Source organism: Rutilus rutilus, assembly GCF_951802725.1.
Source record: "Rutilus rutilus genome assembly, chromosome: 10".
In the NCBI taxonomy this organism is placed as follows: domain Eukaryota; kingdom Metazoa; phylum Chordata; class Actinopteri; order Cypriniformes; family Leuciscidae; genus Rutilus; species Rutilus rutilus.
The window spans coordinates 36,182,967-36,255,055 of record NC_140215.1 but is presented as its reverse complement, the minus strand read 5'-3'; the positions used below and the strand labels follow the sequence as shown (position 1 = coordinate 36,255,055).

Below are 72,089 nucleotides of genomic sequence, written 5' to 3'. Positions count from 1 at the left end.
TTAGTTGCATTGTTAACTGTCTCAGATGATGTGAAACTGGTAGTTGGATTGTTAGTTATCGCAGATGGTTTGAAACTGGTAGAAGGATTGTTAGTTGGATTGTTAGCTGTCTCAGATGATGTGAAACTGGTAGTTGGGTTGTTAGTTGTCTCAAATGATGTCAAACTGGTTATTGGATTGTTAGTTGTCTCGGATTGTGTGAAACTGGTAGATGGATTGTTAGGTGGATTGTTAGTTGTCTCAGATGGTTTGAAACTGGAAGTTGGTTTGTTAGTTGTCTCAGATTGTGTGAAACTGGTAGATGGATTGTTAGTTTGATTGTTAGCTGTCTCAGATGATGTTAAACTGTTAGTTGGATTGTTAGTTGTCTCAGATGGTTTGAAACGGGTAGATGGATTGTTAGTTGTCTCAGATGATGTGAAACTGGTAGTTGGGTTGTTAGTTGTCTGAGATTGTGTGAGACTGGTAGTTGGGTTGTTAGTTGTCTCAGATGGTTTGAAACTGGTAGTTGTGTTGTTAATTGTCTCAGATGATTTGAAACTTGTAGATGGATTGTTAATTGGATTGTAAATTGGCTCAGATGATGTTAAACTGGTTGTTGGATTGTTAGTTGTCTCAGATTGTGTGAAACTGGTGGTTGGATTGTTAGTGGTCTCAGACTGTGTGAAACTGGTAGTTGGATTGTAAATTGCCTCAGATTGTGTGGAACTGGTAGATGGATTGTTGGTTGGATTGTTAGCTGTCTCAGATGATGTGACACTAGTAGTTGGATTGTTAGTTGTCTGAGATTGTGTGAAACTGCTAGATGGATTGTTAGTTGCATTGTTAGCTGTCTCAGATGAGGTGAAACTGGTAGATGGATTCTTAGTTGGATTGTTAGTTGTCTCAGATGATGTGAAACTGGTTGTTGGATTGTTAGTTGTCTCAGATGATGTGAAACTGGTAGTTGGGTTGTTAGTTGTCTGAGATTGTGTGAGACTGGTAGTTGGGTTGTTAATTGTCTCAGATGATGTGAAACTTGTAGATGGATTGTTAATTGGATTGTAAATTTGCTCATATGATGTTAAACTGGTTGTTGGATTGTTAGTTGTCTCAGATTGTGTGAAACTGGTAGTTGGTTTGTTAGTTGTCTCAGATTGTGTGAAACTGGTAGATGGATTGTTAGTTGGATTGTTAGCTGTCTCAGATGATGTGACACTAGTAGTTGGATTGTTAGTTGTCTGAGATTGTGTGAGACTGGTAGTTGGGTTGTTAATTGTCTCAGATGATGTGAAACTTGTAGATGGATTGTTAATTGGATTGTAAATTTGCTCAGATGATGTTAAACTGGTTGTTGGATTGTTAGTTGTCTCAGATTGTGTGAAACTGGTAGTTGGATTGTAAATTGCCTCAGATTGTGTGGAACTGGTAGATTGATTGTTGGTTGGATTGTTAGCTGTCTCAGATGATGTGACACTAGTAGTTGGATTGTTAGTTGTCTGAGATTGTGTGAAACTGCTAGATGGATTCTTAGTTGGATTGTTAGTTGTCTCAGATGATGTGAAACTGGTTGTTGGATTGTTAGTTGTCTCAGATGATGTGAAACTGGTAGTTGGATTGTTGGTTGTCTCAGATGATGTGACACTAGTAGTTGGATTGTTAGTTGTCTCAGATGATGTGACACTAGTAGTTGGATTGTTAGTTGTCTCAGATGATGTGACACTAGTAGTTGGATTGTTAGTTGTCTGAGATTGTGTGAAACTGCTAGATGGATTGTTAGTTGCATTGTTAGCTGTCTCAGATGAGGTGAAACTGGTAGATGGATTCTTAGTTGGATTGTTAGTTGTCTCAGATTGTGTGAAACTGGTAGATGGATTGTTGGTTGGATTGTTAGCTGTCTCAGATGATGTGACACTAGTAGTTGGATTGTTAGTTGTCTGAGATTGTGTGAAACTGGTAGGTGGATTGTTAGTTGGATTGTTAGCTGTCTCAGATGAGGTGAAACTGGTAGATGGATTCTTAGTTGGATTGTTAGTTGTCTGAGATGATGTGACACTAGTAGTTGGATTGTTAGTTGTCTCAGATGATGTGACACTAGTAGTTGGATTGTTAGTTGTCTCAGATGATGTGACACTAGTAGTTGGATTGTTAGTTGTCTGAGATTGTGTGAAACTGGTAGATGGATTGTTGGTTGGATTTTTAGTTGTCTCAGATGATGTGAAACTGGTTGTTGGATTGTTAGTTGTCGCAGATGGTTTGAAACTGGTAGAAGGATTGTTAGTTGTCTCAGATGATGTGACACTAGTAGTTGGATTGTTAGTTGTCTGAGATTGTGTGAAACTGGTAGATGGATTGTTGGTTGGATTGTTAGCTGTCTCAGATGAAGTCAAACTGATTATTGGATTGTTAGTTTTCTCGGATTGTGTGAAACTGGTAGATGGATTGTTAGTTGGATTGTTAGTTGTCTCAGATGATGTGAAACTGGTTGTTGGATTGTTAGTTGTCGCAGATGGTTTGAAACTGGTAGAAGGATTGTTAGTTGTCTCAGATGATGTGAAACTGGTAGTTGGGTTGTTAGTTGTCTCAAATGATGTCAAACTGGTTATTGGATTGTTAGTTGTCTCGGATTGTGTGAAACTGGTAGATGGATTGTTAGTTGTCTCAGATGGTTTGAAACTGGTAGATGGACTGTTTGTTGTCTCAGATGATGTGAAACTGGTAGTTGGGTTGTTAGTTGTCTGAGATTGTGTGAAACTGGTAGTTGGGTTGTTAGTTGTCTCAGATGGTTTGAAACTGGTAGTTGTTTTGTTAATTGTCTCAGATGATGTTAAACTGGTTGTTGGATTGTTAGTTGTCTCAGATTGTGTGAAACTGGTGGTTGAATTGTTAGTGGTCTCAGACTGTGTGAAACTGGTAGTTGGATTGTTAGTTGCATTGTAAGTTGTCTCAGATGATGTTAAACTGGTGGTTGGATTGTTAGTTGTCTCAGATTGTGTGAAACTGGTGGTTGGATTGTTAGTGGTCTCAGATTGTTTGAAACTGGTAGTTGGATTGTTAGTGGTCTCAGATTGTGTGAAACTGGTAGTTGGATTGTTAGTGGTCTCAGATTGTGTGAAACTGGTAGTTGGATTGTTAGTTGTCTCAGATGATGTGAAACTGGTTGTTGGATTATTAGTTGTCTTAAATGGTGTGAAACTGGTTATTGGACTGTGAGCTGTCTCAGATGTTGTGAAACTGGTAGTTGGATTGTTAGTTGTCTCAGATGGTGTGAAACTGGTAGTTGGATTGTTAGTTGTCTCAGATGGTTTGAAACTGGTAGTTAGGTTGTTATCTGTCTCAGATGATGTGAAACTGGTTGTTGGATTGCTAGTTGGATTGTTAGTTGTCTCAGATTGTGTGAAACTGGTAGATGGATTTTTAGTTGTCTCAGATGGTGTGAAACTGGTTGTTGGATTGTTAGTTGTCTCCGATGATGTGAAACTGGTAGTTGGATTGTTAGTTGTCTCCGATGGAGTGAAACTGGTTGTTGGATTGCAAGTTCTCTCAGATAATGTTAAACTGGTTGTTGGATTGTTTTTTGTCTCAGATATTGTGAAACTGGTAGTTGGATTGTTAGTTGTCTCAGATGGTGTGAAACTGGTAGTTGGGTTGTTAGCTGTCTCAAATGATGTGAAACTGGTTGTTTGATTGTTAGTTGGATTGTTAGCTGTCTCAGATGATGTGAAACTGGTTGTTGGATTGTTAGTTGTCTGAGATTGTGTGAAACTGGTTGTTGGATTGTTAGTTGTCTGAGATTGTGTGAAACTGGTTGTCGGATTGTTAGTTGTATCAGATGATGTGAAACTGGTTGTTGGATTGTTTTTTGTCTCAGTTGTTGTGAAACTGGTAGATGGATTGTTAGATATCTCAAATGATTTGAAACTGGTTATTGGATTGTTAGCTGTCTCAGATGATGTGAAACTGGTAGATGGATTGTTAGTTGGATTGTTAGTTGTCTCAGATGATGTGAAACTGGTAGTTGGATTTTTAGTTGTCTCAGATTGTGTGAAACTGGTAGTTGGATTGTTAGTTGGATTGTTAGTTGTCTCAGATTGTGTGAAACTGGTACTTGGATTGTTAGGTGTCTCAGTTCGTGTGAAACTGGTAGATGGATTGTTAGTTGTCTCAGATGGTGTGAAACTGGTAGTTGGGTTGTTAGTTGTCTCAGATGGTTTGAAACTGGTAGTTGTGTTGTTAATTGTCTCAGATGGTGTGAAACTGGTTGTTGGATTGTTAGTAGTGGTGTGTGACAGTGGTGTCAACACAGATGACACAGATCCATTCTGTCCCTTTAAAATGCAGAATGCATTTGCTTTCTTCTTTTCCTTCAACACAAAGTATTAAATAAGAGATGAATTTTAATTATATATCTGTGCATTTGGATCTCACAAATTAAAATGATCCTAATATATTGTTGTTTATTCATAAACCTACACTATGATGCATGAATGCACCCTAGGTTAGCTAGGGTAGCCTTCAAGGTTAGCAAAAAAAATAAAAAATTAATAACGTAATGCCTGCCAACGTTATGGTCAAAGGGATGGAGACCAGAGGCCATTTTGTGAGGCTTATCATTTAATGAATCGACAGCCCATGGCTAATCTTCAACATGTTTGCTCTTAAACATCAATTTTGGATTGATCTATTTGTAGAGTTTACACACAAAAAAAAATGCTGTTTTATAAGCTAAGTCATAGACAATTGCGCAACAGATATGATTTAGTTTACGTCACTTCTCATTCTTTTCTATGGTATCCATAAACAGTGATTGACTGTCCTACAACTCTGAATGAAATTCAGTGACGATAAGGCTGTAATGTGATTGGTTATCAAGGCACACGTGATCCAAGTTGACCATCATGCTTTCTCCAATGGTAGAGCCAGGGACCCTGATATCTCCCAATAATAAGACAAGGTTAAACTTCTACTTGCTTCTTTTGTTTCATACTTATTGCCAGGAGAATATAACACAGGAAAACGACATAAATGAAATAATGCACATAAAAACATTATATAAATATTGCAGATATCAGCACAGACACATTCCCATAATGGTAAGTTACACCTGTCCTGTTAAATAACCACTGTTCTGCCATAATTGAAAATATAATACTGACATTAATAAACACTGTAAAAGTGGACAAAATCTTACCGGGTGTTGAGTTTCCATTAAGGGTGCAGGCGGGTTTGCAGACGGGGGTGGTCACAGTCTGTGCTAATAAACCAGCTGAAGGGGAGAGAGTTTTTACAAAACTCACTAAATATAACTAGTCTAAAATAGTCTTTACCATAATCTGCTCTTCCAAACTCAAACACATTACAGTGCTTAGAAGACTATTAACACAGACTCCATTCAAACAGTTTGTCTTAGGTGTGTTAGGATCTGTATTGGTTTTGCATTGATTGGTAACTTCATCATCACTGATATTAATGATCAATCATGGCAACACTACAATACATTTCCACTTGTGTTGTGTGTTAAAACATCATTAGATTTAGGATGACACATACCTGTATTTTGTACTTGTGATTGCAGACAATTAAATTGATTTGGCAAAAACCACAGCTCTAGGTCTGCACTTGTTTTATCCATTCTTACTTCATATTTCCCTCCATAATTTGTTATGTTGAAACTTTGTTTTTTGCAATCTTTTTCGCAGCGCCCTGGAAACCAGAGAGAACACTAAAACACATTTGCACTCATGAGTTGTGTGTTAAAACGTCATTAAATTTAGGATGACACTCACCTGTTTTTTGGACTTGTGATTGCAGACAATTCAATTCATTTGGCAAAAACCACAGCTCTATGTCTGCACTTATTTTATCCATTCTTACTTCATATTTCCCTCCATAATTTGTTATGTTGAAACTTTGTTTTTTGCCATCTGTTTCGCAGCGCAAGAGAACAGAGATAAGATTGTTTAATTGTTTAAACAAAATACTTTCTAAAGAGTTTAGATTTCAAGAACAGTTCAAATGAAATAAAATAGATAAAATAGATACATGTTTTTACCTAGACAAGATGTGTTTATTTTGACATTCATTGTGCAGACGTTCTTAATTTCTGTACCACAAGCTGGTTGAGATGGAAAAAATGAAGAACATTCAGATAATAAATGTACAATTAATCCTATGGTCACGATAGCAGTGTATATTTCACATCTACCTGTGTCACCCAAAACCCAGAAACATGCATCTGTTAAATTGTCACCAACTAGTATATTTTTGAGCAACTTGCACAAAGATAACATTAAGAACCAATTATGTAATGATTGTGACGTTCAGGTCAGGCAAGGAAGAGGAGTCGATGCAAGCGGATCTAGATGTAGTCGTATTCTTTAAAGGAGAACTCCGGTCAATTTTAACATTGAGCTAATTTTTTTGTAAATTTGGAGTGCTGTCTTCCGACAAGATGTTGATGAGAACTTGGGTTCTGAGACTGTGTATTTTGGATTCCATATGCTCAGTGAAATGGTGATTGAAGAGGAAATGAAGAAAAGTCTCTAAAGGGGTTATTCTTCAGAGGGTGGGCTCGTGTCCAGCGGTGTCTCCTGGGTAACACTGTCCATCTCTGCAGAACAACGACAAAAATCGGTGTTGCCTACACCGTGTTATCCTCGTTTTAAAATTTGCACCCTGTTGACTTAAATGGGGCAAGTTTTAAACCTGCTTTTAGCCTGTTAACATGTTTGATGTGTCATTACAAGTGCCCAGCCATGTGAGTGATTCCTTCAGAGTGAACACAGTGAATCTTGACTGCAGTAGATGTGAAAGATATGAATAAAAGTGATGTTAATTCAGCCAGCGCACATACCTGTATTTACTTCCTGTTTTCGGTCGAAGTCCACAGTAGTCGATTGTCGAGTTCAAAAAACTCCTCCGTGTGTTCAACATCTGATTCGGATGAACTATCCATTTGAGCTGATATTCTCAGAACACCACACAGCACCGTCATCGGCTGACTGCTGACAGTCTGAGTCTCCACTGTCTCTTAGTTACCTATCATCACGCGCGTGAACTCGACAATCGATTACTGTGGACTTCGACCGAAAACAGGAAGTAAATACAGGTATGTGCGCTGGCTGAATTAACATCACTTTTATTCATATCTTTCACATCTACTGCAGTCAAGATTCACTGTGTTCACTCTGAAGGAATCACTCACATGGCTGGGCACTTGTAATGACACATCAAGCATGTTAACAGGCTAAAAGCAGGTTTAAAACTTGCCCCATTTAAGTCAACAGGGTGCAAATTTTAAAAAGAGGATAACACGGTGTAGGCAACACCGATTTTTGTCGTTGTTCTCTGTACTGACAGCACTCCAAATTTACAAAAAAATTAGCTCAATGTTAAAATTGACCGGAGTTCTCCTTTAATAAACAAATCAAAACCAGGAAACAAGCAAGGATAAACACAGGATAAACGCGTCCTCTTCACATCAGCATAGTTTGCTTGAGTATAATGGATGCAAGATGAATATGGCTTTCTCCAGAATCTCTCCACTTCAGTGTGAAAGGGAAGGCTCATACGAGCTGGGTGGTGAGCGAATGGACAGAAGATCTTAACCTGTTCGTAGCGCGGGACATAACATTCAGCAGGTCGTCATATGCGGGGCAGGCGAGCTGAGAGTGCTCAGAAGCATCTTCAGCTCAACAACCTCCTCTGCTCATCTTGGCTCAAAACATCCTTGTCATCAAAATCTAGCAACTTGCCCTCGCCAGCCGCTGCCGAATTAGATTTACTCATAACTCTTTCAAATTCGAGCAAGCTCCACCTTTGAACCCCACAATATGTCTCCTACTTGCCTCAGCCACAGCAGGTCCTGAAACGTGAGGCACAGGTTGTTCCAACTCCCTCGAGAAGATGGACAAATAAGAGCAAAGTTTCTTCATTGAGAAGTGTTCAAAATGCACACAAACAGCCCCCTCAAGGACTGAGTGTGCATGCTCCTCGCCCAGGCAAATAACGCACGTCACGTGTGTCATCGGGTGTCAGATAACGCTGACATGGATGAACACACCTGCGAAAGCTTTTCGAGCTAGTGCTTGCCATATTCGCCTTATTAGACACACGTTCAAACAAACGGTCTCCTGAAGACAAGAAAGAGGATGACGTATTTCACAGGTGCCCTTTTATACTCACGGTCACACCTGTAGTGACATCACAGGTTGTCGCCGGCCAATGTTAAGTTCATTGCCGTGTTTAGACTCAATCGTGTTTAGTGTGGTGTCGTGTGTAGGCATTCCCCGAAAGTGTCCTTCTAGGGGACACAGTGCGAGTTCCAATTCAAAAGGGAACAGACTGGAAACTATATAACTAATGAAACTAATCCACTAATCCAAACCAAACTAAAACTGAATGTGACAATGTTATAAAACAACAATATAACAAAATCATAGAATGTGATTTTTATTTTATTTTTTTACTTACTTTTTCAACAACAACAAAATTTGCTCACCATACAACAAATTCACTGGCATTATAGACTTTCTTTTGAAGTTGCTAATTGCAATTTATTGTTTAAAGCAACATACTTATCTGGCTTGATCCACAACAGACGATCATCAGCCACAGCAAATTCTGCTTTTTCCGAGACATAATTCCCAAAAACAGCCTGATAGAGACAAAAAGTAGAATTTTCTTTTCTACAGATATTGGTGATAAATCTTAAAATTGCAAGCATTTTCTTATTTCATTCTTGAGATGTGAAGTCCACATTCTAAGAGGAGAGAGATTTTTATCTGTTCACATATGAAGTTCACCGTACGATTATGATCCGCAGCTCAGAGCCGCTGGAACAATGACATAAAGTTAATTTGCAGACATGCAAAGCATGTTATTTTGGGCTTTACCTGTGAATTTCAGTGTTCCTTTACATTCAGGTCCAGTTTATCAAGTCACATTTGGATAACGCTTTAGATTACAGCTCGGAAAGTACTGCGTAATTCAAATGAAAGTACAGTGTAACTTTCGGTAATTACAGTGTACCTATAAAGTACTTACGTGTAAGTATAGGGGAACAATATGTAAAGTCTTGGGAATAAAGGTGTAACAACCAGGAAAATACTGCGTAATTTAAACGAAATTACAGTGTAACTTTCGGTCATTACAGTGTACCTATAAAGTGCGTACGTGTAAGTATAGGGGAATAATATGTAAAGTTTTGGGAATAAAGGGGTAACAACCAGGAAAATAACAAATTATTTAGGCAAATTTAGACTGTAAGTATTCCATGTAGTTACAGGGTAAGTATGACATTGCGGGCTGTAAATTAAAGTGGTGCTTCTTATCCTCTTGTTTCATGTAGTTACAGGGTATGTACAATAAAAACACATGTACACACACAATCTGACATCACTTGGAAAACCTTTATTTGAAAAACAACTTATTTCAAAACAGATTTACAACATATTACACTTCTTATTCTTTATTATTTTTTTAAAAACAACTTTTCATTTCAAATACTAAAGTCCTGACAGAAAGTAGCATGTTTTGTCCTTTTTTGTTTCTCTTGCATGGCTTCCTCCTCCTCTTGGTCCTCCTCTTCTTTTTCTATCGTTCCACTGATTAGCCTAATCTTAAGGAGTCTTTTTCTATTCTGTATTCTGTATTAAAAGAAAATACAGTACACCCAGAAATGTTCTCATAATTTACTCATCTTTTCGCTACCGACCAACAGTCACCAGCGAGTGCATGATAGTCGGGTTCATAGGGTCGGCCATAGACATAATAAATACATATGGCGCTTTTCCACTGCATGGTACGGCACGGTTCGGCTCGGTACGGTTCGACTCGGCGCGGAACGGTTCGGCTCGCTTCGCTTTTCCACTGCGTGGTACGACTCGACTCGGTACGGCACGGTTCGGTTCGCTTTAGCTCGGTTGCTTTTCCATTGCAGTTAGTACTGCTTCAAAATGGGTGGGACTGATCGTTATAGTTGCCGCCTCTACTGCCATGACATCATCGTAAACGCGCCACATTTCAAACGCACAACACAGGGGATGGTGCTCTTGATTCTCGGCATGTGGATGTTTTTAAATTAAATTAAACGTTCTTATAATGGTTTACTATATGGAAGGAAAATTCTTAACGTGTAATTAAACGTTGCGTTCATATTCTGGGCTCATCTGATTTTTTGTACATAGCATAGCCAAACCATTGAGGCGCCCGAGCGGTCACTTGCATTGTACGTTAACTGGAGCGCATCTCATCCTCAAATACACAAAGCTTGAAATGTCTTTAAACGAAATAATTCAAAACAAAAAGAAATAGGCTACTCTCTTATGTAATCCATTATGTGCATTTCTCTCTATAGGCGCGTTTACTACGAATATGGCGATCGTCAACTTCATCTTTGCCATGCACAGACACTGACAGAAAACACTATTTTATAAATAAAAATCAGTGCACGCGTTTTAATAAAATTAAAACTTTAATTGTGATCATTAAAATAATTGAATATTAAATATTTTGTGGCCAAGTTTTGCTCATTTATTAATAGAAGGATATATATATATAGGCTATATATAGGCCTAATTTTATTAAATTGAACAAGCACAAAATTCAGCATTCAATCAAATATTCAAAAAGACTTAATAAAAATAAGCACGACTTCACCATCCAGCTTGATTCATCATCAATCACCCCATCAAGGTCGGTCAGAAATCTGGGAGTAACGTTTGATGACCAGCTGACCTTCACAGATCACATTTCAAAGACAGCTCGATCATGCAGGTTTGCATTGCACAACATCAGGAAGATCAGGCCTTTCCTAACTGAGCACGCAACACAACTCCTCGTCCAGGCCCTGGTCATTTCTAGGCTTGACTACTGCAATGCTCTTCTGGCCGGACTTCCAGCATGTGCTACCAAACCTCTTCAGATGATCCAGAATGCTGCAGCTCGTCTTGTCTTCAACGAGCCCAAGAGGGCCCACGTCACCCCTCTGTTAATCTCTCTGCACTGGCTACCTCTCGCTGCTCGCATCAAGTTCAAGGCATTGACGCTTGCTTACAGATCTATCACAGGCTCAGCTCCCTCCTACCTTCACTCACTCCTACGAGCCTACATCCCCACCAGACGCCTACGATCAATCAACAAGCGACGTCTCGTGGTTCCATCACAGAAAGCCACAAAATCACTTTCCAGATCATTCTCATTCACAGTTCCATGCTGGTGGAACACTCTCCCCACCCTTATCCGGAATGCTGAATCCCTGACAACATTCAAAAAACAGCTGAAAACCCATCTCTTCCATGAGCACCTAAACTCATAAAAAAAAAAAATAATAAAAAAAAACCTTTCCCTTAAAATCCCACCTATCATGCTTATGCTACTCTGAATAATGCCTGAACTTCGTATTCTGAACACTTCTTGCGTTGTTGTTGTCTTTTGCCTCTTTATGATGACTCGCTTAATTTAGTCCTGATTTGTAAGTCGCTTTGGATAAAAGCGTCTGCTAAATGACTAAATGTAAATGTAAATGTAAATGTAATAATGTTATTTCAACATAATATCTCGTTATTTCGACATAATGTGCGTGCAACAAGCAAGATGTGCGTTTGTAAATCTGGGGACGCGTGCACTGATTTTTATTTATAAAATAGTGTTTTCTGTCAGTGTCTGGCAAAGATGAAGATGACGATCGCCATATTCGTAGTAAACGCGCCTATAGAGAGAAATAACATTATTATTAAGTCTTTTTGAATATTTGATTGAATGCTGAATTTTGCGCTTGTTCAATTTAATAAAATTAAAACTTTAATTGTGATCATTAAAATAATTGAATATTAAATATTTTGTGGCCAAGTTTTGCTCATTTATTAATAATATATATATATACACACACATATGTGTGTGTGTGCCCTCAGCACATGCGTTAAAAATTATCCGGCACCGCCCCTGACTGCAAGAAACAGTTTACAAGAAACTTTTTAACTGCAAGACACTACAGCGTTGGCTGTTGTCTACTGGCTATTTAAATCTAGCGGGTTTGTCTCGTGCATGGTCTCGTGTCGCAAATACAATGACACTGGTAGTGACGATTCTGTCTGACCAATCAGTGATCTTCAGTGTTTTCACGTCACATTTTAGTACCGGTACGGTACGCTTGGAACCTCAACAAGGGTGGTACCATTTAAAGCGAGCCGAAGCGAGCCGTACCGTACCGTACCATGCAGTGGAAATGCGCCATAAGCGTGCCGTACCGAACCGAGCCGTACCGTACCATGCAGTGGAAAAGCGCCAAAGCGTGCCGTACCGAACCGAGCCGTACCGTACCATGCAGTGGAAAAGCGCCAATAGACGCCCTATTGGCCGCTTTGGAACGTTGCTGCGATACGTCAACGCGTCCGCCATTTTGCGGAGGGCAAGACTGCGCTGTAATCAAATGCAAGTAAACAGGTGAGCTGCGGTTTTTCTGTATAACCCCCCCCCCCCCCCCCCCCCCAAAAAAATATATATTTATCAACCGATTTCAGTGGTTTGTATGTGGTGTACAAAAAAGTTCCATTTCTAGTTATTTAAAATCTCGATAGTTAGACTTATAAAATTTATTTATTTTTAATAAGGAATGGCCAAAGCTCAGGGTTGTCATGTATTTGTTTTTTCATTCTTGGATAAGAATTGTGAACACCCCCATACTGAGATATAATTTAATTTTCACTTTAAATTAAATAAAGTTTTCTTATTGTTGGAAAAGCATATTCTGTCATTGACCCGATTTTAGCAATAAAAAAGATAACTGATGGATCCTTACAACTACAGTGCAATGCAAATAGTAAATATAAAATAAAGTGAGAAGTAGGCTAATAGTAAATAGTTTAGTCAATAAAATAAACAAACAGTATACAGCAAATTAAATAGTAATGAAAAGTATAATTATATAATATCATAAGTACTAATATAATAATAATAATGTATTGATAATAGCATATAGTTTATGTATAATACTATAATAATAGCAATAGAATATGAAATATCAATTACAGAATATAGACAATAAAAAATAAGTTAAATAGTTACTATGAATAGTACAATAATTTAACAGCATAACTATAATAGATTGATAATCACAAGTGGTATATTATTATAATAACAATAATAAATAATGTAAATTTATATATTTAAAAATATTCTTACATAGGCTATATAAAATAAAATGACGCAACCCTGTCTCTTTTTGTTAAATTTCAGTTTTTAAAAGGTATAAGAAGCTATACAAGTCAAGAAATAAAGTAAACAATTCAGTAAAAAATACAGCAGACTACACCGTTAAAGTTAAATAGCCTAAATAAATATATAAAGTTATGAAACTTCACTTTGCCCTCAGCCAAAACAATCTGCCAAGGAACAAATTATAGATTAATGAAACCAAAGATCGCCCGTTAGATATACACAAGACGAATTATTCTCACTAGACTAAAGACATCAGATCCAGCGGCGAATGTCAGAAGCACTATAGCCGAGGTAAGGCTGTTCTCGGCGGGGTACATGAGCGCTGAGCGCCCTGTGATCGCTGGATCTCACAACTCCGAAACCGCCAGATAACATTTTTTAAAAGGCCCTCTCTTTATAAATAAACCACAGATTTGAGCTTTAAACAATTACATTGTCGACTGGAAAACTCTTAAAACTACATTTCGTGACACAATAACAGTAGTATTTTTAAATTTCGCGGCCGTTCTCCTCTGAAAATAAAAATAGAAAATGAAATACAACCAGAAACAAATTTTCAGTTTTGCTTGTGAAAGGTAATTCCCTGAGACCTGTTTTCAATTATGTGGCGATTTATAAAGCCCCAAGCCGCACATGAAATAGGCATTTTTCTCAATTCTCGTTTTCAGAGGTAAGGGAAAGTTGCCCTCCGCAGTTTGGCGGCGCCGTTGACGTACGATCCAGCGGCCAATAGGGCGTCTATGTATTTAGTATGTCTATGGGGTCGGCTTGAATAGACCTTTCTCACAATAACCGGAAATACGTAATCGTTGTGGAAGCGGAGTTCCTGTCAAGCGTCAACACACCAGAAAAACATAAACGCGGGCAAGTTTAAAATGGATCAAAGAGTCTACACAACTTCATTAACGGTTTGCCAAATATTACATTTGCTGATGTGACGACGAGAGGAAAACTCCATCACCAAAAAGAAAAAACGAAATAAAGGGTAAAAAAATTTCCACACGGAATTTGTCCATAAATATCAAGGTAAGTGGAGAGCGAGGCTAACTGTTACTGAACTGTTAATTAAAATGACACATCATTAGCGTGTCAATAGCTCTTGCTAGTTGCTTGCGCCATTTGTTTATGTTGCTTTGACTGCGGAGGAAGTAGATTACCACGACGATTGCGTATTTCCGGTCACAAATACGGAAGTTGTGAGAAAGGTCTATGGCTTCGCGTTTGGTGAAGCTTTAAGTGTTCATTGCATTCTCGCGGGAGTTTGATGTGAAACTCGCACGAGAACTGGTGTCTCTGTTCTTCGGCATGGTTTGTTTTTCATTATTATTATCTGTTATTGTTTGTATTTTGTTGTGAGCAATAATAAAAACATTAAAAAAATAAAATAATTCGACATTCGGTTTTTCGGTGCGCTTACGTCACGCTTTAAGCCTCTGACTCCAGTTTGGACGCGTACACAACAGCTGCGCACAGCTCGGACGCGGACTACTTGTATTTATACTTTCTCTCAACCCTCTCATGAACGCGCAGGTGACAGTTGGTAGGAAGCCATAGTCTACAGTTTAAAAATGTAAAATATTTGGTATTTTTCTTACAAACGCTTATCGTTTCACTTCAGAAGACATTGATTCATCCATTGGGGTCGTATGGATTACTGTAGTTATTGTTGTATGGGCTGTTGTCAACTTTTAGGAACACATGAGCTTGCATTATATGCATTCACAGAGATTATTTATTTTTCTAAAAACTTTTGTTTGTGTTAATCTGAAGAAGGAAATTCGTATACATCTCGGATGACATGAGGGTAAAAGATGAGTAAATGGTGAGACATTTATGTACTGTATTTTCTTTTAACACATAATACAGAATAGCAAGAGACATGTCATGGGATTCCTTCTTAAGATTCATCAGTGGAAAGAAAGAAAAAGAAGAAGAGGAACAAGAGGAGGAGGAAACCAAGCAAGAGAAACAAAGTGCTGTAAATCCATTTTGAAATAAGTTGTTTTTCAAATAAAGTTTTCCGAGTGATATCAGATTGTGTGTGTGTACATGTGTTTTATTGTACCCTGTAACTACATGAAACAAGAGGGTAAGAAGCACCACTTTAATTTACAGCCCGCAATGTCATACTTACCCTGTAACTACATGGAACAAAAGTATATTTTCCCAGCATTTAAAAAAAAAAAGTTGCAATAGTTTTACTTGCCTTGAAACTTAATCATTGAAACTTAATCAGTGCACCTTTGCAATAATAACAAATTAGCCTACTTAATAAATGCACTGATATGTACCCCGTAATAAAAAAAAGCCTTTATGTATTTTTATACACTATTATTACAAAAAGGTGCAGTGTATGTAGGCTACTCGCTAAATTGCTCCCAAAAGTAAGATTCTAAAATACTTAGTCTAAATAATTTGCCTAAATAATTTGTTATTTTCCTGGTTGTTACCCCTTTATTCCCAAGACTTTACATATTGTTCCCCTATACTTACACGTAAGTACTTTATAGGTACACTGTAATTACCGAAAGTTACACTGTACTTTCATTTTAATTACGCAGTACTTTCCGGGCTGTAATCTAAAGCGTTACCCACATTGGTTCACAGAGAACTATATAAATATAGCAAGATGCCAATGAAAGCATAACCCTGTTTGTTACACAATAGTTCAATTATTTTGCAATATACAGTATAGATTCATATTCCCATACAGAAAAACCCATTCACATGTTTATAAGATTGACAAAAGTCAGTAAATGTTTTTGGAGCCACTGAAAGTCCATCATGATGAAGAAATTGTATTATCTTCATTACAATCACATGAGAGGCTCTCAGAGATAACACATTGAGAACAAGTCATTAGCTGATTTTGTCACAGTGTCTTGCATTTTCATCAACCAAATATGTTCCACATTAGTGTGCGTGCATTTTGTCAAGCTGTTATATCAAATGATCATGCAAATATCTGAATCCACAGGTGTTTCTCTTTAGTTTCATTCTGAAGATGTAAATTTGTTTTCTAAACGAGGTTCAGTATAGTTTGTGTCTCTCTGACAGGCATTTGTTCAAACATGGATTATAACGTACTCGGTTACTAACGTAACCTCGGTTCTCTCTAGAGAGAGGAACGAGTACTGCGTAGAATACGCTAGGGGAAAATCCTTTTCCACGAGAATACTGAAGCCAAAAAATTATCCTTAATTTTGTATTAATGTAAAACGCGTTGCGGCAGCATACAGACATAGGCGAGGCAGCTCGCGCGCCTATTGGCTGGTCTGCTGGCAACTGCTTAAGCCTATCGAGCGAGACCTAGAGTGACGTCAGACCCAATGAGGGCGCTTCGCGCCCTCTGCGTCACGTCCCGCCGAAACGGGCGTGGCTTAGGTCTATAAATACCGCTCGCAGGCTTTATATCTCTGGTTTTTCATAGTCGAAGCAACCAGAGCGCGTGCATGCACGGCAGGATACGCAGTACTCGTTCCTCTCTCTAGAGAGAACCGAGGTTACGTTAGTAACCGAGTACGTTCTCTTACGAGAGATTCTCTCGTACTGCGTAGAATACGCTAGGGGAACCTACTGTAAAACGCCGTGCGTGCTGGGATCTGATACTATAGACTCAAGGGCGACAGCCCGGAGTTCATACAGTACACAATCACCCAGGGGACTCACAGGGAATCCTGGAAGAGGAGGGGTTTAGCCACTATCTTCCTTTATGGCAGCATAGAGCAAGGACTGCAATACTCAAATAGCTGCATAACTGACAGCGTCAGTTTATGAGATTTGGCCATACTAGACTGACAGTAGTCTGGCTTGTAGTGCGGGAACCTCTAGGTTGTAAAACCTTATAAATGTAGACGGAGAGGCCCAGCCTGCCGCCATACAAATATCTTGCAAGGCAATCCCACTTGACCAGGCCCACGATGAAGCCATGCTTCTCGTGGAGTGCGCTTTGACACCCAGCGGGCACTGCATGCCCTTGGTTGTGTAAGCTAGCGCTATTGCGTCCACTACCCATCTGGATAGGGTCTGTTTCGAAGCGGCTAGTCCCTTAGAACGCCTGCTGAACGAAACAAAGAGCTGCTCCGTCTGTCTGAAAACAGACGAGCGAGACACATAAGCTCTTAACGCCCTGACTGGGCAAAGGGAGCTTTCGTCCATATTTCCTTCAGTGACCGGCAGAGCAGACAGGGAGATGACCTGTGCTCTGAACGGTGTATTGAGGGATTTAGGAACATAACCGTGCTTAGGTTTGAGTATAACTCTAGAGTCATTCGGCCCAAATTCCATGCACGTCGCGCTTACTGAGAGCGCGTGTAAGTCCCCTATGCGCTTCACAGAAGCGAGAGCCAGAAGAAACGCCGTCTTGAAAGACAGGTGTTTAAGATCAATCTTCTGCAAGGGCTCGAATGGATGACCTTTCATGGCTTCCAGTACCGTAGAAAGGTCCCATATAGGGACTGTGGGAGGTCTGGGAGGATTCAGTCTCTTAGCTCCCCTAAGGAAGCGAATGACTAAATCGTTCCTTCCAATAGACTGGCCAAGCGTGGTCGAAGAGAACACTGCTATGGCCGCTACATAGACTTTGAGCGTGGAAGGGGACCTGCCCTTATCCAACAGCTCCTGTAGGAAGGAGAGAACCTCCGTCACACCGCAATGCAGGGGTGACACACCACGAGCTGTGCACCAGCTAGAGAACACTGACCATTTTGAGGCATAGAGACGTCGCGTAGACGGAGCTCTGGCCTGTGTGATAGTGTTTAACACTCCCTGTGGGAGGTCAGCGGGTACCCGTTGATGGCCCACACATGGAGGGACCACAGCTCTGGGTGAGGATGCCAGATCGAGCCGTTGGCTTGAGAGAGGAGATCCCTCCTCAGAGGCACTGGCCACGGGGCGGTGCTTGCTAACTGCATCACAATTGGGAACCAAGGTTGGCTCATCCAAAGTGGGGCTACAAGCAGCACTGAGCATCCTTCTTCCCTGACCCGTTCTACCACCTGAGTCAGGAGGGAGACGGGGGGAAAAACGTAGAGAGGACGGCGAGGCCACTCGTGGGTCAGCGCGTCCTTGCTCTTCGAGAAAAATTCTGGACAGTGAGCGTTTTCTTGAGACGCGAACAGGTCTACTTCCGCTCTGCCGAATTTCTCCCACAGCAGCCGGACTGTCTGTGGGTGCAAAGACCATTCCCCTGTCGGAACCTGGTTCCTGGACAGTCTGTCTGGTCCTATATTTAGGAGCCCTGTCACGTGCGCTGCTCTCAGCGAGAGCAGGTTGCTGCGGGCCCATATCAGGAGGCGCTTGGTTAGCCTGTACAGAGTCAGGGACCTGAGGCCGCCCTGGCGTGATTGGTACCAGTCTTTTGCCTCCCAAGGTTTCAAAGCTGCAATGCACGCTTGATTGACCTTGAAGCGAAGCCGACCGGAGGCCCACGCTGTGCGTGGTACTCTCTTTCTGAGCCAGAACTGCAGTGGGCGCATGCGCAGAAGGCCCAACTGGAGAACTGAAGATGCTGAGGCCATCAGACCTAGCATCCTTTGAAAATGTTTTGAGAGGGACTATCGCGCCGCAGCGGAACGAGCCGGCTGCGCGCCGAATGTCCAGTGTGCGCTGAGATGACAGGCGTGCTGTCATTAGCAGCGAGTTCAGCTCTATTCCCAGAAAAGATATAATCTGACTGGGGAATAGCGAGCTCTTTTCCCAGTTCACTCCGAGACCGAGATTCTCGAGGTGATCGAGTAAAATGGTCCTGTGCTCTACGAGCTCCGAGTGAGATTGGGCTAGAATCAGCCAGTCGTCCAGATAGTTCAGCACTCGTATACCCCGTAGTCTGAGGGGTGCGAGCGCTGCGTCCATGCACTTCGTAAATGTACGGGGTGCCAGGGACAAGCCGAAAGGCAGGACTGTGTACTGATATGCCTGGCCCTCAAAGGCGAATCTCAAAAATTGCCTGTGACGTGACGCTATCTGTATTTGAAAATACGCGTCCTTTAGATCTATTGACACAAACCAGTCCCCTCAGCGGACATGTGCGAGGATTTTTCTGGTCGTGAGCATCCTGAACTGGCGCTTCAGAAGCGCTCTGTTCAGCTGCCGCAGATCTAGTATGGGTCTGAGACCCCCGTCTTTCTTGGGCACCAGGAAGTATCTGCTGTAAAGCCCCCCTTCGCTTTGAGATTGAGATAGGGGTTCTATAGCCCCTTTGCTCAACAGTTTCAGAATCTCGGCTCGAAGTAGATGAGCTACTTTCGATTCTACCGTGGTCTCGACGCGCGCCATGAAGCGGCGAGGGCGCCGGCGAAACTGCAGCGAATAGCCTTCTTTTATGATGTTCAGCACCCATCTCGAAACCCCGGGAAGCTTTTCCCACGCAAGTGCGCGAGTAGCTAGGGGCTGGATGCGAAGCACGCTCTGATCGGCTCGCGATACAGCGGCTTTTGTGTGCTGTGATATAAGCGTCGCGCTCATGACATCTGAGGCAGGGGGCGCGCTGATAACAGCGGGCAGAATGCCCGCGCTCGACTCCTCTGCAGTGTCTAACTGAGAGGGGGAGGGCTGGGCTAGTTTCATGTCTGTGTGTGGGCGTGGGCGCAGAGCAGCGGGCACATACACCACTTTTACAGCATTGCTCGCGTGAGCAGAGCGTATGCATACTGGTCCTGTATTTACAGAGACCGTGAGACATGTGGGAAGTAGCGTTTGTGGGCACTGTGTAGTGGGCACGTTTGCTACGTTTAAAGCGCAATCGATCTGAGTCGATTTTATGTGCGCGAGCCCTGTGTGAAGGGCTGTGCTTGTGTGTAGGAATGGGCACTGAGTAGTGGGCATTTTTTCTACACATGAAAACACCGTCGGCCGTGGCCGGGACACCAGAAAATACACTCTTTAAGGGATTTATCTGGGTAGCCGTAAAAATGGCTTTTTTGTGCAGGCAAGCGGGCAATGGAACCGGCTTGTTGGCTGCTAAATACGCTGGACCAGTCACATTTCTTGGAACTGGACGAGCGGCAAGGTTTGGGTGCAGGCGAGGGGGTTATACAACGCACTCGTTGGCTGCAAAATACACATCTGCAGTCGCCTCTTCAGGGAACTGACAGAGCGAGCATTGACGGCATAATTTTATTTGCCGGTAGACCCGGGATCGAACACGGGTGTCTCGTGCGGAAATCTGTCAATCTGCCACTGGCCCACAGGGGAAGACACATAGGAGTTCAGTCAGCGCGAGTATTATCAGAGAGCGTCAACATGCTGGCGTTTGTTTGCAGGCGTGCGTGTAACAACAGGCTCGCTCACTGCAATAAAGACATTTCCAGTCGCCTGAATTTCAGAGGGGAATGAGAAATGTGTGAGAAATTGAGATCGGCCCGGCCGCAGCGGGACTAAAACACTCTTTTCTCCTTTCGCCAGTGACGCACGGGAACCATAGAAAATGGTGTCTGGGTGCAGGCGAGCGGGTTGTACAACGCACTCGTCGGCTGCAAAATGCACGTCTGCAGTCGCCTTCCAGGGAACTGACAGAACGAAGCATTGGCGGCATAATTTATCTGCCGTTAGACCGGGATTCGAACACCGGTCTCCCGTGTGACAAAACCTAGGATTCCGCCACTGAGCCACAGGAGGGAAACACAAAGACTTTCAGATGCACGAGCATATAAAAGAGCGTCAACATGTTTTCTTCGGCGTTTGCTTGCAGGCGTGCGTGTATTAAAAAACAGGCACGTTTGCTGCAGTATAGACATTTCCAGTCGTCTGATTAGGGAACTGAGAAATGTGTGAGAAATGAGGTCAGTCCGGTCTCGACGGGACTGTAAACACTTTTCTCCTTTCGCCAGTGACGCATGGGAAATGTAAGCTTTAGCGTAAGTTCTGCCGGGAAGACTTAATTGTTGCGTCACTTATTACCTTCTCATCTATCCAATCATGTTTCAATACTAGAAGTATAAAGGACCTGCACTTACACTTATCTGAGTTCGCAGATGCTGAACGCTTCCACTCACCACCATCCACCCCACCACCACCATGATGGTCCCTCTATCTTCTCTATCACCGCAGGATGGTCCCTTCCCCTCCAACCTCCCCACCACCACCAGGATGGTCCCTTCCAATACCTCACGGGGGGTCGGCTGCGCCGCTGCCTTCATCTTCAGGCAGGAAATGCTGAATCCGTACCCTCGGATCGCGAGTTACGGACGGGGCCTGCGCCAAATACTTATTGCACGTTGTGCTTGCTGGATCACTAATAAATGCATGCTTGTTACTATATCTATTCTCCCGAGTCTTTCTGGTAGAACCATAGAAACGGTGTCTGGGTGCAGGCGAGCGGGTTGTACAACGCGCTCGTCGGCTGCAAAATGCACGTCTGCAGTCGCCTTCCAGGGAACTGACAGAACGAAGCATTGGTGGCATAATTTATCTGCCGTTAGACCGGGATTCGAACACCGGTCTCCCGTGTGAAAAAACCTAGGATTCCGCCACTGAGCCACAGGGGGGAAACACAAAGGCTTTCAGATGCACGAGCATATAAAAGAGCATCAACATGTTTTCTTCGGCGTTTGCTTGCAGGCGTGCGTGTATTAAAAAACAGGCACGTTTGCTGCAGTATAGACATTTACAGTCGCCTGATCAGGGAACTGAGACATGTGTGAGAAATGAGGTCAGTCCGGTCTCGACGGGACTGTAAACACTTTTCTCCTGTTGCCGGTGAGTGACGCGTGAATGGGGCGCAGGGGTAGGGTAGCTTTCTTGTAACGTAAAGAAAAACTAACCGCGACCATCCGCATCCAGCCTCACCTGGGGAGCAGTGCAGTTTGCGCGGCTCGAACAGAGGGAGAGAGAAAGCCAGCCCCGTGACGGTCCGCTCCAGACATCCCCTGTGAACGGCGCGGTTGCGCGGCTCGAACAGAGGGCGAGCAGGTATCATCCCCCAAGCAGGCAAGGCAAGCAGGCGAACCGGCGAGCTTTGCGGCTTGGAAGGGCGGAGGAGCAGTCTCGGAGAAGGATGCCAGGTGAGTCCTCAGAGTCACCATAGGCAGTACCTAGCTCACAGTGAGGGCAGTCGCCGTCAGCGAGCGCGAGAACTGCGTGATCCTCAGGAAAGGGGCGTCTTGAAAAAAGACGCCCGGCTCTTTTAGTGCAATGAGAGTGTGTGTCGCGGCGGCGAGCACACACAAGGCACAGTAGAAGAGAAAGGATATAACGCCGGATAGCGCAGCAGGAAGGCGATGAAGGCGGCACGGCCAGCAGCTTCTCGACTCGTCCCGCTGAAGTGCTTCTTCAACAGCGCGGCTTCTTCTCGGATCCAGCGATGTGAGTTGCTTCGCTGAAGGATGAAAAATCAGAGATATAAAGCCTGCGAGCGGTATTTATAGACCTAAGCCACGCCCGTTTCGGCGGGACGTGACGCAGAGGGCGCAAAGCGCCCTCATTGGGTCTGACGTCACTCTAGGTCTCGCTCGATAGGCTTAAGCAGTTGCCAGCAGACCAGCCAATAGGCGCGCGAGCTGCCTCGCCTATGTCTGTATGCTGCCGCAACGCGTTTTACATTAATACAAAATTAAGGATAATTTTTTGGCTTCAGTATTCTCGTGGAAAAGGATTTTCCCCTAGCGTATTCTACGCAGTACGAGAGAATCTCTCGTAAGAGAACACTCGATTAACCTAACATCACTGATATTCAGCACAATTCAATCCTCCCACAATACGATCATCATTTTTATGAGTGATTTCAGTAAAGTTGGCCCTTTTTAGGGTCATCATTTTATGTACATAATACATCATTTTAAACAGCACTCACTCATTCAGAAGTGAAGAAAGTTTTGCAAACTTTATGAAACTTTATGAGTTTAGAAAACTTTATGTAGTTCTCATTTAGGTGAAAATTTTATTTAGATTTTTTTATTTAGACGAAAATACACAGTTTTCCCTTATAAATACCTTATACTGTATGTCATGACGTAGATTTTCATACAGATTTGTGTCCAGAAATCGTCATCGGGAGTAATTTTAGAGTAATTTTGTACATTTTGGAGTAGTTTTTTAAAGAAAGGTATTTTAATTAGCTCTGAGATTGAAGCAGAGAGATATAGGTTAGTGATCCGAATGTCGATTTTTGATTTGACAGATGATTTGATTTATAGGTATTCCAAAAAAACATTTTTTACTCCCGATGCTGTTGGACCAAGTAGGGAAATGAGGTCAGGTTATTATTATGGAAGATGTTGACGTTGTGTGATGCCCTTCTTTGCCCACGCCACGTGTGGAAGTTAATTGGCTTCTTGTTAACTGTAAAATCTGGGTTATTCCAGATGGGGGTGTATTTAGATGACATTTCCACCAGGCTGTCAGAGCTGCTGCTATTGCTGGTGTTTTTTGATTGTCTGACTGTAGAAGGGTAAGTATGAAATGCAAATGTCCTAACAAATTGTTTGTTCAACATCCAACCATATGTTTTCTGATGGGTTAGGATGAGTTCATTTGTACATATTTTGAAGCCGTGTTTTTGTTTTCTGTAAGGTAGTCGTTTTAATTCCTGGGGTCTTATTTTTCTAGTAGAATTTGGTAATGGTTTAGTCTAGACTTAAACCAGGTGATAGTGGGTTGTATTTTAATCATTGTGAATAAATAGTTTAATTTATGAAGTATTGTCATTTTGATGACTGATATTCTGTCCATAACGGATAGTAGTAAGTTCATCCATGTGTTAAAGATCATTGTCTCTTGTTTTGTATAACGGAGTAAAGTTCAGAAACTTTAAACTATCCGTTTAAGTAAAAAAAAGTCTACGTGGGTTGGTGGAGGCAAGTCTACCTTTAATTAAACCGGTTTGATCTGGGTGGATAATAGATGGGGTGATTTTTTCCGTTCTATGGGCTAGTGCTTTGGCAAGGATTTTAATGTCTGCATTAATTAGAAAAATGGGACGATAGCTTGACAGCAATGTTGGGTCTTGACAGCAATATTGGGTTTGAGGAGTGAAATTGTGGCTGTGTTTGTGTTAGCTGGGAGTGTTTTTTTATTCTTATTCTTACTTATCATCCAGATGAAGAGTTTGCGATAAAATTGACCAGAAGTGTTTGTAGAACTCAGCAGGGAATCCATCAGGATTGTTCGGCATGAGTTTTAGGGCAGTGAAAAGTTCATGTTGTGTTATGGGTGATTCCAGGCTGTTTATTTGATGTTTTCTGAGTTGTGGTTGAGAAACGAATTGATGTTTTTCTGATTCAGGTCTTTTTCTGATTAGTATAATTTACTGTAAAAACTTCTAAAGAGTTGGTTTAGTTCTTCCGGTGAGTTGGAGTCCGTAATAACTGTTGTTTTTCCCTCATTTCATTTGATTTGGTTTGCCAAATATTTTCCAGATTTATTACTGTGATGAAAGTCTTCTTGTCTTATCTTATGTATTAGGAATTGAGTATGTTGTGTATATTTAGCCTTTATTTAACACAGAGAGAACCTCACTGAGATTAAAAACCTATTTTACAGGAGTGTCCTGGCCAAGATATATGGCCCAGTTATACAAATACACATAAAACAAAACAAAGTGCTTTAAAATTACTTAGACACCAAATGATTTAGCCTCAATTTCATTTGAAGAGAGTTCCATTCTGAAGGGGCTGCATATTTAAAGGCAGTTTTACATAGATTAGTTCTAGCAGGAGGTACATAGAGATTAAAAAAAGATTGTGAATGCAGTAAATAGTTACCAACTGCTTTTTGTTGGATCAATCAACAGAGATAAAGTGGTAAAAAACAAACAAATTGCTTGGTATATCAATAAGTACAAATGCATTTTCCTTCAAACAGCAAGAGAAGACCAAGCATCTCTATTATATACCTAATGCACAATTGTTTGCAGAGAATTTACAGTCCGTAATAAATCTCAAGGCACCAAGATAAGGAGCAGCATGCTGAGACACTACATCCCCATAGTCAAGAATCAGTAAGAAAGTCGCAGACACCATTTTCTTTCTTGCATTAAATGAAAAGCAAGACTTGATTGTTTCATTCCGTTTACATTTATATATTCCTAATTTGTTCTGTTTTTCCTCTGTTAGGTTATTTGATTTTTTTTCCCAGTTATGCTTCTGGTTCCTTTTCTTTCTTTCTTTCTTTCTTTCTTTCTTTCTTTCTTTCTTTCTTTCTTTCTTTCTTTCTTTCTTTCTTTCTTTTATAAACAGAAAATTAGATTATGTTTCCTCTTAGCACTGCTTTCCCTTCTTCCCACAGAAGAGACAGAGTGTCATGTATGTCTAGAAAGCGTGCACACACTCTCTTTTAAAATAACTGTTAAATTCAGGGTCTTTCAGAAGAGATAAGTTAAAGCGCCCTCTGGTAATGGGTTTATGTGGACTTGTTCTATTCCATTTTAATGTTACAGGGGAATGGTCACTAATGAACGTTGGATGGATCTATGATTCGGAAATATTTGATATTATAAAATGACTGGTGAGAAAGAAATCAATGCAGGAGTATGAGTGGTGAACTGGTGAAACAAATGAGTATTATTTAGCATTTGTATGTTGTAGTCGCCAACTGTAACGGTCATCAGCTGGAGTGCCTTTGAGAGCCACCTGAGGGCACTCTACATCAGACTATTATTATTCACTCACAACTACATTTCCAATAATTCACTGCCCGGATTCATCGTCCCTGATTATCACATTCACCTGTCTCTCATTATATTGTTTAGTTCACCCCATGTATTCCTGGTTCACCTCATCATTCCCTGCGATGTCTTGAATGTTATTCCACTGCATTTCTGAGCGTTTCCTTTGTTGTCATTGTTCCTGGTTCTTGATCTCTGCCCGTGTCCTGGTTTTCCCTGCTTTACCCTCTGGATTTGTCTGTTTGTTTGGATTGCCTGCCTGTGTATGACCTTTGCCTGGATTCTGATAACTATTTTGATTTACTTTAATAAACTGCATTTGGATCCTCATTCTTCATGTCTCGGAGCAGTTCATAACACCAACCATCGCCAAGACCAAAATCACTCATGTGCTGTTTTATGGTTTCTGTAGATTGCCAGTTGTGTTTATTGATTCAAATATTAGATCTATCTATTGATGGGTCGAGAACTGTGTTGAAGTCACTCACTTGCTACTATGACTGGACAGAGTTTGAAATGGAAGGGAAAAAGGTCTTAAAAAAGAAGAGTCATCTATGTTTGGGCCATATAGATTTCCAATTGTAATTGGGCTATTATTAATTGAAATGTTTATGATAATGAAATGTCCTTCAGGGTCTATAACAGTGGTGTTTTGAACAAATGTGATTTTTTTTTTTTTTACTTATTAAAATAAAGCGTAGCATCAGTTCTGGCGGGTCACGTTAGTCAAGCTTGCATCAGTAACTCTAGCTGATCCACGTCTACCTATAGGAATATGACGCCTATCACTGTATACATATATAAGCTCCTTCAGTATTATCAGCAGCTATCGCATTTCTCAGGAGCTAATTACCCTCCTCCATCCCCACCTCCACCTCTCGCCCAGTCAGGATTTGGCATTCTGATTCCCCCTGAATCAGACAAAAATTCTCGAATTATGTTGTATGTAGCAACATTGGCTATTTGAATCATTCATTTGTTTGGCCTGAATTAACAAATTCAGACTCTCTGTGTTTTCTAAGCACATTCCTCCCCAAAACGTTCTTTGCTAAGCTTACTAAAGCTTGTAACCTCCTGACTCACAATTACAAATCATACGCCGGCTCCAGAGAGACTGGAGCAAATGGACTTTTCTGACACTTATGGCATCTCAGAGATACTCCAGAAACCTGAAACCAACATTCTTCTTCCTTGTGGGGAGCCTCAAAAGGACCCACAGAGAGATAACGAAACTTTCTATGTGACATACACACACACACACACACAAAACATCCTTTGGGTGCAACGTCATATAGAAATATGCTCTTGAATGTATACCTTCCGATATGTATGTTTGATTAGTTTTGCTTTAAAATAGAGGTGTGGTTTTGAAATGTATTCTTTAATCAATAGTGTTTTAGTTAGAGAATGTTCACCAACATTCTCTGGCAATTGCATTGCACAACTGAAAAGGCCCGATCTCCCCTCTGTTTCAGCCTTACTCTAGGAACAGCCAAGAGCATACAATCTGCAGACCTAAGAGACCTAGATGGAACATGTTGTTGTATAAGGTCAGAAAGGTAGGTCGGGGCTAGACCATTTAAGGATTTGTAGGCAAACACTAACATTTTTAAATCAATCCTAAACCGTACTGGAAGCCAGTGAAGGGAAGCCAGTATGGGAGAAATGTGGTCACACTTACGTACCCCTTTTAGTAGTCTAGCTGCAGCATTCTGCACCAACTGCAGGCGTGAAAGAGATGCCTGGCTGACACCAGCATAGATGGCATTACAATAATCCAATCGAGAGGAGATAAAAACATGTATAACTCTTTCAAAGTCTTTAAATGACAAAAAAGGTTTCACTTTAGACAAGAGCCTTAACTGAAAAAAAACTGACTTTAACCACAGAATTTATCTGCTTTTCAAGTTTAAAATCACCATCCATGATTACTCCCAGATTTTTAACGGAAGATTTAACATACGGAATTAAGGAACCCAATTCTGTGTTAGGGGCCACATGGGTACTACTTGGGCCAAATATGACAATTTCAGTTTTACTCTCATTAAAATGTAAAAAATTCAAGGCCATCCAGGCTTTAATGTCTGCAAGGCAGTCCAACAATAATTTTACAGAGCTGTTATCATTTCGTTTCAATGGCAGATAAAGTTGTGTGTCGTCTGCATAACAGTGAAACGAAATGCCATGCTTTCTCAGGATAGACCCCAGAGGAAGGATGTACAGGGAAAACAGCATCGGGCCAAGAATAGACCCCTGGGGGACTCCACAAAGAAAAGGTGCCATTTTTCATAATTGGAGAAAACTGATGCGTCAAGATTGGTTTTTTTTTTATTAGTGGTTGTACTACTGCATGTTTGAAGCCCTGTGGTACAACACCTGTGGTCAGACTGCTATTTATAATTTCTAGAATTTTGGGCCCAATAGTTTCAAAAACTTGTTTTAAAAAACGTGGAGGGACAACATCTGTAAAACAGGCGGATGATTTCATTTGATCAATTATATCTTTCATAAAAGATAAGGACACAGGCTCAAACTGGTTAAAGACAGCAGGGCGGGTGACAATAATAGAAGGGTCCTCAAAGGAAGGTAAAATATGTGCTCGAATATTTTCTATCTTACCTATAAAAAATTGTGAAAACTTCTCACAGACATCTGGAGATGAGTAAGAACAAGTCAGTTGAGAGGTAGGCTCATTTAGTTAAAAATTGTTTCTCGATATTGAATACAATTTTTGTGATTATGCATAGATTAAAAGAAAAAGCTCACTGAATTAAATGTAAACCTTGAAATTTATTGTTTTTTCATCCCATTTTACCCAATATAATAAAACAAATGCAACTTAAGCTGACTGCAATCATTACACACATGACTGGCAGTCTTCTGTTATAAAGCAAGGCAGGCCTGAGACAAAAAGAAAGACTACTTCGTACATAAAGAAAATTCCTTGATACAAAAATAAAAACTTTGCAAATATAAAACTGGTAAATAAAATTAAAATAAATAAACAATAGGACAAATACAATAGAAAAAATATACATAATTAAATAAACTTCAGCCTAGGTTTATTTAACATGTAGTAAGAAGTACTACAGAAATTTAATAATCAAATGTAAAAAAATAAGACAGTATAATCTTCACACTCACAGTATGGAATATAAATTGATTAATAATGAAGATACTAAAAGCGATTCAGTAAAAAGCAGTGAGTGATTTTCTCTTTATTATTATTAAATTAACAAAACAGCAACAGTTTATTAATACTCAACACTTTAGAAAATCAATTTCTGAAGTTTGTGAATCGATGCGAATCGGCAGAAGATAGAATCGCGATTCATATGTGAATCGATTTTACCCCACAAAGGGTTAAACAGGGCATTTGAATAAGTACTTTCATTGGGTGTTTAAAGGGTAATCCAATCTCATAAACAGTCCAGGCAGGGGTCAAAACCAAAGCAGCAATCCAACACAAACAAGAACAATACAAAACGGGCAAGAACAGAACACTGAAGTGGCGCGCTAAACAACAAGGACTCCGTGACACATACTAAAACAGACAGGGTTATATACACAGGGAAATGACAATGCTAATGGGGAATTGGCTGAGTGCAATGATTAATGACAAGGGACAGCTGAGTGCAATGAAGAATCGTGGGGAATGTAGTTCAGAAAGTGACAGACACCGTGGGGAAGGAGGACATCTAGTGGTTACCCAGGGAACACAAACCAGACACTGTGACATAACCCCTCCTCTACGGAGCGGCTACCAGACGCTCCAAGACGTGACAGACAAAACAAGAGTCCAGGCGGGAGGTGGACTGGTGGAGGATCAGGGGGAGGGATGGGGGGCCAGGTCCATGGAGGGAAACGGGGACAGGGAGTGACAGTTCATCTGGCGGCCAGGGTGGAGACGACAGTCCATCGGGCGGCCAGGGCGGAGACAACAGTCCATCGGGCGGCCAGGGCGGAGACGACAGTCCATCGGGCGGCCAGGGCACAGGAACAGACACCGGCTCAGGAACTGGAACAGACACCACCGGCTCAGGAACAGACACCGGCTCAGGAACTGGTACAAACACCACCGGCTCAGGAACAGGAACAGACACCACCGGCTCAGGAACAGACACCAGCTCGGCGGCGACCATCTTGTCCGAAGACACAGGTTCGGCGGCGGCCATCTTGTCCGAAGACACAGGCTCAGCAGACGTGACGTGAACAGGTTCGGCGGTGGCCATCTTGTCTGATGACACAGGCTCGGCAGGCGTGAGGTGAACAGGCTCGGCGGCGGCCATCTTGTCCGAAGACACAGGCTCGGCAGAACAGTCTCAACAGGCATTGAGAACAATCTCAATCTGAACAGTCTCTGTAGCAGCCATCTTGTCCGAAGACACAGGCTCGGCAGACGTGACGTGAACCGTCTCGGCGGCCATCTTGTCCAAAGACACAGGCTCAGCAGACGTGACGTGAACAGGCTCGGCGGCGGCCATCCTGTCCGAAGACACAGGCTCGGCAGACGTGCCGTGAACAATCCTGGGATTTTCTAGGATCTTAAATAGCATAGCAAAATAATCCAACAGGCTTTCAGCCGCTATGGCAACAGCGGGCTGCTCGGGCACGGCCTCCGGGACGACAGCGTGCTGCACGAGGACGGCCTCAGGGATGACAGCGGGCTGCACGGGCATGACCTCTGGGATGACAGCGTGCTGCACGGGGACAGCCTCTGGGGTGAGATCAATCTCTGGACTGGCAGACGTGCGTCTCCTACCCCCTCTCCGTCTGCAACGGCGAGATGGTGGCTCCGATTCGTCCCTCACCAGCCCAGAGTCGAAGGAGGGCCATGGTGGAGAGTGGGGTTGGACTTCCTCTCGACCAACCACTCCTCTGCGACCTCCCCGGGTCCCACGAAAAATGACCAGACGGGTTCCCTCAAAACACTCTCTCCTCTCCCGCTCGGTGGCTGGGGCAGAGAAGTTGGTGAACATACCGCTGGATCTTTGTGTGTGACGGAGTCCTTCTGTCGGGATCCACACTCAAGGAGACAGGGAAGATCCAAGCGCAGTATGTATTTGTTAAAGGGTAATCTAATCTCATAAACAGTCCAGGCAGGGGTCAAAACCAAAGTAGCAATCCAACATAAACAAGAACAATACAAAACAGGCAAGAACAGAACACTGAAGTGGCATGCTAAACAACAAGGACTCCGTGACACATACTAAAACAGACAGGGTTATATACACAGGGAAATGACAATGCTAATGGGGAATTGGCTGAGTGCAATGATTAATGACAAGGGACAGCTGAGTGCAATGAAGAAACAAGGAAACAAGTGGCCCACATTTGATCCTCCAAATGTGGCTCAGTTATCTTAAAACACATCTGGGCCAGTTTGGGCAAAGATATGGCTCAGTGGCACTGTCTCATCTGGATGTGAGCCAAAAGTGGCCCACATATAATGCTGCAAATGTGGCCCAGTTATCTTAAAACACATCTAGGCCAGTTTTGGCAATGATATGGCTCAGTGAGCTCTGGCTCATCTGGATGTGAAACAAAAGTGGCCCACATATGATGCTGCAAATGTGGCCCAGTTATCTTAAATCACATCTGGGCCAGTTTTGGCAAAGATATGGCTCAGTGAGCACTTGCTCATCTGGGTGTGAGCCAAAAGTGGCCCACATATGATGCTCCAAATGTGGCCCAGTTATCTTAAAACACATCTGGGCCAGTTTGGGCAAAGATATGGCTCAGTGAGCACTGGCTCATCTGGGTGTGAGCCAAAAGTGGCCCACATATAATGCTGCAAATGTGGCCCAGTTATCTTAAAACATATCTGGGCTAGCTTTGGCTAAGATATGGTTCAGTAGCACTGACTCATATGGATGTGAGCCTAAAGTGGCCCATATGATAAATAATGAATGTGGCCCAAATATCACAAGCCAAATGTGGGCCACCTATGGCAAAAACATGGCACATTCGACAATGACTGATCTGGATGTAAACCAAAAATGGCCCACATATGTTTCAGCAAATGTGGCCCAGTTTTCTTAAAACATATCTGGGCCAGTTTGGGCAAAGATATGGCTCAGTGAGCACTGGCTCATCTGGGTGTGAGCCAAGAGTGGCCCACATATAATGCTGCGAATGTGACCCATTTATCTTAAAACATATCTGGGTCAGTTTTGGCAAAGATATGGCTCAGTGAGCACTATCTCATCTCGATGTGAGGCAGAAGTGGCCCCCATTTGACATGGCAAATATTGCCCAAATAATTCATCACAATTTGGGCCATGTTTGGGAAATATATACGGCACAGTCAGCATTGCAGTGTGTAAGTCTAACTTGGCTCACATTCGACGTGGCAAATATTCTTTGTGTTTTTACCAAAAATTAAAACCTACGTGGTAAGTCCATTTCTGGATTGGATGCAACACTTCTGAAAATGGCTAATTTAGCTTAAAAGGGACAAAGTTTGAAACTGTAATGGCCTGAATATATATATATATATTTTATTTAACAACATTTGACAATATTTTTTGGTATGGATGGAGCAGACACTTAGGCTGGATGTGAGGCTACATGTACTTACATCTATGACATATATGCTATTGCTAACATATGTTTTGTAGGTTGAGTGTCTAGAAAAGTTCAAGTGTCTAGGTTAAAACTTATGAAGACTTTTTATGGTTTTGGGATGTGCAAGAAGATACTTTAGTTGCTGTTTGTGCAAAGCTTGGGGCACAATGATTTAGCCAAGTACATGCTCCTGTATCAATATATTTTGTTGATCTTGGAACAACATTCCTGTCCATAAAAATAGTCCTAACCCTAACCCTAACCCTAAACCTACAATCAGAGGGAAATGATAATAACATTGATCTAAAAGTGGTTGTAAGCCTAAACTTGACATAACTGCAAACTTCAAATCTAATTGGTCGAATGCTGTTCCAGGATCAACAAAGATGTTGAGCCAGGAACATGTTGTAGCCTACTCGGTGTAACCTTGCTTAATCTTGCTAGTGTCATCTAACTTCTAGAGCAGACCTGGACAAACTTCCTCTGGGGCCTCAAGATGACTTAACTAAAACTAAATCCACCAAAAATTAAGATATTTCTCATTATTTGGCTATTTGTATAACAAATGTACAGGATTTGTTGTGGAGAATATAAGGGGACATTGAAGTCAAAAAGGTTGTGATTCACTGTTCCTAGGTGTGTCAAAGTGACCCCACAAAGGGTAATATTTTAAACTCCCTTAAAATATTCAAATATGTAAAATATTATATATATATATATGTATATCTCACTGTCAATCTCCCTCGGACTGGGGCTCCATGCAAGATCTCACCTCGTGGGGTCTCAATGATCCTAAGAAAGGTGAGAAATGAGCCCAGAACTACACGGGAGGAGCTGGTCAATGACCTGAAAAGAGCTGGGACCACCGTTTCCAAGGTTACTGTTGGTAATACACTAAGACGTCATGGTTTGAAATCATTCATGGCACGGAAGGTTCCCCTGCTTAAACCAGCACATGTCAAGGCCCGTCTTAAGTTTGCCAATGACCATTTGGATGATCCAGAGGAGTCATGGGAGAAAGTCATGTGGTCAGATGAGACCAAAATAGAACTTTTTGGTCATAATTCCACTAAACGTGTTTGGAGGAAGAAGAATGATGAGTACCATCCCAAGAACACCATCCCTACTGTGAAGCATGGGGGTGGTAGCATCATGCTTTGGGGGTGTTTTTCTGCACATGGGACAGGGCGACTGCACTGTATTAAGGAGAGGATGACCGGGGCCATGTATTGCGAGATTTTGGGGAACAACCTCCTTCCCTCAGTTAGAGCATTGAAGATGGGTCGAGGCTGGGTCTTCCAACATGACAATGACCCGAAGCACACAGCCAGGATAACCAAGGAGTGGCTCTGTAAGAAGCATATCAAGGTTCTGGCGGGTTTAGGGTCTCCAGACCTAAACCCAATAGAGAATCTTTGGAGGGAGCTCAAACTCCGTGTTTCTCAGCGACAGCCCAGAAACCTGACTGATCTAGAGAAGATCTGTGTGGAGGAGTGGGCCAAAATCCCTCCTGCAGTGTGTGCAAACCTGGTGAAAAACTACAGGAAACGTTTGACCTCTGTAATTGCAAACAAAGGCTACTGTACCAAATATTAACATTGATTTTCTCAGGTGTTCAAATACTTATTTGCAGCTGTATCATACAAATAAATAGTTAAAAAATCATACATTGTGATTTCTGGATAATTTTTTTTTTTAGATTATGTCTCTCACAGTGGACATGCACCTACGATGACAATTTCAGACCCCTCCATGATTTCTAAGTGGGAGAACTTGCAAAATAGCAGGGTGTTCAAATACTTACTTTCCTCAATGTATGTATCAATTATGGATTTTATTATTTTATGTAACTTTAAAAATTTTGCTATGTACTTGTATGTTTGATACCTTGGCATTAAAAAATAAATAAAATAAGGTGGATAGAGGACCTGTCCCTCCTGAAGAATACAGAATTTTTTCCATATAAAGATAAAAGTGGAAAATGCTGAGGTGCAATATGTGATTGTCTACCATTTTTTATCATTATGCTGGTTGAAAGTCTCCTCATATCCTGATAGCAATCACAATGTTAAGCTGTCTAACACACTATTAGAATAATACCATTTCTCAAAATCAGGTACGCCAATATTGTTTATATAAAATATTATTTATTGAACAATAATAGTTCATAACCAATAACAGCCATTATACAATAATACAAAGTTTGTAGAATAGCAAACAGACAAGCCAACAATTCAGTCAAAGTACAAATGTTAAATAAAAATATAAAGTTATAAAACTTAACTTTACCCTCAGTCAAAACTATTTGATCGGGAACAAATAACAGATTTGTAATATCATTTACACTATTTACATTGCATTTTCATGTGTGGTCACCAAATACTGTAGATGAAAATATTACTTCCTCAAAACAAGGAGCCAGACACTACCAGGGCTACAAAGAAGCTAAAGCATTGTGGGACCGCTCATATCAGCCTGTTAGAGGCACAGCAGAAGGAGGACGCAGCCAAAGACCGGAAACTCTGTGACTTCCAGTGCAGGATCTTTGGAGAGGGCCGTGGCAGAAGCAGCTTTCACAGGAACTTCAGAGAGGAATTCTGACATTCCTCTTCATGTCTTATTCTGTGACCTGAAACAAACAAACAAAAAAGGTTACAGTCATAGATTACAATTAGAAGAAAACATTTTTAAATTCTTTAAAATTAAAAGTGTATATAATCTTCAAAATCATTTGTAGCTGATCTTAGGCTCATTACCTTAAACCATTCCTGTCGAAGGATTTTCCTCAAATAAATCCATTGTCTTGGGCTTTCCTTCAGGAGGGATCGAATCAGGAGGCAGCATTCTGTGCAGAACGATAGAACGTCTGCAAAAAGATTATTCATTTTAGTAGCATGGACAGCAGTGAGTTTAATGTTTGAGGTCATGGCCGTAAACTCACCCTCAGTTGTGACATCCACTCTGTTGTTGTGAGCTGGTGCTGGACTGACTGGACTGTGGTGGACTGGAGCTGGAGGGGTTTGAACCTGCTGGTCTTCAAGACCACTGGATAGATCTTCCTGAAGACCATGATCCTCTGCAGCACAGGCACTGGACTGGAGAACATTCTGATCTAAAGCAGGGAATATCAAACAAAAGCATGTTTAAAACAAATAATTATAATTATTAAACATTGGATACTCATATTATGGCTATTCTTCTGTAAAAAATTTTTAAACAATCCTTGTTTAAATATTCATGACATGTCTTGGAATAAAAAACGATATCTGATTATTGGCTTGATCAAACTTCAATTGTATTTTGATATAATATGGTGTGGTCATATATGGTAATTAATGACACTCCAGTGATATTCTTCAATGGTCATTTGATTTACCCTCAGCTCTTCTCTCGTTTATCGGTGCAGTATTCTGGTCTGAGATGATGCCGCTCCAGTCACAGTAATGAAGCTTCACAAAACTATCCATCTTTATAACAAACAAAGCGCAAAAGCAAATTGTGATTTATTGGATAGAAGGTGCACTACAATGTTCTGTTCTTTCATCAACTAAAAATGACTGACTAAAAGATTGATTCTTCGCATTTAAGAATTGATATTCCTTCATAAAAATAAGAAGCAAATAAAAATGAGAATTAGTTATTTTTACCCAGCCCTATTTTGAATCAATATTCATATGGATCACGCAAAACAAAAACTCTGAATGGATCAATTATATTTACTATAATCAGCAGAGATTTATTGTGATTCTTTATCTGAAGTAGAATGACTTATGTTTGGAGATCAGTGTTGCACTTTTACCAAATAATACTGTGGTGGATTTGGTTTGACACTCTCTGTGTCTGATTAAGTTGACTTATGTGTTAGACTGATCATCTGTTGATTGCTCATGTCTGTGTCTTGTATGAGAGTTCAGTAAAGAAGGATACGCCTTCAGAGGATAAGAAAGGCCTGCAACGTCTGCTCGGCATGAAGTGCTTCGCTCAGTACATTCCGGATTGAGCGTCACTCACAGTGCCTTTAAGACAATTGCTGAGGAAGGATGTTGTATGGCAGTGGAATCCACATCATAGCACTGCTTTAGTGAGCTTGAAGTCTGCTCTCACACAATCTGGGCTGCCAACTCTCACGCATTGAGCGTGAGACTCACGCAATTGACACTTTTCACACGCTCTCACGCCACACATCCATTTTCTCATGCACAGAAAAATTGCGGAGCAAAGAGGTACTTTTAATATTAAACTAATTCTCAGCTCTTAGATTCCGTAAATTTTATTCCGTAATTCAGACAAAAATACGTTTGGCGTTTGTAAATGTGATGTGACAGATCGCTGAGCGCCTCAGTTCAAGTGCACGTGAACCGATCATCTGTTACTTTTTTATTTAAAGATGCAGTACAACTTACCGAAAGTGTACATAATATCGACCAATTAGTATTTTTCAACAACGGAAAGAGGTCAATATAACAGCAGGAGAACAATTATGTCACATAACGTTACATTTACCTCAGGAAAGCCATTTAATGACCATAGCATGTTAATTGAATAGAAAAAATAGCTAGAGAGGAGATTTTGCTGAGCACTATATTACATATTTATTATATTTTTACTTATGTCATTAAATAATTGTTATTATGACAAAAACTGCATTATATTTAATTTAATTTGTTATTTTTAACCTTTAATAATAGCAGCAGATTGGGCCCTCTATGTTTAGGGTGATTAGGTGAGAATCAGCATTAGGTGAGATTATTTTTTTTAATACAATTTTAAATAAACATGTATCCAAATTAGTCAATATTGAATCAAAATCGGAATCAAATCACAAGAATGGAATTGAAATCTTGACATTTTTGTCAAGCAATAATAAAAACTGTATCCTACCAGTCATTGTACAATGTAAACATTGTAACATGTTGTCACTAAACTTCATAAAATTCTATTTAGTTACCAAATGTTTTGACAATCACAATTACACTTATTGTGATGCAATATTTGTTTTTTCAGCTTCTGGCCTATGCGGAACAAAATCAGCGCACAGAACGGCATTGTGATGGTAGGAGACAAGATAATCATACCTCAGAGCTTCAAAAAAGTCATCTTAGAAAATCTACACACAGTTCACCAAGGTATCCAGAGAACAAAGGCCAAAGCAAGAAAATCCCTATACTGGACATAGTGATGATGGTGCGCCTGCCAACAACTCCAGCCATTACATCAAAAAGAGCCACTCATCACACATGACGTTCCAGAACTACGGTGGATGAAGGTTGGAGCAGACATCTTCGAGCTGAGAGGTCAGTCTTATCTATTGCTAGTGGACTATTTGACAAAATATCCAGAGGTACTGAATTTACCAGACAAATCAGCCCACTTTGCCAGACATGGTATCCCAAAAGAATTAGTGAGTGACAACGTACCATTTGCTATCTATGAGATGAAGTCCTTTGCGGCATCATGGGACTTTAAGCTCACATTCTCCAGTCCAGGATACCCTCAGTCCAATGGACTTGCTGAAAGAGCAATAAAGACTGTTAAACATGCATTGAAGAAAGCGATACAAACTGGCACAGACCCATATCTAGTGCTGCTGTCACTAAGAAATACACCAGTGACAGGCCTGAATGAATCTCCAGCACAAATGCTGATGGGCAGAGTCCTGCGGAGCACACTCCCATGCTCTAGTGCTGTTCTTCAACAGTCAACCCCACAACATATACACAAAAGACTGGAGGATTTGCAATCTCGAATGCGCCATCAGCACAACCGCAATGCCAAGACAGTACCTGAGCTGGTTCCCGGACCCACAGTACATATGCAGACGAAATGTGGATGGGAGCCTGCAGTGGTGGTTCACAAGAGAGATGAACCTCGGTCTTATACAGTGCAAACGCCAGCAGGAAATACATTCAGGAGAAATAGACGCCACTTGAGAAAGATACATCAGAGTCTGTGCAAAGATGTTGATCCTGACGAGCATTTGGAGGAGACTTCCACTCAGGCACCCGACCAGCAGAACAATCACCTGTGAATTCTCCGGTGAGAGTGGAAGAGCAGCCGGCATGCCATACTAGAAGTGGAAGAGAAGTAAAACAGCCAACTAGATATAATGATTATGTTGTGGACATGTGAAAAAAGAAAAGACAAGAAAAAAACAGAAAAGGGAAACAGTATTCGGTAACAGAAGACACAAAGTATTCTCAAAGTAATTTTATTGGACTATTGTTGTTTACTGTGAACGCTTAGAAGTAAATATTTGGTATGAAGTTTGATTAGTTAAATTAGTCAAATGTTTAATTAAAGTTACTGTTTGATAGATTTGAATATTTACATGGGGAGATTTGAGTGAACCAGTCTGAATGTAAATATTAAATCATAGTTTTGTTAAAAAGGGGGGATGTGGTGGATTTGGTTTGACACTCTCTGTGTCTGATTAAGTTGACTTATGTGTTAGACTGATCATCTGTTGATTGCTCATGTCTGTGTCTTGTATAAGAGTTCAGTAAAGAAGGATGCACAGCACTCAGAGTTTTGGTCTCATCTCTCATGGTGTGTTATTAAATATAAAGATAAGACACAATTAAACATAAAAGGACACTAGAATACAACAAATACTGCCCAGGGAGGAAAGTTTAACAAATATGATTGAGTCAGAAGTCATAATTTCATATCTTCCCCATACAATTATTCTAAAATGTAATGAACAACATATTTCTGCCTCATCATTTGACAAAAATACACATTGGATCGCAGTCAGAAATTATTAAAAACTGTCAATGGTGATTGATAGTTACTTTTTAATAAAAGTGTTGTATTAATCTCATTATTTGTCATATGTAGCTTGAAGTTAATTGTAGCTAATTTCTCTGTTATCCATATATGTTTCATGAAATATTTTATCAAAAGAAATCACATAAGTTTGTAAGAAAATGTTTCATTAATCATTCAGTGTTTTTAATTATAGCAATATAATTTATGTCAGGATCAGAATGATGTGGGCGGCCAAGCCATGAAATGCCAGCCCAGAGTAAAGTAATGCCACAAACTTACACAACGGTGTTCAGGTCATCTTTTTCAGGCAATAACTCCATCTGCTGAATCGAAGCTTTTCCTTCCAAGCTTGCCCGCTGCACTGGTGACTTTATGTGTCTTTTGTTGTAGTCCTTAAAAAACGATTTCTTTAAAAGCAAATCTCTCCCTTTGCTTTGAACTTTGAGTGTTGTAACTTTGCAGATGTTGTTTATGCTCAACAGCAACATTACACACTAACTAAAGTTAGAAAAGTGAAATCATAACCAACCACGCCTTTAAAGCTATTTGAAGCGTCAAGTTCAAATTATTTTACCTAAAATGATTTAGGCCTACTCTATTTTGACCGCAACCATAGACATCTGTGTTTATCTGAAATATAAACTTTTGTCCAAGTATTATTCTATAGGCTATACAATCATTTTAATGTTTGTTAAACAGAAATAATGTTGAAAATACTTTTGTTTAATATAAATAATAATAATAGCTTATAAAAAACTAGAATACTGGTAGAATATTTAACTGCAATATTTAATTAGACATGATGAACTAAATAGTCTGCAACAACAACAAAAAAAATAAAAAAAAAATAATAACCTGAAATGCTGTATTGGACTCGAATCGTTGACTCTCTTCATTAAGAACGATTCTCTAGAATGAATCAGACTTTCCAAAGCAAATGAGAGAGAGAGAGGACCGTTTAGATGAACCGATTCCAAAGAACAAATCTTTTTTTTTTTACTCTTTTTTTTTGTTTATTTTTTATAATTTTTTATTGAAGGTAACATTGGGTACAAACGTGTAAAACCATCAATATACAATCAAACATTTATACAGACATACCATACCAGAGACAAAGAACAAAAAATAATAAAAAAAATAAAAAATAAACATACATACTAAATAGAGGTGGAAAAATAAGAATATTAAGAGGATTTGGGAAATATAGGTCATAATATTTACACAAAAGTTTTCCATTCTTCTTGTTCTTTACAAACTTGTGTGATTTAAGAAGCATATTAAGTTCCAAAATATAATGTTTAAAACATAAGGAAGACTTATTAAATTTCTGCTTGTGTATAAAGAACTTAGCATATAAGATTATAAAATGTAATACAAACTCCAGGGTGCCATCTTGTGGGAAACAAAAGTAACAGATAATATCTTTCAGGGTGAATGAGTGAGTTATATTTTGAGATTGGAGAAAGTGAGTACCCAAATCTTCCCAAAACCTTTTGGTAACTGGACAATTAAAAAATAAATGAGGAATGGTTTCAGTGTCCTGTTTACAAAAGCTGCAGCATGTGTCAATGTCTAGAAACTTAGCAACAAAACAATTTGTAGGGTAAATGTTATGTAAAAGTTTAAAGTGGACCTCTTTAGCTTTATTAGAGATACAGTATTTGTGAGGAATCAACCATGTTTTTTTCCAATTTATTTCACTTATTAAGGAATTCCAATAAAACATCCCCCTTGGAGCAATGGAGTTACTCTTTTGCAAATGTCGGCGAATATGCTTATTGTTACATTTTTTATCAGACAGTTCTACTACACCATCCAACATAAGTGAAAGCTGTCTGAAATCTTTGCTTCTATAGCTCAGATGATTTTTAATTAATTGTCTGATTCCGATAGGGATGGCATCAGTGATAGATTTAAAATCTTTAAAAGGTATTGGGAAATCATGAGCTTCCATAAACTGTTCATAAGAGAGCATGCGGTGCCAGAATCATCAAATAAGCAGAGTACATGGTTAATTCCTCTATCGAACCAGTTAGGGAAGAATACTGATTTATTCCTAATAAGAATGGTGAAATATTATCAGCCGTCCACGTTTTACAACAGTACTATTCTGGAGAGATGATCTTTTGCCGTCTGTCTTTGAGGAGGAATATCGAAAACAAAACAAGGAAGTTCAGAAGAGGCGTGTCCACAAACTAGCCTACTTTCGATCTGTAGTGTAGAAATGAATGTTACAAATAAATATTCGTAAAAAGCATTTAAATCTTCACCGGGAACACTATGTTGACTTCACTGAAGGTAAGAACAAGACTGGACTGTAACTTATTGATATATTTTCTGACATTAAGCCTCGCAGTCAGGAGATGAGTTTTGCTCACTTGCACGATCGATATTGTTATTGTTTTTCTAAACCGCGACTAGACGCGCAGCATAATATGTGTTTTTTATTTTTTATTATTGTTTCTATTTTTTTAGATTGAGTAGGGGAGAGCCGGGACGATTGAAACGCGGGACGGATGAGTGCGGGACAGTTTTTTGGTGCGGTAAGTGAATTCTTTCGTGCGGTAGTTTTTTTTTTTTTTTTTTTTTTGACTAACAAGTTGTATTATTGTTTCATGATACGGAAGGTGTATTAGTACTGCAACACATCCTTAAGTGTGCAATATCAGAGTTTTTCTACATGGAGAGGCTGCAGACCACCGTTGCTTACAAAACATCCCATCATATGGTTATTTCGGGGTGTGTACTTAAGATTTGTGTGTAATTTTAAGATATACTTTAGTTATTAATTTTTCTACATGCCACTTAATTTACTGTATACCAATAGTGTAATCTTTAACCATGGGTCACAAAAGCTCTCTTCAACCATCTCACACCACGTGCATTATGTTTCAGTTCCTAGAGGACAACTTAAGACAGCTCTCTACAACACGTCATAGACACTTATGAGACACCATGGACCAAGACTCAGAGCGTAAGTAGTTACCACAGTAAAAGCAGAGATAGTCATATGAAAAAAAGTCTGCATTACACTGATTAAAAGTGAAGTAGCCCAAATAAGTACTTGCTACACTATAGAATATGCCGTTCTTGAATCTTATAAAATCATGTTCTTCCTTGTGAGCAGTTATCATGTTATTATCTCTCTACCAGGTGCTCGGTTTGTGGATGCCCACTGGGCGAAACTTGTCCAGAGAGTACAGATGGTGATGCCGATAGCGGATGAGCTGCAGTCCGGTGGCATGCTGGAATATGAGCCGTACTGTAAGATCAGAGCAGCAGATATTAACCAGGAGAAAATGAGAGAGTTTTATAAAGTGTTGCACTCTGGAGGAGACAAGGTTAAATCTGCCTTTTATTCTAGCCTGGAAAAGCATGAGCCATCTCTGTTCAGAGACTTAGGTAAGAGCACACTAATTTTGGCTATTATACCACATGTGTCTAGACCTACAGGATGTACTGAGATATGTACTGTTAAAAATGTACTTTTACAGGCATTGCACAAATTGCAGAAGCTCTTGTAGAAACCTTAAATATTTTGTCTTAATTTTCCATCTTGTTAACTTATTTCTGTCAGGACCACTATTGTCAAATACAATTGACAATTAGCATATGTTTTGGATTGGAGGTATGGTTATGTTCTGGGCAAGAACTCCCAGTGCAGCGATGCAGCCTAGCATGGCAGGGTTCCCGCGGAGTCTTAAAAAAAGTCTAAAATTCTGAACTTTAAATTTAAGGCCTTAAAACGTCTTAAAAACGGCCAGATTTTCATCCGAGGTCTTAAATTTAATTTAGTCAGGTCTTAAAAAGGTTTTACCCTCGTTCATTTCCAGAAACACTGGCCGCAGAAAGTTATTACAAAGTAGAAAGTTATTACAAGGTAGCAAAAAAGTAATCAAGTCGTAGCCTTCAAAGCGGAGCTCTAGAGCAGGGGTCTCCAACACTTCGCTCGTGAGCTACCAGTAGCTCGTGGCCTGATTTGAGGTCGCTCGCCAAGCGGCGTTCACATATCGCGTCTTTTGCGCGCTCAAGTTCGTTATTTCAAATGTAGGCGTGCGGCAAGCGCGCTCATAATAGAAGCAATGCGGCTGTTATTTCCAGGTGGAGCGAGATGAAAAAATCTCAACTTTTTTCCGCAAGCGCACCGCAGGTCATGTGACAAGAACCAACCAATCAGCTTCACCCTTTCCGTAACAACATTGAAAGCTCAGTCAACAGGAAGGATGGGGGTGCACCCAAACACTACGGGTGTTTTTCTCTTCTCTGTGAATAAATAAATCTTGAAGCAGAGCTACAGCAAGCGTTTATCGGTGGTGGAAATCCATCAGCTACTACAACAACCATAGATATCATATACATAATACAGGCTAGATGTCTCGTCCGCGCTGCTGGCCAATGGAGGTCGACGTCCGCACCTGGCGGCCATCTTGTCACACTCAGCTCGCTCACTCGTAACAATGGCCCTCATTTATCATTCTTGCGTAGAAACGGGCGTATATGTTGGCGTAAGATTATGCTTACACTCCTCTCATCGCCTGATTTATGAAGCTGTGCGTACCTTTGAAATCCAGGTGTACGCAATACCTGCGCTTGATAAATGCCGCGGCTGAAAACGATCGTCATTAGAATAACACGCCCCTATATATTCAAGTCTCCGCTCCCCCCACGCCCTCATTTTACGCCATGGACACACGGAAGACGGCAAAGAAGAGAAACGTCTTTGAGAAAGAGAAAGCGAAACCAGGGAAGTGGAAAGAAACAAAATTGATTTCTAGATTTTTATTATTAATGACGCTTATTGTTATTTAGAAGAATGTCTTTATTATTATTATTTGTATTATTATTATTATTATTATTATTTAAAAGAAGAAGAATGTCATTTTTATTATTTTGTCAGTCTGAATTATTTTTTTGGTCATTGAAAGCCTTTCATTACTAAACCCAGTCCGTGCACACCTGCCGGGCCTAACCCTGGCCTAACCATCGTTTCAAAGAATAGTACAACGGCGAGCGCGTCGAGTATAAACGCCTCGTCCGTTTGGGGAGGTGCCCGCGCACTCTGCGGAGACTCGCGCTGCGGAGCCAGGCGAAAGTATAAACAAGGCTTGAAACGTCAGGTAAAGCGCACAGGCTCACAACTTAAGGAATACATATGCCTACAAGTCAAATGCTTTGGTAAAGTCACACAAATTAAACATTGAAGTCCATGTTGCACAAAAATAAACACTGAAGTTTATAATTAGGCTACTGTTGTTTTTTTTACAGTGGGTCATAATATATCATATCTTTTAGTTTGTCAGTGCGTTTTGTAGTGTTAGGAATTGTTTTTCCGCGCATTACCGCACTCAAAACGTGCGTACACCACCTCCTGAGCTGGCGTAGGATTTGAGCGTGCCGTACGCCAACGTCCATATTGATAAATCTCAAAGTCACCGTGGTTTTGGGTGTACGCTGGAAATTTGGTGTACGCACTTTTGATAAATGAGGGCCAATGTGTTTTAATGGTGCATGTACTTTTTAAATAACCATAACTTGCTCAATTTTCTACCGATTTTCAAACGGTTTGGTTTGTTATAAACGTCAGAGATGTAGTTATGACACTGCATACTTATGAATAATTATAACTATGGACTTCCTTATGAAAATAACATTGAACAGAACAGATAGGTGCAATGAATATACACACGCACAAGGTATTTGTTATTTATGTTAAATCAATATATAGACTACTAAAACTCAGTGTACAGAATGGCAACATGAGATGTGTATATATATACACTTTTATAATATGAATATTACTATTATAATAAAATAATTTGAATTATTACATGTTTATTTTAACTTCTTCAGGGTTGGGCCATTTCTAGGCTTTTCCCCCCGACATTGCACTGTGCCTACTTCAGAGATCACTGTTCCCTCCTATTTTGGTCTACCATCAAATGCCTGACCTCTTCAGGAAGCTGAGACGCTGTAGTTTCTTAGGAAACAATCAGAATAATTGTGTGAAGTACTGGCAGAGTTATAGAGGCTAGAATATTGTTTTTTCTTTCTGCCGGATAACAAGCATCTCTGAACTGACCACATTTCAGCCCTCTAGGTCACTTGATATGACTTTAGAAAAATATAATCATAATACTGTCATATCTTACAGGTGAAAGGTGATCCCACAGGCTCTCGTTTTGAGACTATGGCGAGCATCCGTAGGCTGCACAAAAGTCTGGCATCTTCTCTTATAAAGCCAGCACATTTCCTGTATCATAATGTAAGATGTTTTTAACAAACCAAACCGATTGGAAATCATGTGCAACTTAAGTTGTATTGAAAAGAAAGAGCAATTCTGCCTCTCCCACTGATGTAAAATTGCTGGGTAGCCGCTAAACTGTAACGTTAGCTGCTACTAGGCCTCACTCACAGCTTCTTGTAATTAGCCAGCTAATAACTACAACCACATCCACAAAGATTGTAATTTAGACAAAAGATTAGTTGTCATAAAATCGTTATTGGTGTCAGTAAAACCTATACAATTGAACAGCTCGATTGTGGTCTCAGCCTTGATAACTTGTGCAAGTAGCCGTGATACACAACTATGGTGCACGATTAAGTCGTTTTTCGAAAAGAAAAGCTGCAATTTCAACATGTTCAAGCATCCAGAATTATAGCCACATTAATAACGTTTGTAAGAGACCAAACCGTTTGTAAATCCGTCAAGATTTCGGCGAGATAAAGAGTATTTGTGTTCGTGCAGATCACTCACCTTACATCAGGTACCACAGAGCCCGCCAGGAAGCTTGCCTGTGACAAGATGGCCGCCGGTGATGACGTTAGAGACTCCGCCGAAAGACATCTAGCCTTTATTATGTATATCTATGACAACAACTTCTTTGGCCCTGTCCCAAATGGCACACCAAATGACTTGTGGACTTCCTCAGAGTCCACACTTTGGTGACGTCATGTAGTCATGGAGTCCACGAGGGCGCATTGAGGTATTTTTGGGACAGACTCGATCGTCACGCCAGAAATAATGGTCTGGTTGTTGTTGGACAGGAGAAATCACATTTTTTGTGCTCCGACATCTAATCTCCCTGTCAACTACACAGCCTAATTTTACAGTTCTGTATTTTGATATTGTGCATATCACCTGGGCATTAGACAATAGATACATCATGCTTATTTAAATGATGTATACAGTTGTACATAATAATACATAATGTTCCATTTGAACTAAGATTACAGTTTTAACACAATGAAAATGTGCATGAATTTCAGATGAATTTACAGGTTTCAATATTATTCATACTGTTTATATGACTCAGTAAAGCCCTGACATTCGGTTCTATTTATTTAATGAATCATAATGTGATCGTATTATTCAGCGCGCTATTATAATGTTTGAGGTCGATGACCATAATGTTTGTATAAACTGTAGGTAACAACTGGTAAAATGTACATCTAGGTCATAAAAACCGTAATATTTTCTTCTCAGCCATGTCAACAATTGTCCGTGAGCGAAATCTCCTCCCGTCCGTTGTCTGATTGGCCTTTCGCAAGGATTTCTGGGTAGTTAAAGTGGGTGGAGCCTGCATCCATGTGCTTCAAGGGTACAAAGGGGGCGCTGCTGAGCACACTTCAGAGCGGTAAAATGCTGAATGGGACGGCCTACGGACTCGTAGACTCGGCGAGCACGCGCAATTTAAGTCCACGAGATCGAAAGTCCACATGAAGTGCGCCATTTGGGACAGGGCCTTTGTCGTTGTGGAGAGCGCATGCATGGTTGCATAGCAACGACAGACGCCACGGGAACATTGGACCGAATTTTACTATTAATAATAAAAGATAAGCTAATGTGCATTGTAAATGTCAGTAATTTATCTTTTTTTGACTCAATCTTTTTATAAAGAATTATTTAAAGGCTGAAATATTTGAGGTTTATCTTTTTATAAAACTTTTTTGTCAACTTTATTTGAACTTGTACATGTTAGTAGATAACATGTTGCAAGACACTCTTTTAAAATCTGGCCATCATTTTAATGATCATTTTAATGTTTATGGAAACAAAAAGTGCACATTGATGGTAATTTTATTTGTTATTTGCTGGTTAATGCGTCGTGTAGGTCTTAAATTTCAATCTTTATGGTCTTAAAATGTCTTTAAAAAGGTCTTGAATTTGACTTACTGAAACCTGCAAGAACCCTGCATGGATAAGAGCAGGGAGAGCAGCAATAACCCCCTTTAGGGTAAACAGAACAGAACCAACATGAATGTACTGCAGATGTCATTAATGTCAATATTTTAATGTACAACATAATTCAAGAATTTTGTCTGATTCAAAGGGGAATCAGAAGGTCAAATCCTGACTGATGAGAGGAGGAGCTGGAGATGGAGTAGGGTAATTCGGTCCTGATAAACGCAATAGCTGCTGATAATACTGGAGGAGCTGATATATGAATACAGTGATAGGCGGCGTATAGGTAGACGTGGATCAGTTGAGAGTCTTTGCGTTTTAAACCGGAAGTAGAAAATTGCTCTAAAAAATGCAAAAATAACTAATTTCCACTTATGGATAGACTTTATGAGTACTTTTAGTGTTTTCAATCATGTGCAGTCTGTACATATTTTTTCCCTCCTCAAAAAATGTGAATCACCAATACTGTTAGTTTAGGGCAGCTGTAGCACAAACCTTACATTGGGTGGTGGTCTAATACATTTCTTCAGCGATAGACAGATAGATAGACAGACAGACAGACAGACAGTGAGATAGATTGATGTAAAATGTTTGAAAATATGTGAAATGCCTTAATCAATATATCAATTAATAAATCAATGAATGTATCAAGTGTGTCTAATGTTCTACAGGCTCCACAGGACATCACACACACTCTGAAAAAACACATTCCTCAGGTGACTAATGAATTTTATAATAATATGTTTTAAATATTGCACTCCATCGACCTTATAATTTAGTTGGTATTTGTCTGCTCTGGAAAAACTAACTCTTTGAACATTGACCTTTTCTACAGAAATCAGCTCAGTGATTCACAAATATATGAAGCTGATCTGCAGCGAGTATCAGTATGTGACTGAGTATAACTCACTGCCTGGTGAACATGTGCTGCTATCTGAGCGCTTCACACAACCTCTGATCCTTCAGAAACATAGAGATCGAATAGAGCGAGAAGAAGAGATCCGCTCCAGTGGAAAGAGCTTCCAGCAGGTCCTCAGCTCCAGGAGCAGTGGAGACTCTGTCCATCTCAACTCTCTGTTCGACCCAGATGTCAAAGGGATCAGTCCTAGATCTGTGATACTGCAGGGAAATTCTGGAAACGGGAAATCTTTCACTGTGCAGAAGATCATGATGGACTGGGCATCTGGTGACCTCTACAAAGGGCGGTTTGATATTTTGTTCCACTTAAAGTGTAAAGAAATAAATCGCTTTCGTGGCGAGAAGAGTTTGGTGGAGATCTTGAGCTGCAGTTGTAGTTTATCATCACATGAGATCTCACAGATTTTACAGCAGTCGCCAGAGAAGGTGCTTGTGGTCATTGATGGATTTGATGAGCTGAAACTCACACAGGACATTAATGACACGTCAGCACACACTGATCTGCTTCAGAAAGCCCCACCTGTGGACACTCTTTGTGCCCTGCTGAGGGGTCGAATCCTGCCAGAGTCTTTCCTGCTGGTCTCCTCCAGATCTACAGCTACGGACACACTCAGTAAACTGCTCAAAGGACCTCAGCGTTTCTCTGAGATTGTGGGATTTTCAGAAAAGGGGGTGGAGGAGTACTTCCAGAAGTTTTTTAAAAATGAGGACCATTTCAGGGAGGCTTATACATATGTGAAGGCAAATGAAACCCTCATCACTGCCTGCTCAATCCCTGTCGTCTGCTGGATCATCTGCACAACTATCCAGGAGAGATTCAAATATGGTGCAAATAAGACAAGCGGACTGGAAACCACCACCTCCATCTACGTGGACTTTGTGTGCACTCTTCTGGAGCATCACTGCCAGGGTTTGAGTCAGTCCGTCCCGACCCTGCTGAGGGGTCTGGGTCAGCTGGCAGAGAGAGGGATGCAAGAACAGCAAGTCCTGCTGGATGAGAAAAGTGTGAATGAAACCATTTCAGACCCTGCTGGAAATCCATTCTTGTGCAAGTTCCTGTTTAAGAGACGAATCCACCAGGAGACGATGTTCAGTTTCATGCATCTCAGCTTTCAGGAGTTCTTCACTGCTCTGTACTATGTCCTTCTGGATGAAGAAGAGTCCCAGAGGAAACTTACCATGTCACTTTTAATGGATAGTAACTCAAAACCCCATTTTGCAGCTGTGATGCAATTTGCATTTGGTTTGTTGAATAAGGATGTGAGACTCACACTTGAAGAACATGGTCTGTTCATTTGTCCAAAAACACAGGCTCATCTGAAAAAATGGATTTTCGAAAATATTAAAGGTAATTCCTTGTATTCGGAAGCAGTATTTTTTGTTCTTCAATGTCTCTATGAACTTCATGAAGAAGACTTTGTGAAAGAAGCAGTGGAATCCTGTAAAAGTATTTATCCAGATGGTGATTTCCTCAGTAGAACAGACTTCTGTGCCCTGCTGTACTGCTGTCAGTGCTGTCAGAGGATTGAGGAAATCTCTGATTTGTGTTTAACATCGGAAGATTTTTCTATGATTTTGCCTGAACTTTATAAGTTTAAAGAAGCAAGGTAAATGCGTTGGTCTAAAACAGATATTTGGTGGATGTAATTAAAATCTAATCTCTAATTTGCTGTTGCAAGTTAAACTTAATTAGTCTGTACAGTGATGTTCTGGATTTGATTTTGAAGCTTGCTTATAGAAGATCCATCTGACTCTGATCTCGGTGAACTGATCAAAGCTCTCACGAGAGGACAGACCCTGAGCTCACAGAGGTAATGCTTTAAAATATATTTTATACATTTCCATGTGTTTTATGCACACGTGCTATCATCCTTTAATGTGCTTTTGTTTAACTTTAAGTTCATGTATATTTTTTCTGTGCTTTGGTTTGCAGTGTTTGTGTAGAAACCTGCCATATGAAGGATGAGGATTATCATGTCAACTCACTTGTTCTGTCAATCAAGAAAGAGCTGTCCAGGTGAAGAACAAGTGATTTTTTTATTTTTTTATAAAATATAGGTTTTTTTTTTCTCATGATAACCAGAAATAATTATATGATTAATATGTTTTGTATAACAAATTATATCATCATCTTGTTCTCCCGTTTATCTGGCATACTTGGTCTCCGCAATCTAATAGATTATAATTCTAATAGTAATAATGCAACTAAATTGGTCACCCAAAACAGTTAAAAAAAATAAGGTGCACACTTTTATCTTTTTTGACTATTGCTAATGATGCAAATATTGTCTGGTGCCCAACAAACCACCAATTAATCATAATTTTCAAAATGTATCACAAAAAGATATTCTAAGCAAGAAATTATTGACTCGTAGACACACCAACAACTTTAATATTTGTTTAATTCTTTTTTTTAATAGTATCTGGATAGAGATTGGCCTGGATTTCTCTCCAGGAGAAACGGATTTGGAAGCATTCAGTCTCACCTTTCCACACTCATCAATCAACATCGACTGGACCAGACTTTTTCAGATAATTCACCAATGGGATTTAGAAGCATTACTGTCATTTCTCTGTTCCTTCTCTAACCTGAAAAAGATGGAAATGAGTGTGGAGTATCTAACTGAGATGTGGTCTCTCTGGACCCTCCAGATGACCCAGAACTGCCCCAGTCTAACCAAACTCACGTGAGTAACATCTGGAATCACCTCTGTCCTGTTTCTATGTGAATTTGTCTGTAGATAAGAACTAAGCATGTAATATTCAAAGGGATAGTCCATCCAAAAAGGGAAATTCTGTCATCATTTACTCGCCCTCATGTTGTTCCAAACCTGTTTTCCTCTGAGGAACACAACAGAAGTTATTTTAAAGAATGCTTGTGTAACACAGTTTCAGATCCCATGGACTTCCATTGTTTGGACAAGAAATACAATGAATCAAAACTGTTTTATTACCAGCATTATTCAAAATATCTTCTTCTGTGTTCTGCAGAAGAAAGAAAGACACACAGGTTATGAATGACATGGCAGAGTTTAATTTTTTCAGTGAACTAAAACATTAAAAGGCTATGAATTAATGACACTGATCACACACACACCTTTGAGGAATTGTCTTAGAAACCTTAGAAACACAAAATGGTTTAGTAAACAAGATCTTTGATCATTTATTATTATTATTATTTTATTCATTTATTTTATTCATTTTGTTTATTTATTTATTTAGGCAGTTTAGCTCTTGCTATATCAGATAACCTTACAAAGCAAATGAAACCGCCCATCTGTAGTTCATGGCCTTCATCCATTTAAACTGTTATGGAATTGTTTAAATGAATGTGTAATAAGCAGATGTGAAGAATGGCATTATCAATCTTAATCATTTTATCTGTATAATGTGTTTCCACATCTAGGGTAAATGCTGACTACTTAGAGGAGGATGGAATCGAGATCTTGAAGAGATCAAACACAAGACCAAGTTGTATGATTACATTTATCGGGTCTGTATTGGTTTATCATTATATAGATTTTTCATGCAATTTCACGGAGAGTACAGCTTACAAGCTTTAAAAAGGAGACAAAAACACCATAAAAGAACGACTTTTGAGGCATATTCCATGTTTTCTGAAGTCACATAATACCTTTTTGTAAGGAACAAATCAAAAGCTTGAGAATTGTTATTCATTAATTAAGTTTTCTTTACATCCACCCTAGATCTTGTTGTTCATTAACAATTCAATAACAACTGAAATGTTGGTCTGTTTCTCACAAAAATTATTATTATAACAATAATTAAAAGCAAATATCAGGTTTGTTAAAGACTCTCTACTGATGCTGTGCTTTGTGCTTTCTGATTATGAAGGTCCATATGCAATAAAAAATGCCAGGCAGGCACAAACAAAAGAAAGCATTCAGACGGCTGCATCCAGCATGTGAAGATTCTCCTGAATGACCAGGGCTTTTCCAAGAATATTTTGCAAGAGTAAGTTAAGACTGAGATTAACACTGAGAATAAATGAGAACTGTAATATGACACGAGCCAGTAACAAAAAAGTTTTCTTATGATTTATACTATTTCATTTGAACATCGCATACTAAATGTTGATCCTATCCTACAGGTCAGCTTGTTCATATTTCTCTGTCATGATTTATCTCTCGTCTCTCCATTTCTAAGGCCCGTTTTTCCTGAACAAATGAAGAGAAAATTTTGTAACTAATGGTACAGCTTTACAGCTACTGTAGGAGAAAACTGCAGAAGCAGCATCTTTACCTGGAGCTGTGGAAGTGAATAAAGACACCAAACAACTCTGAAGTCATTTACATGCATTGTAATCATAAAAGCTGTGTGTCGATTTGTTTATATAGTGTTTTTCCAAGCAGCTTTACAGAGTTTTACGATGTTGATGCTTTGTCTAAATTTAATATTTTAGAGCAGAATTATTTTTTAGAGCGTATGGTTTATTTGTGAACAAAATATAAACTTTCAAGCATTTGAGATTTGCTTCATATAGATCATGTGACATTGATTGTATTAAATTAAATTGTATATAGTTGTTGGGGTTGTTCATTTATGCTGTGATTATAAATCTGTAAGGTTATGTACAATTTATAACATTTTGGTGTACTAACAATACTAACAAGCCTATTTACTAATTGATGATGTTTTTTACTAATAACACACACAAACACACACACTACTGGTCAAAAGTTTTAGAACGGTAAGATTTTTTTTAATGTTTAAAAGAAAGCTCTTCTGCTCACCAAGGCTGCATTTATTTGATGCAATATACAGCAAAAGCAGAATTATTGTGAAATATTTTACAATTAAAATAACTGTTTTCTATTATGAATATATTTTAAAATGCAATTTATTTCTGTGTTGGCAAAGCTGATTTTTCAAGATCATTACTCCAGTCTTCAGTGTCATATGATCCTTCAATAATCATTCTAATATGATGATTTGATGCTCAATAAACATTTATTATTATTATCAATGTTGAAAACAGTTGTGTACAATTTTTTTTTCAGGATTGTTTGATGAATAGAAAGTTCAAAAGAACAGCATTTATCGGCCGTGCACTTTGTATTCACACACTGAAGACGCCTGAGAGCCAAAAATTCTGTATTATTCCTCCATGTGTAAAATAAAATATGACAAAATAATAATTCTGAGTGGTAATGACAGTTAAATTTGTCAATGAATTAAAACCCCTCATTTACTTACAGGCGTGAGTCTAGAAATGTCCCATTCAGACAACAGCCTACAGTAGCAAATAGAGTATAAACTCTTAGTAGTGACCAGTGTTGGGCTCATTACTCAAAAATGTAATACTACTTGTTACTAGTTACTCCTTTCAAAAGTAATATTATTACTTATTACTTTCTGACAACAGTAATTAGTTATACTTCTAGTTATATCACTTTTCCTTCACTCCCCACAGAAGTTGTAATTTCATATCTTCCCCATAAACTTATTCTAAAATGTAATTAACAATATATTTCTGCCTCATCATTTGATCAAAATACACATTGGATCGCAGTCATACGTTATTACAAACACTCAATGATGATTGATAGTGACTTTTAAGTAAAAATGTTGTATTAATCTCATTAATTGCTTGAAGCTAATTGTCTCTGTCATCCATTTATGTTTCATAATGTTTTATTAAAAAAAAGAAAAATAGTTCGTAAGAAAATGTTTCATTTTCCAAAAAGATTTTTAATTAGTAAAATAATTTATATCGGGATCAGAGGAATTTGGGAATGTGGGCGGCCAAGCCATGTAATGCCAGAGTAAAGTAATGCCACAACTTACACAACGGTGTTCAATTCGTCTTTTCTCCTGACAAAATCAGTGTAATGGCAATAACTCCATCCGCTGAAAGTAAGCTTTTCCATATTCCAAGATTCATGTGCCTGTGCGAGTCATAAAAATTAGGAAAATAAATGTAGGAATTATTGGATTGTTGGATATCAGATCAGTAGGGGTTGTTGAGGCCAGAAATCTCCAAGTGGGTGGACCTCTATTTTTGGGCTAATATATGTATATATATATATATATTATTTGTATTTATTTTTGAACGAATCTCTTGAATAAATGATTTTTTATTAAATTTTTATCAGTCACTTGTCGCTACTCACTTAAAAATGTTGGGTTAAAAATAACCCAACGAATAACCCAACATATTGACCCAACATGTGTAACCCAAAGGTTGGGTTAAACAAATAACCCAACGTTTTTTACTGTGTACCTACTGGTGTCACAATGTACTGTAATTGATACAATAGGCTATTTGAAGCGTCCAAATGATTTGTCTAAAATCATTAAGGCCTGTTGTATTTTATTTAAAAAAAATGTTACCCCTATTTTGTAGACATCAGTATATATCTGAAATATAAACTCGTATCCAATTATTATTCTATGGTATTCAAATGTTTGTTAGAAATAATGTTGAAAATATATATATATATATATTTGTAGGCTATCAAGACACATTAAGGCTATGTATAAATAATTATAGCTAATAAAAAAATAGAATAGCCTACTGCTAGAATATTTAACTGGAATATTTAATTAGATATGATGAACTAAAGTCCGCTACAAAAAAAAAAAAAAAAAAACACACTTCTGAAATGCTATATGGGACTCGAATCGTTAAATCTGTTCATTAAGAACGATTCTCTAGAATGAATCAGACTTTCCAAAGCTGCAAATGAGAGAGAGAACCGTTTAGATGAACCGATTCAATAGAACAAATCGGACGACGAAGAAGTCGTAGGTACGGTGGCCGAGAGAGCTCAACGCGCTGCAACTGAAGAAAACACATGCAAAACCACCTGCAAATTAAGAAAACAACTTCATCAGTTTCACAACACATGTGTGCTCCAAATACTCACAACACAACCAATACAGAAACGCGCAGCAAACAGGACAGAACACAACGGAAATGTTTCCGGGGAAGCCAATAAGTGACGTTCCCTGACTGGGACGTGCTTACGGAGCTGTCTACTTTAATTTTATTTATTATTTTATTTTTGTTGCAAAACATACAGAGATTACACGTTTATGACATACAACTTTGTATACAATATACAAAATGCATTTATAATTTGTTCAATGTCATAAGAATACTAATCAGAAAAGAACAATGAGCTGAAGACTAAATTAAAGAAAAAGATAGAGAAAAAGAACACGAGGGAAAGATATTAATATATGCATCAGTTACATTGTACACATTCATGTTATGTTAAAATAAGTTTCATAAGAAATGTTAGAATGAAGGGTCCAAATCATAGACAGTATATCCAAATATGAGACGGCGCTGCGTTGTCATGGGAACATCCCAGGTGAAAATAATGAGGAAATTACATTGTCTTTCGTTGCTCCCTTCATCAAGTCCGTTCCAAACAGCTACATAATGGCACACAAGTGCCCCGCTTCCTCCAAAGTGCCCACTTCAAGGGCTCTGCCGTCTGCCCTTTTAAGGGAGTAACGTTAGGGCATAGCAGAGCCATATAGAGAGTTTTTTATTGCTTGTGAGCATTAAAAACCATAGACAACGTCCCAGCCGGGTCCGTCACTTATTGGGTTCCCCGGAAACATTTCCGTTGTGTTCTGCCCTGTTTTCAGCGCGTTTCTGATTTGTTTTGTGTTGTGAGTATTTGGAGCGCACATGTGTTGTGAAACTGATGAAGTTGTTTTCTTAATTTTGCGGGTGTTTTTCTATTTGCATGTGTTTTCTTCAGTTGCAGCGCGCTGAGCTCTCTCGGCCACCGTACGTAGGGCCATATAGAGCTGGTAAGTCCCACCCATCCGTAAAACCCCAAGTGGATCTCTAGGTTGAAAAATCGTCAATGCAAGTGAATGTGAGAAAATAATTATTTTCTGGTCCCGTTTGAATTGTGCCATGAATGTGAACATATGTTGTCTGTGAATTTTTTATATAATTTTTCATGTTACGAGTTTGACAGTATATTGTATGATTCTTTGGCAAGCAGTTGTGGAAAAGACATAACGAGAAAGACTACATGTCGCCTATGTGACGTCACCCCATAACACATTAGGCTTGTTTGAGATGAGCAAAATCTGCGCAGAACCGATCACCGGTGATCAGCGCGAGATGCATGCCGGTTAGAAATGTGTCCGAGTGCGGTCCGCCTTGCTCTGATGTCATGCTGACGTACGTTAAAAATCTCTCGCGAGCGCAAGGCGCACGTGTCGGATTCTGCAGTTGCTCTCCACCAACTGCGCTGATCAAAAGCATGATGGGAAACGACTTGCTGACGACACAGCTTAATCCTCATTGGTTTAAACAACTGTGATGTATTGTTCTCTTTTAAATTGTTTGATTTTAAAACTCTAATATCATGTTTTATGTGTATACGTTATGTGTGAATATTCCCAAACTTTCTGAAAGCGCGATCTCTATGGGTTATGCAATGTAATTTATATATATATTAAAAAACACATAGCCTATGTCTGTATTAAAGAAAACATGATTGATGTATTTGGAATGGAATTAAGTAGCCTATACTTTGGATGTCTTGTTCATTATATTTATTTTCATATAAAAGCAACAGAACTTAAATTACATCCAGTTTATTAGCAACAGTGTGCACGAGCGTGAATCCCGTGAATCCCGCGATATCCATCTTTGATCTCACAGGTGTCAGATCCACTACGAGAAGAGAGAACTGTCCGTCTTGCCTGCGCTTTTTTCACTCCTCCTCTCACTGCAGCCGCCTACTCTCGACTACATATCAGGCGAGGCAAGGCGCATCTCAAACAAGCCTATTTTCCCTCCACTTGTCAAATCACGGTGCTAATGCTGCGATAATCTATGGAGACAGATCGAGATTCCTGTGTGTTTTGTACCCAAATGTCACCATTTAAACCAAATGGGCTGTTCTTTCTTCAGATTCCCGTCTGATGTAAAAACTAGGTTGTAGTCCACAAAGTGCTCTCACACAAAGTCTAACCGTATCAAACTTCTACCCGCTAAATTGTAGCATTCTTCACACAAAAAATTATATAAAAAATTCACAGACAACATATGTTCACATTCATGGCAAAATTCAAACAGGACCAGAAAATAATTATTTTCTCACATTCACTTGCATTGACGATTTTTCAACCTAGAGGTCCGTACAGTTAGATTTAAAGTATCCTCTCCTTGAGAGAAAGAACATGTTATATTGATGTTTTGAGAAGACTCTCCTCCTCACCAAATCCAATCTTGAAGAAACTGTGTCTGTGTGTGTGTTAGTATTCTTGGTTACAGGTTAAGGAACAAGTGGAAATATAGCTGCAAGCAGCGATACGGGGCCAAGCCCCTGAAGCAGCAGCAAGAGCAGGAAGAGTAAAAACAGCTGAAATTGAAGAAAAAAGAGCTGGTTTAGAAGTATAGGTGAAAATGAACTCAAAATGAACAGAAGTTCAGATGAGAATGAACATAGAATGAACAAGACATACATTAATCCAAGAAAAAGAAAGATTAGTACAACTTTGAATAATAAAGGAATCGACATGACACAACATTACACACAATTTTTTTTAAATCATCCCACGCAGGGCTCGAACCCATTATCTCTGGGTCAGATACCTGTCACTCATATCATTGCGCCACTGGGAAGTTGCGCTTTTGACAAGATGAAGAAGGTCCAATAGTTCAAGTGAGAAGCAATTCAAAATGAATAATTTTTGTATAAATTTGCTGCATGTTGTATTTATCGAGTTCGTTCATATATAGACACCATAGCTGTGTCCCAATGTGAAGGCTGCATCCTCCGAAGGCCGTATTTGAAGGCCGGATGGCCGCATTTGAAGGCCGATTGCGTCACAGCGGAGCGACGAAGGACGTCCCAATTCAAAGGCTGCATCCTTGGAAGGTCGCATTTGAAGGCCGATTGCGTCACCGCGGTGCGATGAAGACTGTCCCAATTCAGTTCTGCATCCTCCGAAGGCCGTATTTGAAAGCCGGTTGCGTCATCGCGACGCGACGAAGGCTCTCCTGATTCAAAAGCGACGCCAAATGCGCCCTTCGTTTCCTCGTGAAAGGAAGGATACAGAAATGTGCTGCGTTCCAGTCCACTGTTAGACACGCACTTGCGAACTTCCCTAAGCACTTCCCCTTGGGGGAATCCCTGCCGCCATTTTGAAGTGCGTTCCACTTCCTGAAGTGGACGAGGAAAGTTTATATGGACAGACCCTCGTTCCCTCGATTTTGACCGAGGGAGCGAGTCTGCTTCAAATGTACACTTCAGGCACCTATATGTCCCACAATGCAGTACGATTGTGACGTCACTACATAGCTCGTCTAATCACCACCACACAGACAACTCTATGATATATTAATTATAATTTTTTTTTTTTAAAACAACCCAAACACACCTATAAACATTTGGATGCTGCATTAAACAAATTATTAAAGGGAAAAAAAATGTAAGTAATACATCAACTCCACAGCTGATTCCAAGTGATCAAGGGCTTAGGACATTCCAGTTCAGACCATTGCAGTTTCCGCCAGTAGTGGGCACTCGCAATGACTTACATCCGAGTGAACGAGACGGAGGGAAGTTAGCGAGTGAAGGGCATGACAATTTTGGACTGGAACGCAGCCATGGAGACTTAGCGGCCGATCCTACCCTATTCTACCCCATAAGTCATTGCGCGGCGTTGACGACAGCATTTATTTATTTATTTTGAAAGGCGGTCGAGACTGGAGTTCGGTGTTGGACAGCAAATTTAAATGTAAGTATTATGTTTCCATTTACTTAAACAGCTAGCGAAACCGAGTTAAAGTTTCTTATAAACTTCATCTTAACTCCTTTGTCATCATTGCGTGGCTTCATTTGTCAGGTAGTTTGAGGCAAAACTTGTGCTAATTTTAGTTTAACGACCTATTTGTAATATTTGCACTAGTCTATCTCACAATTGTGTATTATAAGAAATATCACTCACCCTATAAAGCCCACAACAATAAGAAAAGCAGTAGATAAGGCAATGAGATTTCACTTTTATGTGTTTTTGTAGTGCTGTCATGTGGTTTTAACCAAATTTGAGTATATAGAAATATGATTTCTTAAGTATTTTGTATGCATGTCTTGATGTGTCATATTTTGCAGTGTTAACAATGCACTTAAGATTGCACCCCTGTGTTAGGCTTTTTTAGAGCAATTCAGGAGATAAAAAAATACAAAGTAAGAAAGTTAATACACACGTCTTTGCTGAAATGTATTGTGCTGTTGTTGTTGTTAACAAGCCATGGTTCATTTGCTCTGCCCTTAGGATTGCAAGTGTCCTGGGACAGGTGAGGGTGTGAGTGGGAAACCCACTGCTGAAACTTGGCCCTGGTTTGTCCTCAGGGCCGAGTTCAGCAGTGGGTGCCCACGGTGAGGAGGAGCCAGCACCAGCAGCACCAGCATGAAGGCAGAGGTGAGGAGAGTAGGGAGAGGATGGACAGGCTGTTTTCTCTTCTTGAGAAAATGATTGAAAAATCTTTTTTTTTTTAATCTAAATATTCTTGTTTAACTTTTTTCACTTTTATTTTTTAAAAGGAAAGAAAAAATCTGTACATTATTTTTATGCAACTTTAAATGTGTAAATAAAAGAGAATGAATTGTTCTGGACATTGTTTATTTTTATGACAGTCATAATTTCTACATGAAACAAACTCTTGTATACCTTTTTTTTTTCAAATAAAATTGGTAAATGAAAATCATTTGTTCCACGGGCTACATTAAAGTACTTTTTCCAACTATTAACAACATACGTTAAACATATCAAAATCAACAAACATTTACAGTACATAAAATAAGAAAAAAATGATGTAGACTTTTATTCAGCTGAGCAGGGAGACCCTGGAGCTGCTGGACTGGAATGGGCTGCCCCTGGTAAGGCCTCTCTGCTGGTGGGACATCATCTGGGACGCTCTCCAGAGTGTTTGAGTGCATATTTCCACTATCCACTAAGTTGTCTACCAACAGGTTTGCAGGGCTGACTCAATCGATGGCTGCCATGTCACTGAGGGTTTTTTTTTGTTTTTTGTTTTCAAAAAGAGTAATTTCTGAAAAAAGTACTTTTAATAACAAGTTTTTAGTATCAAGAGTAAAACTAGAGGTATGTATTCTGCAGGGGAAAAAACTCCTTGTCTGGGTTTTTATTATAGTTTTGTATTTATATTATGCTACTACTGCATTTTACTTCTGAATATTTTCAAGGTTGTTACATTATATACTTTTGTGTAGTTTAATGTAAATCATATGTGAGGGAAAAAATTTACTTCAGTAGGTTACTTCACATTTGTACGTGAATATTTAATGAAATATGCAGTTCCGAAAATTAAAGTAACAAAATGTAGGTCTGTTGTCACTATATTAACAATTTGTTGCTAACTACAGCTGCGTCCCATATCAAAGGGTGCATCAGAAGCGCTCGGACCGGTCTAGCCTTCGGAGGATTGTTCTTGTCGCCTGGCAACCGTGACAGCTGCCGATGACGAGCGCGAGAAATACTGGACTTTTTTATATTCATTAGGTTTTATATTCAAACCGGGCTAAACCGAAAATACATGATCCGGCAGCGCTGGGGCTGAAACATCCTCACCATGTCCTCCAGTGAAATATAAAACATAAAAATGACAATAGCCAATTCTGGCTCCATAGCTGTTTACTCAATTATATCAAATGAATTATCAGGATGGCAGCTGTCCTCTCGCACCGTTGAGGAGTGGTGATCAGAAACACCTGGTTGCGCAATTAGGAAATCATATGAAGGCTACATGGTGCGTCCTTCGGAGGACACATAGGCTGCATCCTTGAAGTCTTCAGTCCTTCGAAGGATGCAGCCTTCACATTGGGACACAGCTCATGTCTGGAACAGAAGCAACTTTTCCACCACTTAAGGCCACAATACCTCTTGCAGTCTGGGAATGTGCCACACAGGATTCAAACCCACAACCGGAATGGTTCAGGGCTCGTGGCACGTGGTTTTACAGCTTGCGCCACTCAGTTGACGCTGTCTTACCAAGCTGCCGAGGAGAGGCTTAAGTGTAAGAATGAGCACACAAAGGCATGTTAACCAGATTAGTTAAGTTAGCAAGCTAAGATAGCTTAATGCTAATGTAGTTTATGGTTAGCCTGATAGCTGAAGAGCCACATTAGAAAGAATGGCATCAGGTTAGCATGCTAACCAATTAGCACGCTAAGCAAACTACCATAAGGCAACAAATACAGGTCAAATTTGGAGAAAAGTATATCAGGAACGGTAGCAAAAATAAAAAATCTGTTCAGTCACTTCTGTGTGGCTCGGTCCAAAGATCATCTGAGCCAATTTTTGTAAAAATTTAACAAAATTTGAATGAGGAGTAGCACAAAAAATGTAACACTGTACTTTTCAAAATGGCCACTACTGTAATGGGCAAAGTCTTAATGTAAGATATTGATTGTGATCACCATAAGGAGTGTAATCAGGTGTACTAAGTTTTATTTTACATCTATTTACCTTCACATCTAGATCAAAGTGTTCAAAAGCTATAATCCTTTTAATGTTGATTTTTTTTAACTGGTGGAGGCGCAATAGAGTTGGTCCTAGAGACTCAAAAATTGGTCCAATTACTATTCATTACAATCACTACAAGTGTGGAAGGTCACGACGTGCCTAAATTCAGGGTCCGAATGTCAGCCGCATAATTGATGGAGATATGCTTCAGTCTATCTATGTGTAGAAAATGTGTGATTATTTATTAGCCAATCAGAATCATTCAACCTGAAGCAATGACAAAGCTTAGACCTTGGTGAAGGGTATAATTGCTGTGATTTTTGTAAATGTAAGGGGAAGCGGCCTACTTTTGATCACTGGAGTAATCACTCCTTGTGATTCTTGAAGCTGACTTCTGCCTGATGAACCTGCAAACTATCTTCAGTAAAATGTCCTTGAATTTATTAGAATTCTGACTCTTGTCTTAAATTGACTGCACTTCTAACGCCTGGTCTTAATAAATCATATCTGGTCCTTGGGTCTTTAACTGTAAGTCCCAAAATACAGATATACAGTGGTAATCCATATTGCAACAAGGACAATAAAGCAGCAGTTTCAGAAGATATTCTTTAATGATGTTCCACTGTTTAAGGTACACAGTGAGCACAACCATTGGGCATCTTTTCCAGGTAGCTTGTCTGGTGATAGTCCAATGCAGCATACACTGGGTACCATCTTTGGCACTGTTCACATTGGTGAACATGACAAGGATTGATTATGTAACAAACCACTAACAGTTATAGTTATGTGTGTTAACCAATTACATAATGCAATGAATAAATATTAAATAACATGTTCAATTGCTTAAATATTTTGTTTACCCAAAGTAGTCCTGACTGAAAACATTTGAAAAAAATTTATTCAAACACACACATTTGTTTTACTTCAACTTTTACGTCACTTCACTAAAAGAAAATATAGTAAAGTAAAAAGTACTTGACAAAACAATCAGTTAAAGGGTTTATGATAATATAAGAACAACTTAAACCAAGAGAGGACCAACAACAGCAAAATTTTGAAGAGGTGATATTGAAATATTACTCTAACCACAAGGAATTAATTACAAATTTTATGTATAATACCAGTGGTATTCCATGAACAATTAGAAAGATAATAGAAATACAAGATACTGTACAGCAGCGTTTCTCAAACTGTGGGGCGCGCCCCACCGGGGAATAGAGACGTGACAGGTGGGGGACAGGTGAGGAAATTTTCCTTTTTATGCCTTATATGGTAACGTGAGATCAAATCTTCCGGAATCTGGAGCAAGACCGCGCACTAGACCAGAGAGTAACTGCGCGGTGTGTGTTCAACACGTCATCTCAGTTTAATTTTTGTATTCATGGTTACAATAAATGAAATGTTTAACCTTTTGAGCGGTATCCGGTTTGGTCCCAAATATAGGATTTTTATTTCTGAGCCCCTGAGAGTACGGTCCCACATATGGGATTTAGAATGTTCAGTGACGTGACATCACTGCCAGATTCAAATTGTGCTTTCGGGCGTTGGTTGGCGCTGAGCCAGACGCGGACGCGCTCAGCGCTGTCATATATCACAACTATGCAGTGTTTTCAACCTCATAATGTTTATTTTAGGTTTCAGACATTTAAATACACATAAGCACTAGTAAAACAATACATTTGGAGTTTGTAATTACTTGTAGCTTGTTATTCACATCAGACAAACATAGTGGAAGTAACTATAAAGTTTACTCTATTTTTCTCGGAGTTCACCGGCCACTTTCTTGCATGTATTTCGGGAGAAACTGATGGCAGTCAGGCAGAGCCGCCTTAACCTAATGTAAGGCCCCGGGGCTGAGAGGTTTTGTAGGCCCCCATCCCCTCGATTTATAGAGTCTCATTTAAAAAAAGTGTAATATCTAGGTAATCTACATCCAGGCCCGGCTGCAGGATGAAATGACTGAGGGGGCATGTGAAATTGTTAAGGGGGCTTAAATTTATACCATCAATGAACAATACACACTGATAACTTGCTTAGTAAAAAAGATAAGCCAGCGTCATTTATTATGCATATATTAACCCTTTCACGCTTAATTTTAATATTCTAACTGACTCCCCATAGTGAGTTTTTTCAAGGCTGTTATTTTAGAAAGTTCCCCCTTAATGTTTCCATGGCGACGCGTCATATTTGTCACGTGACTGACAGATCGGGTTTTATTTCCTTTTCCCTTTTTTTATTCAAAATATTCACAAACTTGCTTACCATGTCATCAACTATCTAATATTCCGATTCTCAAAAATGTGTCTGTGAGTGTGTTTGGTCATTTAAAAACCTTTATAAATAATCTTGATCTTGATCTATAACGTGAGATGGGCGCCACAATGTAAATGTTTCTTTGCGCCGCAGTTCAGAGAATCCTGAGTCATCAGTTTCTCCCGAAATACATGCAAGAAAGTGGCCGGTGTCGGTGAACTGTGAGAAGAATAGAGTAAACTATATAGTTACTTCCACTATGTTTGTCTGATATGATTCGAATAACACACGTCGGCAAATTATATTGTAATATATTGTTATTGCTGCTTCCACAAACATCAGTGTGTATTTTACAAACTCCAAATGTATTGTTTTACTAGTGCTTATGAGTATTTAAATGTCTGAAACCTAAAATAAACATTATGAGGTTGAAAACACAGCATAGTTGTGATATATGACAGCGCTGAACTCGTCCGACTCTGGCTCAGTGCCAGCCAACGCGTGAAAGCACAGTTTGAATCTGGCAGTGATGCGACGTCACTGAACATTCTAAATCCCATATGAGACTGTACCACTCAAAAGGTTAAAGATTTCATTTGTAACCATGAATACAAAAATGAAACTGAGGGGGCACAAATCAGATCTGAGGGGGCAATGCCCCCTTTTGCCCCCTCGTGGCGCCAGGCCTGATGTTATGTTTATGCTGAAATATAATATTGGTTTGTGTTTTAAAATCACCTATCACAATGTCATTTTGTAGCGAACTGTCTCGTATGATTAAAGTTTTATGCTTCAGAACTTCCGATAACATAGTGTAGTATTTACTCTTACTAATAAGCTGCTGCCACCACCTTTAATTATTTTAGCCAGTATGGTCTGGCAAGAGAAGACAACACACCACCAACTTCAATCAAAATTAGCAGTTTTATTAACAAAGGGGACCAGAAGGACAGGCTCAACTCAACCTAGAAAGCCGTAGAACTACACAGAGTGCTACGTGCATTCACTCACTTCATTGCATGGTGACAACACCCAAAATTAATCACAGTGGCACTTCAAACTCATTTTAAACCTCAACTTCATGCATGTGCAACCAAATGGGCACTCACAGCTGTTCCCTAAACCTTCTCAGTTTTAGTCCAACCCACTCTTACTACCCCCCTCTATCACTATAAAGCACAACTTTATTCAATACATCAATTTCATAAATACAGCAGGTATAAAACATTAAAAAACATCACTTAACTCGCCCACAGCGACGTGCTGCCCCTCCCAATTACGGGGGGGGGGGGGGGGGGGGGAGATCACACACCGTTCTGTTTAGGGAAATATGAGCAGTATCGCCGCGGTGTGTCGTCACCTCAACACTCACGTTGACCTCGGGGCGTCCATTCATAAACGGGGAAGTATGAGCAGTATCGCCGCGGTGTGTCTTCACATCAGCACTCACATTGACATCGGGGAGTCATTCACCAATGGGGCAATCCCATCGTAAGTCCGTTTCAAAAGGGCAAAGTCCAGCCGGGCTCTTGTGGTTCAATTGTATCAGCATTCCGAATCAGCACAGTAGCGACGACGGCACTCCTAACCTCCCATCTATATAATCTTTCCCCGCACCCGCTCTCTGTCTATCTTCATCGCCGGCGGCCCTAACCGACCGCGAACGACACCCCCCTCCCAAACAAAAGGTGAATACCGCCGTCCTGTTGTCCACACTGTGTCGGAACCGAGCCACCTGCACTGTCTTTTTCGCTCCATATAAACCTTCTTCCACTCCCAGCCTCCCAATACACAGCTTCCACCCCGGTGTTTCTCATTTCTCAATCAGTCTCATTAATTAGTTACCAAGACAACATCCCGAAAATGCAGCACACATTACACTATCCCCTCCCCCAATGGAACAGACTCGTCCCTGAGTCATACTGAATCCATCTCATAGTCCTGTGTCCACCCAGGTTGACGTCGCTCTCGCACTGGCCGTTGCAACTTTGGCTGATGTATTGCCCCTGTAGAGTCATCCTGCAGTCCGTCAGGGTCCTTTTGTTGATTATCCGGCCCTTGGACAGGCTGTTGTACAGGACCAGCAGCCTCTAATGCAGACCCTTCCTTTGGAGCTTCCAAATTACGAGAAAGCAGTGCAGGGAGAAGTGCTCTTTGATGAACCCAACTGGCCCCCAAAGGGACATCCAACTGGCCAGCCACCCTCTGACTTGAACATTGAGCTCCGTCTTGCGGAAGGACCAAGGGTGCCACGGTTTCTGAGAGAGAAGGAAGAACATATGGTTTAATTCTGTTAAAATGCACCACTATCTCTGCCCCCCCATCTCCTAACACCAAGCGATACAATACATCCGAGACACGTTCCACAACTTTATAAGGGCCTCTGTAACGCCTTTGTAATTTTGGGCAAATGCCTTTTTTCTTTGCCTTATTCCGTACCCACACCAATTCCCCCATAGAATAAAACTGAAAATTAGCTCGGAGATCAAATGACCCCTTCTGCTGCCCAGAGGCTTTAGCCTGATGTCTCTTTACTGCTTCTACCACTGTGGATAATGTGTCTGCCAACCCAGTCACATACTCACTGGCGGACACAAACTTCTCAGGATGACCTACATTCAGCATCACGTCCAGAGGAAGAACAATTTCCTGTCCAAACAAGATCTTGTAAGGTGTAAACCCTGTACTAGCATGTACACTACTCCGATAAGCCATCAACACATATGGCAACAGGCAGTCCCAATTAGATTGATTCTCATTAACAAACAAACTCAACATTGACAGCAAAGTACGGTTAAACCTCTCCACCAAACCATTCGATTGTGGATGATATGGGGAGCTACGCGTCTTACTCATATCCAGCAGTCGGCACAATTCTTTAAACAGGGCAGACTCAAAATTTCGCCCCTGATCCGAATGAATACTACGGGGAGTGCCAAAGCGACATATCCACTCCTCCACCAGGACACAAGCCACTGACTGTGCCTCCTGGTTGGGAAGGGGAAATGCCTCAGTCCATTTAGAAAAGTAATCACTTACAACAAGGATATATTTATGTTTCCTAGGCGTCTCAGGCAGAGGTCCCAAAATGTCCAAAGCAATACGTTCATGAGGACGAGATGTAACTGAGGAATTCATTGGAGCACAAGGGGCCTTTCCATGTGTCTTTCGTGAAGCACAGTCTACACATTGCCTACACCATTGTCTTACATCTGCAAACCAACCTGGCCAATAGAAACGATCTCTTACTTTCTCTTGCAATTTTTGAATACCCAAATGGCCTCCCGTTACCGAACTATGCAGTTGATTTAACACTGATGCCACCAGCACCTTAGGGAGAACCACCTGTACTTTTGAGGATGCATCTGAGTAAGGAGGGGGCACTCGTACCAACCGCTGATCTTGCAACCGCAATTGGTCCCAAACAGAACTATACTTCTTTAGGGCAGCATTCTGCTGTATTTCAGCAGCATTATCATTTGGGTCCTGTCTAAGATTAATTAAGAGGGCCAATTCTGGGTCATCTCGCTGGGCCTGTGCTAAATCATCACCCACCCCACCATTAGTTTTCTTTTGCACCACCTTGGGGCCCTCCTTAACAACACACACTGATATAGCTGGTCCCTGACTAGAGCCTTCCTGCTCCTTAACTTCCCCGTAAGCTGGTAGCCGCGACAAGGCATCTGCATTGCCATGCTGCTTTCCAGGACGATGTACAATTTTGTAGTGAAAACTTGCCAATTGCTCCACCCATCGAGCTAGCTGTCCCTCTAAGCCCTGGAAGTTATGCAACCATCTCAAAGAGTTATGGTCTGTGCGTAACACAAACTCTCTACCTAGCAAAAAATGCTTAAAGTACTTTGTGAAAGTCACCATTGCCAACAGCTCTTTCTTTGTAGTAGCATACTTGCGTTCCGCTTTAGTAAGGGCCCGACTGGCATAAGCAATTACTCGTTCCAGCCCACCCTCTTCTTGCGAAAGCACAGCTCCTACCCCCACATCACTAGCATCAGTGTCCAATATAAACGTTTTTTGGGGGTCAGGATAAGCGAGCACAGGGGAAGTAATTAACCTAGTCTTCAACTGATTAAAGGCTACCTGACACTCCTCACCCCACCTGAATCTCCTCCCCTTCTCAGTCAGCTGATGCAATGGACGTGCTATGTCTGCGAACCCTCTTACAAACCGTCTATAATAGGAGGCCAAACCTAAAAAGCTCCTCACTTCCGTCTGCGTCCTAGGGATAGGCCACCCCCTCACTGCTTCCACCTTTACAGGGTCGGCCATTATTCCTTCTGCAGAAATGACATGCCCTAAATACTGGACACGGGAGGAAAACAAATCACACTTAGAAGGTTTTACCTTCAGATTTGCAGCCTTCAACTTAGCCAATACCTCCCCCAATCTCGATAAATGCTCCTGAAACGAACGACCAAACACTATAATGTCATCCAAATATACTAAACACGTAGTCCATTGCAAGTCAGCCAAAACCAAATCCATTAAGCGCTGAAAGGTGCTAGGTGAGTTACAAAGACCAAAACTTAAAACGTTAAATTCAAATAGCCCATGTCTTGTGGAAAAAGCAGTCTTGCACTTATCTTTACCATCTACCTCTACCTGCCAGTAACCACTGGCAAGATCCAGGGTGGAGAATAGTTTTGCGTTAGTCAGACTATCCAGGGCATCATCTATTCGGGGAAGGGGGTAGGCATCTTTATCTGTAACATCATTCAGCTTCCGGTAGTCTACACAAAAGCGCAAACTACCATCCTTCTTTCTTACTGGGACAACCGGAGCGGCCCATGAACTACAGGAGGGCTGTATGATCCCATTTTCTTGCATTTGCTTAATATGATCATGTACCTCTTGTTGCAAATGCAACGGAACCCGACGTGGAGGTATCTTAATCGGCTTTGCATCCCCGGTATTAATCTGATGCAAGGTCAGGTGGGTTCGCCCTAGATCATTATCTCCGGTACTAAACACTGAAGCGTACTGCGCCAACAACTCACGGATGGCCTGCATTTCAACCATAGACAGTCCCTTTTGATCTAATCCAAGCTGCATTAAGAGACCATCCACAGACCCCCCTCCAGGCACCTCTAACTCATTCTGTTGGCTGAAAGCCACTGCTTCAGAACCAACTACTACATCTGTAGACAAGGTCCCAATCTTTGTCCCCTGCCTAAGGGTGAGAGGATTATCTGTTACATTAATCACTCTAACAGGAATAACCCCTTGCCCCACATTACAAACTACTCGAGCCACTAAAAGGTCACAGTGTTTTAATAAAGAGGAGGAGGGCTCCACCATCCCAGCTACCGGTCCTGCAAGGAGCCCTTCTACTACCCCAGAAATAATAGCTTCACTACGCGGCTGTATTATGGAGTCTGTTTGAACAGTGACAGTCTTGGGCTGACAAGCGTCAACTGATAAAATTAAGGGGAACTTCCTGCCCATGACTGAACAGCACTTTTCCTTCAAATCAATGATTACCCCATACTTCAGCAGAAAATCCATCCCCAACAAAATATCAGGAGTAGATATATCAGCTACAAGAAACTCATTTATTAATGCTAGGGAACCAAACTGACAAATAATTTGCCACCGGCCTAGAATGTACATAGTGTCCCCATTAGCAGCAGACGCTTCCCCCCCATAATCAGACAATTGACACCCCCCCTCCGTTAACTGTAACCACACATGCTTAGGGATAATTGAGGCCTGCGCCCCCGTATCCAATAACAAATGTACATCAGACCCACCTATTTTAGCATTGAGATACACTCCAGAGCTGGGTTGGTTACACAGGGCCAATCTCATGGACTTCACTAATGAGGGGGCAGGCATTTGGCCCTCTGTGTCCACCCCCTCTAGTTTCCCTGCAAATAGGGACAATTCCGACGTAAATGGCGGTTACACCCACACTCCCAACAGGCTTCTCGATCACGAGAGGACCGATCCATAGCCCCACCTATCTGTCCCCAAGCCTCAGGAGCAACATTTCGCCTCCCCGATGGTGGCCTCTCAACACAAGCCTGTAGTGACTGAACTGTCTGCTGCAAGGTTTTTACTTCCTGTCTCAACCCTTCAACCACTCCCAAAAGTGTCTCCATTTGTTTATTATCTGTAAAACTTTCGGCCACCACTCGCACTTTAGTATCTGCAACAGAGCAGTTACGCTCCAAACTTCGAATTAATTCTAATTCAGAAGCCAAATTAACAGCCTCTTCTAAGGTGGATGGTTTTGCACTGCGAAGTTGGACACGCAAATCCCCACTCCCCACGTGCTCTATAAAATGGTCACGAGCAAATAGATCACGTGTATTATTATCAGCAGAGGGGTAAGCTTTAGTAATCAAACGACGCAAAGCATTCCCAAACTCCCTTGCAGTCTCACTATGCAATCGCCGACGGGCTAAAAAACTGGCCCGGTTCCAATCATCACTATCACACGGCTCCAAACACCTCCCCAATGATGCTTTTAATACTGCATAACTGCTTCGGGACTCAGTGGATAATCCACAATAAATGTCTCGAACCCTACCAGATAACAATAAGGAGAGGAACTTCAATTTCAAGCTGTCATCCCAGCCATTCACCTCAGCAGCCATTTCAAATTGTCCTATCCAGTCTGACCAATCACGACTGACTCCTGTAAATGTTTCAGGCATAAAAACCGGTCGTGTTGTTGCCATCCTTGAACCTTGCCCTACCGGCACCCTATCACGAGAAGCTGATGGTGTGTTATCCCCCTCCTGGTCCAACATAATGGACCCCAACGTCCCACCGCTGCCACCAGTGTAGTATTTACTCTTACTAATAAGCTGCTGCCACCACCTTTAATTATTTTAGCCAGTATGGTCTGGCAAGAGAAGACAACACACCACCAACTTCAATCAAAATTAGCAGTTTTATTAACAAAGGGGACCAGAAGGACAGGCTCAACTCAACCTAGAAAGCCGTAGAACTACACAGAGTGCTACGTGCATTCACTCACTTCATTGCATGGTGACAACACCCAAAATTAATCACAGTGGCACTTCAAACTCATTTTAAACCTCAACTTCATGCATGTGCAACCAAATGGGCACTCACAGCTGTTCCCTAAACCTTCTCAGTTTTAGTCCAACCCACTCTTACTACCCCCCTCTATCACTATAAAGCACAACTTTATTCAATACATCAATTTCATAAATACAGCAGGTATAAAACATTAAAAAACATCACTTAACTCGCCCACAGCGACGTGCTGCCCCTCCCAATTACGGGGGGGGGGGGGGGGGGGGGAGATCACACACCGTTCTGTTTAGGGAAATATGAGCAGTATCGCCGCGGTGTGTCGTCACCTCAACACTCACGTTGACCTCGGGGCGTCCATTCATAAACGGGGAAGTATGAGCAGTATCGCCGCGGTGTGTCTTCACATCAGCACTCACATTGACATCGGGGAGTCATTCACCAATGGGGCAATCCCATCGTAAGTCCGTTTCAAAAGGGCAAAGTCCAGCCGGGCTCTTGTGGTTCAATTGTATCAGCATTCCGAATCAGCACAGTAGCGACGACGGCACTCCTAACCTCCCATCTATATAATCTTTCCCCGCACCCGCTCTCTGTCTATCTTCATCGCCGGCGGCCCTAACCGACCGCGAACGACACCCCCCTCCCAAACAAAAGGTGAATACCGCCGTCCTGTTGTCCACACTGTGTCGGAACCGAGCCACCTGCACTGTCTTTTTCGCTCCATATAAACCTTCTTCCACTCCCAGCCTCCCAATACACAGCTCCCACCCCGGTGTTTCTCATTTCTCAATCAGTCTCATTAATTAGTTACCAAGACAACATCCCGAAAATGCAGCACACATTACAATAGTGAGTTTTTAGGGAGCGAATGTTTCAGTGCACTGTAAGGATTTTGTGATAAAGACGGCCCTTAACCACTGACTACTGAGCTAGAGACCTGAGTGATATGCACCTTGATTAGCTTGTTCAGGTGTGCTGGACTAGGTTGGAGTAAACCTCTGGATGTAAGTGGACCTTGAGAGACAATGTTGAGATCTCCTGCAATATATTCTGAACTTACAACACTGGGACACCTGAACACTGGAA

At 40.5% G+C, this 72,089-nt stretch overlaps 1 protein-coding gene across 2 annotated transcripts; it reads left to right on the top strand.

The window, feature by feature from the left end:
• The first annotated feature begins 41,293 nt into the window (after positions 1 to 41,293).
• On the top strand, positions 41,294 to 53,177 carry LOC311298682 (NACHT, LRR and PYD domains-containing protein 1 homolog). Of its 2 annotated transcripts, none has more exons than XM_084421811.1 (12): positions 41,294 to 41,431; positions 41,609 to 41,676; positions 42,036 to 42,107; positions 42,287 to 42,535; positions 47,987 to 48,031; positions 48,151 to 49,840; positions 49,961 to 50,044; positions 50,167 to 50,250; positions 50,654 to 50,920; positions 51,640 to 51,726; positions 52,089 to 52,208; positions 52,401 to 53,177. In XM_084421811.1, exons 3-12 carry the CDS (start codon positions 42,089 to 42,091, stop codon positions 52,441 to 52,443), a joined length of 2,688 nt encoding a protein of 895 aa, XP_084277937.1. In that variant the 5' UTR covers positions 41,294 to 41,431; positions 41,609 to 41,676; positions 42,036 to 42,088; the 3' UTR covers positions 52,444 to 53,177. The 2 variants fall into 2 exon arrangements, with proteins under 2 accessions (XP_084277937.1, XP_084277938.1); XM_084421812.1 differs by having other exon boundaries at positions 42,029 to 42,107.
• Positions 53,178 to 72,089: the final 18,912 nt, after the last annotated feature.

Excerpts from the sequence above, each read along its gene's own strand:
- LOC311298682 (XM_084421811.1), top strand. Across the intron at positions 50,251-50,653 it reads ATCAAGAAAGAGCTGTCCAG|TATCTGGATAGAGATTGGCC; the intron begins GTGAAGAACAAG and ends TTTTTTTAATAG. Across the intron at positions 51,727-52,088 it reads TGTATGATTACATTTATCGG|GTCCATATGCAATAAAAAAT; the intron begins GTCTGTATTGGT and ends CTGATTATGAAG.